The following is a 72089-nucleotide window of genomic DNA, read 5'->3' as shown; positions in this document are numbered from 1 at the left end:
GGCTCTGTGAATATGGCCCCTGCCTGACACTGCAGCACATGCTCAGTGTGCGGGAGCCAATCCGCTCTTACCTGCTGTCATGGGCAGTGGCTGAAGCTGCCGTTTGGGGAGGCTAGGTTCCCCAGCCCACCTCTTCTGCATGTGGCCCCACCCATACTTCACCCCTGCTCTGCCCCAGGCCCCACCCTCTCCCCACTGTCTCCCTCCTCTTTTCCCTCCCCCTCCCTGCTCATCCCCTTCCAGCCAAATCCCTGAACCCAAATAAAGCAAATGATATTAGAAAGAAATTGCAGAAGAGTGTTTTTTTTAAAAGAAAATGGAGCATGTTTTCCACTGCATGCCAGATGGTGAAGACTGGATATGCAGAAGATACCCAATTAAAAGCACTAAATTTGGGGACAAAAAATGTCAATCACAGGTATTTTGATATACCCTGAAGTTTGTCAGAAATGTATTTGCAAAAACTTTGTAGAAAGGGCAAGTCAGCTGACCTGCTGAATACGTTAAATATTATGGAAGACATGATGCAGCTCTTCTCTGTTTTACATTTTCTTAATCAGTATTTCTAAGCTGATTTTATATTTTAAATATACTCTTAAGCCTTCATAAAGTAATCATTCCAGATTACTACATATTTAACTCACTGAAACAAAGACATTATTTTAAATGAATCAGTCACAGCGGTTCAGTGTTCATAACAATATTCATTGCTTTTAGAAAAGGGGACCACTGATTTACTTTATGTGATCTCCATAACAATAGACATGTTTATAAAATTTCACCAACTTTAACAAATACGTTTCCAAAGATTTTAGGCATAACAAAGGATTTTATATCTTATTAAGGTACTGATTTTGCTGGAGGGTTCTCTTAAAACTAGTTCATCAAATAGTCAGAAGTAAAGAAAGGGAAACTCATTTGTCCAGCTATCTGGAAGGAAAGGGGTGTTTTCCCTTTAAGGGCTCTCTTCAACAGTCGGGTGGACAGAAAGGACAGGAAGACTTTGGAAGCAAGTTATTTGTACTATAGTAATTAAAATTAAAATGTGTGTTTTAGATAAGGGTGGTCTTTTGAAGGATTTATTTTAAAAAACTGTAAGTCTGAAGATCCAAGCATTTAAGGCTAAAGATGAATATTCACATTGTGCATCTAAAAATCTATGCAAGGATTTTTTAGAGATGTAATTTTATAATCTTTAGCAATCTTCTAATTAAATACATTTAAAGCAAATTTTAAACTAAGGTCCTGTAGACTAACATGTTCTGAGTAAATGTTACAGTAATGCACAATTGTTTTTGTCAGTAAATTCAGAAATTGACAGTATATACCTTGGGGTTGGCAAATGCCTGTTAAATGGCTTAATTACCACTTGAATGGCTCTTTAACAGTTTCAATGTTGTGGTAATAGGTCTGGCAGGCCAGAAGGCTTTTTCACTTTTAAGTTACTAGATTCTCCCCCTCCCCCCCCCCCCCCCCCGGGGCCGCCCCTAGGTTTTTTGCCGCCCCAAGCAAAAAAAATTTTGGCTGCCCCCACCCCAGCCCTGGGCTCCCCCCGCCCTCCCGGCACCTCCCTGCTGCCCCAGTCCTGGGCTCTTCCCCCCACACCCGCACCTCCTGCCACCCCAGCTCTGGGTTCCCCCTCACCAGTGCCCTCCCCCCACCCGCACGCTCCTGCCGCCCCAGACCTGGGCTCTCCCCCGCCCCACCCGTACCCCCCTGCCGCCCCATCCCTGGGTCACTGGTAACTCGCTCCCAGGGCGGGTCATCAGCATCCCGTTCATGACACTAGCAGGGGCGGAGGCTGCATCCACCTGACTCCTTCCCAGCGCCCGGGGGGCCCTGACTCCGCCTGCTCCCCCCTCACCTCCAGCCGGTCTGGCACTGGCAGGGTCGGGGTAAGCAGCGGGGCTCCTGGGCCACACCTCAGCCCAGGGTCCCTCCAGCCGGGACTCCTGCCTCCAGGACTGGCCGGGAATTGGGAGGGCAGAGCCGGGGGGACCGCCCCAGCAGGGGGCTGAGGAGCCGGGGCAGGGCAGCCTCAGAGGGAGTGGCCGGCGGGGAATGGAGCCCCGGAGAGCAGGACGTGGGCCCCGCACGGCAGCGCCCCGGGCACTGGTTCCCTCTATGGCCCCACTGCTGCTCCTGGCCGCCCTGCTGCAGCCCCTGGGCGGCTCAGGCTGCTTCGCCCAGCCCCGGCTGCAGCGCTGGGGGGCGGCTGCCCCACAGCACTTGCAGGCGGCTCCGTGCACCCCGTGAGGCAGCCCCCAACCCAAGTGTCCCGTGCGCCATGTGTCAGAACCCGTGGATGGCCCACCCTGGCCTGGCAGCATGAACCACAGAGGCCCCGGGGCGCCCCCCGTGCACGACGCGCTGCTGCTGCTGGACCCCAGTCTCGGGACCAGCTTTTGCCACCCGCTGCGGCTCTTCCACCTGGATTTCGACGTCAGCTTGGAGGCCAGGACAGCCTCTACCTGGGTGAGCACCCGCAGGGCCGGCCCCCAAACAACAACAACAAAACAAAAAAAAAAAGGATGGCCCGAATGCCACCTGTGCAAATGTGCCGCTCCAAGCACCTGCTTGCTTTGCTGGTGCCTAGAGCCGGCCCTGCCGCCGCCACTCCAGAGCTTAGCAGAGGGGTGGAAAGGCTTCCCCATGCCAGCACTGTGTGGGGCTTTGGCACATGCAGGGCTCAACTCTTCCTGGCCAGTGCCCCGGGCCAGAGGGTCTTGGGCTTTCCTGGGGCACCGGGCCAGCCAGAGGCAGTGGAGGAAGGAAGGAGCCTGCTGGCCAGGCTGTTGGTGAGTTCAGTGCTCTGACCAGGGGCTGGTTTTCCTCATAGCTCTGAGAGCGGGACATGCCCTGCCTAGGGGGATATAGAGGAGCAGTAGGACTAGGGGGTGGTGGTGAAGGAACAAAGTAGGGAGAGGACAGTGAGAGGGGGAGCACGTAAAGGGCTGATGGATGGGCAGCGGAGGTGACATGTAACCGGCCACCGCCTGCCCACACACTAGACACCACAGCTCACAGCTAATGCCAGCTGGAAACGGGATGGGGGGGCAGGGCCCTGCTGTCCAACATCTGGCATGCGTCAGGGGCTGCGCTAACAGACCAGCCCCCACCACTAGCCTTGCACATCCACCCCCATCATCAGCCACTGGACCTCCCCACTCTGGGATCTGGCCAGCAGCAGGACCCACCAGTACTGATGCTGGGGGTGACAGAAAATACAGGACAATTTGCTTGTTTTTAAGAAAAAGTCAGGATACCTGCAGGAGGGCTTAAATACGAGACTGTCCCTTTAAAAATGGTACGTTTGGTCACCCTAATCCAAGTATAAGACAAGAGACAACAGATGGATACAGACAGATGAGGAGGGTACAAGGAAACTGAGACAATATTGGTCATCATGATAGGCCATGGTCTCTTTACATTCCTTCATCAGAGGAGTGAAATTCACCCCAACCTGTAACATTGAAATACCACTTACATTCTCAAAACAGAGCCTTCTGCAAAGAGGTGAACATTACCTGGAGTGAAGAGCATTTGTGAAAATACTCAGCCATTTGAACACGTGCTGCAAGCCATGACCTTTGTGAAAATAGTAAATAATTTCAAACTTGAAAAGTAGCTACCCTGTTATAGAGGATAGCAGGTTATCTGTATAAGAATCATGGGAACACTGATACACACAGTGAACTACTGCACTCCCGGATCTGTATAAAAATAGTCCTTTTTAACTTGGTTTTGCTGAAAGGCCATATTCTCTCATCGGTTTTTGAACAAAACTCCTAATAACATCATTGAGTGTTCTGCCCATGGATCAATTGCAACATATGGCCTCTGACTTTCCCCTGCTCTTCTACCATAGTTAGCCTTTTTAAATCTTTATTATTTATTTTATAATTGTACCCTTCTGAGCTTCTAGTATTGCCCTCTCTAAAACGTAGTTCCTACTAAGCCCAGGATGTGGGTAATAATCTGTAATAGACCGGATTCTCAGCTGATGTAAAACTACATAAGACTGAAGGCAATAAATCTACACCAGCTGAGAATCTGGCCTAATGTGTGCATGCATGTGAACAGGCTCTGGTGGGGGCTGAATTGAATCACAAATAGGGCTAGAAAAAAAGTAACTCAAACAACCCAAACAACCATACCTGGGTTGTCCAGCCTGCACTGCTGCTGCATTTTGTAGGGCTATTCATGGGCTTCATACAAAACCCAGTGGAAATCAATGGCACTTTCTCTATTGACTTTCAGCAGGCTTTAAATGAGGCCCTATATCATTGTGACTAGTGTCTGATTATTATTTTATATTACTTGGTCTTTTATATATGCTTTTCTAATCCATCACCAAAGTCTCTAGGTACATAAGTACGTGTGAGTCTCTAGGTTAAGGGTGTCACGTATAGGGCCCAAAAGGTGAATCAGTCAACATTATATTTATATTCTCTAGAACATAAACTTTCCTTTTTTTAAAAGGAAGTTTCTATCCATCATGGCTGCAGTGATAACCTTCCAAAAGTGAAGTGAGTATAGCCGATGCAGTTTTGTCTGAGTGTGCATGCAACTTGAAAAATCACTTAGGTGAACTCACCTGTCCCCTATTAAGATGATTAGAATATCAGATGTAAAGCTTGATGGTGACACTGCAGTTTCAACATTAACTGTTTAATCACTGATCATTTTAGTGAATGGGATGGGGGAAGCGGGTGGGAGTGAAGCCTGTTGGGTTGGAAAGGGAGTTGCTGCAGGAAAGGAAGTGCAGAGACGATTCATAGTGACAGGGTAGGGGGCAGAAAACCAGACAGGAGGATGGGGAAGGAAGAGAAACAAAGGACAGAAATAGTGGTGTCAAAAAAAGGAGCAGATTCACTCACTGAGTGATGAATGCGACAAAAAGACTCTGAGCAAACAATAAATAAATAAATGGCTTCCCTTGAGCTCTGTGCAAATTTCCTACTGTGGCCATCCTATTGTGCATTGACGAGGGTTTATAGTCTATGGCCCATAATTAAACATAGAATTCCAACCTCTCTTCCACTTGAGTTTGGCACTCCTTCTCTAAGCAGAGGAAGCCTATGTTCTGTGCTGAACAGTTCTCAGGGAGGAACCCTAGGAGAAGGCTTGTTATATGTTTGTCCATTCCTGAAATTTGACTCTACAGAGCATATGTGGACTGTGTTTTGGAGCAGCGTGAAAAAGTCACATCTGCACAGCTAGTCTGTACTCCTCCTTCCATGCCCTCAGGTCATTATCCTACCATCTTCTTGGACTGTGAATAATTCCCTTCCTTCATTAAGATTGTTATGGTACCCTAGAGGTATTTATTACAGAAGATCTTGAGAATCAATATAAGGATGTAGAGCCAGCTCTGAACTTGTCACAGTTCAGGGGTGTTTGGATCCTGAATTTTGGTTCAGCTCATTATAGCACATTATAGCAACAGAGCCAGTTACGTGAAGACCCACATCCAAACTTCACCATAGCTAAGCATGTTCAAATTTGGAATTTTGATTCTGACCCAGGTCCAATTCTTATCTAAGGATGAACCAACCCATGTGACTACAGAAGAAACCCCTATGTAAAATGGATCTGATATAGATGAGGGTGGACCATGTCTTTTTTCCCCTTAACTAGATTGGACTGCCTCCTCATATTTGGTTTGCTTTCTTATACATGTTGCTTTCCAGGTAGCTGCCCGCAGTTTGTACCTGTGTTGCTGATTTAATCTGTTTCCTAGACATCCATCTATTGAATCAGAATGCAGACCACTATTGTACTGTCTCCAGATAACTCTCCAGATTAGTGCTTTCCTCCCCTGTGCTTGTGAACTATTTAGTGATTGGCAAACCAGATCAGTTAAAACATTCTTTTAGAATCCAAATTATTAATAAAAATATGGGTCCCAAATACAGACCTCTGAGGTATTCACTTGAAGGTTGTATTGTTAATTGTTGTCTTTTTCCTGTTTAACAACCAGTTTCAGAGCCATGCAATATTTTTATTCTACTATTTTAATATGTATAATATGTATATTATGTGCTACCAAATCAAATCCCCTTATAGAAGCCAAATATCCCATTGCCACTGGCTTTCCTTTTATTTAATAAATCATTAATTATGTCAAAGACATGTGATAGAATTAGAAATTCTAACCTTGGGACATTCTACTAGATGACATTGTAGAGTTTCCAAGATCATTTATAAAGATGCAGCTCAAGCACGTGTTTGAGATTGATTCTAGGTTGTATTTGCCTACAGCACAAGACTGAAGCAGCTGGCAGGGCAATAAATCTGGTGTGTGCGGCATTTGGAACCTGCTGCATAGGGGATGTGCTCTAATGCAGAGATAGTGAGGATTCATCTATCTGTAAATCTGACAGAGCCACAGAGAGGTGACTTTCACCAGAGAAAGGATCTTAAGGGAAGGTGTGAACAGATGGGAACAGCTGGAGGAACAGAGTATCTGAAACACACTCAAACTCCTGTATGCCTGGAAGCGATGAGAAGGGACATTATTTCATGAAGATACTAAAGAAGTGTAAGGATAAATGTGCAAACCAGCATATCGTACACAAGTGCCGTTTCACTTGCAAGTGTGTACCAAGTGTGTGTCTGCCTACACAGATACAGATGAGAGTGTCTGTGATATGCATCCGAAGAAGTGGGCTGTAGTCCACGAAAGCTTATGCTCTAATAAATTTGTTAGTCTCTAAGGTGCCACAAGTACTCCTGTTCTTCTTTTTGCGGATACAGACTAACACGGCTGTTACTCTGAAACCTGTGATTGTCATGATTTCTAACACAGTCGGGTAGCCAGGAGTATCTTCCTTGTGTGTATGCTGCACCTGCAGTACTCCAGGAACCCACAATGAGATCTGAGATACAAAGTTTAAATCACAACTTTCTATATTAGTTACACAACAGGCTCTGCCCCTGCAGACTCTGAGTGTGCCTTCATCATGTGAGAGACCCCTAACAACAGGAGGCCCTCTGGTCATTACACATGACTAAGAGAGAAAGCAACAAAAAAAGATAAAAGGTTGACCTATGAGGAAAGGTTAAAAGAAACTGGGCATGTTTAGTCTTGAGAAAAGAAGACTGAGGGGGGACCTGAAGACAATCTTCAAATATGTTAAGGATTGCTATAAATAGGACTATGATCAATTGTTCTCCATGTCCACTGAAGATAGGACAAGAAGTAATGGGCTTAATCTGCAGCCAGGGAGATTTAGGTTATATATTAGGAAAATCTTTCTAACTATAAGGATGTAGGCCTAGCCTAGCTAAACTCTGGAATAGGCTTACAAGGGAGATTGTGGAATCCCCATCATTGGAGATTTTTAAGAACAGGTTGAATAAACACTTGCCAGGGATGGTGTAGGTTTACTTGGTCCTGCCTCAGTGCCGGGGGCTGGACTTGATGATCTTTTGAGGTCCCTTCCAGCCCTACATTTCCATGATTCTATAATTTTAAAGAGGCAGCAACACAATATATTACAATACATGATGTAATGTTGTGGTATAAAGGTTTTGGTGTGTCCCCAGCTCTTACAAGCATGGGTATGGGATGGTGGTTTTACTCACAAGTTTACTTCCTTTCTCAGATGAGTGCCAGTAGAAATCTTCTTATCCCAGAACATAATTGTGTATTCTGTCCACATATGTAACAGCAAAACAATTTTGCAAATGTTCTACTGAGTTTAGTTCCTGCAACTCCAACTGTAAAGTTCTAAGAAGGAGCAATAAAAACCATTAAAAACCATCTGAAAGAATAAATTAAATGCCACAAGGTATCACTGAAGCCAAAACTTTAGTGACGTTCAAACAGGGATTGGACATTTATCTGTATAATGAGCACAGCTGACTTAGGGCTTGGCCACATGGAGTCATAGTGCACAGCAAACTTGAGTGTGAATCTATAGCTCACCGGCCTGCCACATGCTCACTGGCTCTGTGGATCCCGTTATTGCACACCAAAGGTTCTGTAGTGCAAACAGATCAAAGCTCATTACAGAACTTTTAGTGCATGGTAGCAAGATCCACATGACCAGTTGGTGTGTGGCAAGCTGATACGCTGTAGATTTACATCCCAGCTTGCTGCACCTGAAACCTATTAATATCAAAGGCACTGGCACAGCTCCTGCCATGAGTCCACGAGAGACAATAAAGCTCGACCCTCCCGACTTGGAACCGTGCACAAATTCCACAGTTTAACTCTGTACGTCTGCTGATGATACCTAACTATCTGCATCTGCTCTAGCTAGTTGTGCATCAAGATAGCTGGATACTCAGAGGAAAGGGGAAAAGTCAAGTCTGAAGGAAGCAAACACAAACTTGGTGGAAAAGATGAGCCAAACTCCTGCTGCAAATGGCACCCCTGTTTTTACAGAACCGCACTGATTTGATCCCTATCAGAATCTATAGAACTTTTCCATAAGAGAGCTCCAACTATGCACCCTGCCCCCCAACATCAAGGTCAAAATCCCGCCTTTTGTTGTGCATGTGTGGTAGGCACAAAAAGGTGCAGGATTCTTTATCTCTCCCCCCACACCTCCAATGTACTCATGCAGCAACCATAGCCTTCTAGTACTAGCTTCCCCACACTCCCTAGATGTAAGAAGTCCTGGTAAGCCAGTCAGTTTATAGCCCCTACATATGGATATGGGCATAAAACAGGGACTGGACCCCAGTAGCTAATCACGTTTTCCAAGTATTGCTATGGAAAATCCATGCTTGGAAGCGTACACTTGCTCTTTTAGAGGAGCGGCAAAGATGTAGTGCACACCCTACTGGCTGCCCTGAGCCATCCTGCCAAAGGCTAGGAAACCTCTGCAATGCTGGTTCCACAGCATTCCCCCTAGATCATCCCTTACCATCCCTACTTATAGTAAGAGCTGGATTTTGCCCTACACCATAACCAAAACTCAGTAACTCCCAGAGTTGTATATTCTTCTCAGTTTATGCAATAAATACTTATTGGATTTTAATAGAATGTCAATACACAAAAGAAAGAAAAACAGGAAAACAGAAAAAAAGATGCTTATAAAATAGATTAAGCTACATGACTATAAATTATAACATGCTTGCAATGAATTAGCTCTTTAACATAAGCATCTGATATTCATTCCTACATACTGCCACCTAGAGTTCAGTATTACATAAATACAGAGATGATAAGAAAAACAGGATAACTTCCAAGCAAAGTTAAGATTTTTGTGTGTTCAAGAATTCTAAATTGGAAGTATTTACCCATATATATATATTATATATATATATAATATAGTGTATTTATATAATATAGTGTTAGGCAACTCTGTCTATAAAAGATATATAAAAAGTCAAACATTAAAATGCAAGGCAGAATCCAGTAGAAGAAAATAAGATCATATTTATGTCCTGTTTATTATAAAAATACTATCAAAAATCTGAATGTCTTGTTCAATTTACAGGCTTCCAAAATAATAATAGCCAATAGATAGGAACTAACAGCTGTCCCATATTAGCATCCCAATCTTCATTTTGAATGAAGGAAGTCTGCAAACTTTCAAGAAAGTCTTGGGAAATTACATTTAAGCCTCTGCCCACCTCCAAAACACTAGAAATACAGAAAACTAAATATCCCCATGAGGTAGCCTACTTAGAAATCCAAAAGGCAACTTGGAAAATGAGCTATCCTGCCATGCTTTAGAAATTGCAAACAGTGGCAACCCAATTTTCCAGCTGACCTGAAGGAGCTGGCAACATTTATTACAAGACTTCTATTCAATGCCTGGACTCTCACACTGTGTATAATTTGTTTAGGGATGAGCTATGAACTCGGATCTCAATTTGCACAACAGGATATGGTTTGATTAAATGTGTCTGGATGCATCGGTAATGGAATTATAGATTTCAATTAGGAGCAGGCGACAACCGTAACAAGGTAATACTCTCATGGTTGTTTTAGAAGGCTGGATCAAGGGCAAAAAATGTTAATATGATGGGAAAATGTTCTCTCTCTCTCTTTCTCTCCTCTCCCCACCATCCTTCTTACTGGGTTCAGATGGACTGTCTTTCTATATAAAATTTAGTCCCAGATTTGAAAATACAGCTTGTTGTCTCAGTTTTGGCATCTCAGTCATCCCTTTGCTGGAGAGGACAAGAACTCAAATTGCACTTAACAGAGAATACCACAAAGAACACTGAATTCTGAGTGCTGTCGTGCTTCCAGTGAGCTCAGGGCAGAACCCAGCAAGGCACAGCCATGGAAACACAGGGATGGTGACTGGAAATGACAGTGAGAACAAGGCAAAGCAGCCTTCCCTACATGCTCCCTTCAGAGGGCCCTATGAGTAACTGCCATTGCCTTCAATGACAATTTCTTTTGCCATGTCACAGGAAAATAAGGCACCAGCATATGTTTCGTAACAGTCATGCTGACAGGAAATCCATGCACGAGCCACTTGACTGCCATATGGAAGTCTCCTGTGGCGGGGAATAAGGAGAGTAGATATATATTAATAAATTGTTAGCATTCACTTACCTGATAAAGTTCTGCCATTTGGAGGTAGGGCAGGGATGATGCCATAAAAAGAAGCTGTTCCCTCCTCTATCCACTCGTCCCATCCCATTCCTTCTAAAATTAAAGAATATAGAAATGCTAACTATGCTATGCCAACTAACATTATAATTTATTGCTGGGTTGTTTTTAGAGCATGTAAAAGTATGCCAAGAGCGTTACAGAGCATAGAGAAGAGGGAGTGGCTGCCCCTAAAGACCTGACAGTCAAAATAACAGCATAGCAGAGCAAATGGATTACAAAAATCTAAGGGGATGTGGAGGGCTAAAGGAGGAGAAGGGGAACAGCAACAAGATTGTGTGACTGCTTAGAGAGACATGCACACATCTTGATGGGGTTTTGGTTGTGATGTTTTTCCCCTTTCATGTATTTAGTAGTTAGAGCATGTTTTAGCAATTGTTTTATTTTTGTTGGACCAGATTGTGGCCTAACTTGCACACCAGCACAAGGGAGTAGGGGGGCAGTGCCCCAGGCCATCTCATCCAGCACATGGAGAGCAGCAGGCTCCAGACAGCTGCTACGTGCCCGTACCCCACACACACAGGGGGGCTGAAAGGGATAGAATTGGGGTAGAGAACCCAAGTTTTGCTTTCTCAGTCCACCCAGAAAAGTAGCTGTGTCATGGTGTCAGGGTATAGACCTAGCCCAGTTTATTCCCTTCATGAAGCAGTGAGGAGATAGGGAGGAAAATTATATAACTCCTGAGATACAATCACCTTCTCAGGCTGCTCTTGGGGTAGCCCAGCAACATGCTACGCCCTAGCCTGGGCAGATCGCAACTGACCTTATTTTGGGGGCTGTTATTTTGGGTGTGCACCCTGGGATGAAGTGGGGAAGGGGAATGTTGGGCAAGAGAAGAGATTTTGATCATATAAACAGAGAGGAGGAAGGGGGGAAAGTGAAGGAGAGGGAAAGTCAGGAGGAGGAATGTAGGAATGGAGAAGGAGGAAGGGGGAAAGAGTGAGAAGCACAATAGGCAGGATTTTCAAAGCCACCTGGGGGATTTGGACATTGAATTTGCATTAATTTTAATGTGAATTGAACATCCAAATCCCAGAGGCAGCTTTGAAAATCTCAACCAATGAGCAGAGCATTGAGAATGGAGAGCTGAAGGGTTGCAGTGAGAGGAGGAGGGGAGATGAAATTGAACTGACAACCAATGGCAATAAAGCAAATAAGAAGTGCCCGAAAATAAAGAGTAAATTTTCCTAAAACATGTATATGCTCGTTTTCCAAAGTGACTTAGGCACTCAGTACCCCATTGACTTTCAATGACACTTAGGCTTCTAAGTGCCTAAGTCATTTTTGAAAATGGGCATTTGGGCATTTTTGAAAATTTTACTCCAAGAATCAGAGTTTACTTTTACATTTCTGTGTATGTATAGATTTTCTGCAAGCAGGTTAGTGTAGGGTTTGTTTACAAAGATTACCCTATATTCCACACTTTCCTTTATTGATTCAGGAATAAAAGCTTGGGGAGGATAAATATGAAAGGATTCATACAGTGAAGGGATTAGAATGTAATAACTGAAAGGTTGACAGCAGCAGTACCAGCTCCCTGGCAGAAATAAATGCTGGTGACTGCAATGATCAAGAAGGGTCAGTAGGTTCTTCTCTCCAACAATATTTAGGCATGATTTTTCATTTTTTAAATGGGAATATACTCAAGTTTGGATTGGAAATTTTGAAGTTAGAGGAACATGGCTGAGCTTGGAGGCCTGGATGGTTTGTGACTGATGAAAGAATATTGGTCCTGATTCATTTTAAAGGATCAGATGATAGATCTATAGATCAGATCTATATTTCAACTGGTGTATGACTCTGCATAGTAACCACTTTATTGTCACATTGTGAGTTGCAGTGGAATGAAAGGGTTTTTAATTAAAACACAGATATTCCATAATTACTTTGGTGTTTTATTTCTGAGTGAAGTTTCAGGTGTTAGTTTTGATCTATAATTCCCTCTGTGGTTAAAAGTGGTCTTTCTTCTTGTGTTTTACCCTAGCTGTTGAGATCAAGCTCACAGTCACTACATGTGTTTATCTGAAGGCAAGAGCAGCAGGCTTCCATGGAAAGCCTTTATCTGTGACATTTACTCCTTACTTGGAGCTGCTGGTTAATGGTTTTTCTGCCCTGCAAACATTTTCAAGATTTCCAAAAAAAATCTGTTTCACACTGGCTCTTCAGACTTTTTGAAATATTTCCCCCAAAAACAGAAAGAGAGAGACAGACAGACAGGCCCTAGAATAGCCAATAACCCAGTGGTTAGTCCACTCACCTGGCATGTTGGGGACCCTAGTTTAAATCCTTGCTCTTCCTGATTTGGAGCAGGGACTTGAATCTGGGTTTCCCATATCCCAGGTGAGTGCCATTGGCTGTTCTGGGATGACTCCTTCTGTGGTTTTGACCACAGAAATTCCATTGTGAATCTGAGAAACCTTCCTGATGATAGGTTTCAGAGTAGCAGCTGTGTTAGTCTGTATCCACAAAAAGAACAGGAGTACTTGTGGCACCTTAGAGACTAACAAATTTATTAGAGCATAAGCTTTCGTGGGCTACAGACCACTTCTTCGGATGCATATAGAATGGAACATATATTTAGGAGATATATATACACACATACAGAGAGCATGAACAGGTGGGAGTTGTCTTACTAACTCTGAGAGGCAATTAAGTAAGAGAAAAAAATCTTTTGAAGTGATAATCAAGATAGCCCAGTAAAGACAGTTTGATAAGAAGTGTGAGAATACTTACAAGGGGAGATAGATTCAATGTTTGTAATGGCTCAGCCATTCCCAGTCTTTATTCAATCCTAAATTGATTGTATCTAGTTTGCATATCAATTCCAGCTCAGCAGTCTCTCATTGGAATCTGTTTTTGAAGTTTTTCTGTTGTAAAATAGCCACCTGAAGGTCTGTCATTGAATGACCAGACAAGTTAAAGTGTTCTCCCACTGGTTTTTGAGTATTATGATTCCTGATGTCAGATTTGTGTCCATTAATTCTTTTGCGTAGAGACTGTCCGGTTTGGCCAATGTACAGGGCAGAGGGGCATTACTGGCACATGATGGCATATATCACATTGGTAGATGTGCAGGTGAACGAGCCCCTGATGGTATGGCTGATGTGATTAGATCCTATGATGATGTCACTTGAATAGATATGTGGACAGAGTTGGCATCGGGCTTTGTTACAAGGATAGGTTCCTGGGTCAGTGGTTCTGTTCAGTGATGTGTGGTTGCTGGTGAGTATTTGCTTTAGGTTGCGGGGTTGTCTGTAAGCGAGGACAGGTCTGTCTCCCAAGATCTGTGAGAGTGAGGGATCATCTTTCAGGATCAGTTGTAGATCTTTGATGATGCGCTGGAGAGGTTTTAGTTGAGGGCTAAAAGAATTAATGTAAGTATTCTCACATTTCTTATCAAACTGTCTGCACTGAGCTATCTTGATTATCACTTCAGAAGTTTTTTTTCTCTTACTTAATTGGCCTCTCAGAGTTGGTAAGACAACTCCCACCTGTTCATGCTCTCTGTATGTGTGTATATATATCTCCTCAATATATGTTTCATTCTATATGCATCCGAAGAAGTGGTCTGTAGCCCACGAAAGCTTATGCTCTAATAAATTTGTTAGTCTCTAAGGTGCCACAAGTACTCCTGTTCTTCTTCCTGATGATAGTTTCATTGAAACTGATACATTCTCCTGAAAAGTTTTGGTTTTGATGAATTGTCATTTTCCAACAAAAAAGGTTAAGTGGGAAAATTCCTGACCGGCTGTACTCCCATTCATAATCCAGAAAAGTCCATGCAGTTACCTCTCATGGAATGATGTAAGGCCTAATTATTTGCTATAGTTTTGGGGGAGGGGAGAGAGTTGATTGAGTGAGAGTGCAGCCACAGAAGAGGAGACATAGTTGTCGTTCAATGAAAAGGATCATTAACCTATGTATTAGATAAAATTTGTAAGTTTATAATATATAATTGAATTGTACATGGGTACAGAGCTTGGAATAGCTGCACTTTAAACAGCTCACCGTTAAATAAAGTAAGGGCACAGCTTCTGAAGTGCATTTTGCCACATGTTAGATACGTCCAGGGCCTAAGATATTCAGGTTCATTTATTTTTTTGCCTTATATTCATTACTGTTTCCACTCTTTTTTCAGGGACATGCAAGAGTTAGGGAACAGTAGTGCAGTGCTACTACATTGAAGCACTTTACCTGTACCACCTGCTGTGAGGAAATTGACATGGATTGTGTAATCTATGTGAATTTCAGTCCCAGTGGGAACTACAGGTAAAGTGCTTTACTGCAGGAATACAGCTCGTCCCTGCGGCCCGCCGCTTCCTGCAACTCCCATTGGCTGAGAACAGTCAACCGCAGCCACTGGGAGCTGGGGGCGGGGGCCGTGCCTGTGGACAGTCAACGTCAGAAAAATGTCTCGCGGCCCGCAATCAGATTACACTGATGGGCCACATGCGGGCCGCAGGTTGCCCACCACTGCAGTAGAAGCTCATGCATTAAGGTCCCAGGTTCGATCCCGCCCGCTGATGACTGGAGACTGGTGGTGTTACAAGTGAGAGCTTGTCTGGAATATCAAGTGGGAAGTCTCTGAAGCTCGGGACACGCTTCTTCAGCTAAAGGAAGTATGTAACCCACACACCTCCTGGGTATTGTGCTCTGTCCCCCTCTAGTGGCACCAAGACCAGTTAGAGATTAATGAGTCTGCTATAGCCTTAGCTAAGAGCCATGTGGCTTTTAGCTCATGCAGTAGAGGCTCATGCATTTAGCTCCAGAGATCCCAGGATTAAAATAAATATAAAACCTTAGGCTGACACAAGAAAATGCACCATAATTCACTCACATCATCCATGTCCTGTTAGGAGGTGTAAAGAGCATGCATTCTAAAGCTAATTTTGTTCATTTAATCCTCATATCAACCTCCAGCAGCAGCTTCCCCTGTGCTTTTTCATTAGTCTGATGCTGTATTAAAAGAAGATGAATGCCATAAGGAATGAGTTGATTATGTAATACCAAACATCCCCGGGGGGACGTGACATTATGTGTGAGAAACAGAGAGTAAAATGAAGATCTCTACAGATTAATTTTCTGAGATTCAAATCTTATAACATTCCCCACCAGAAAGATTGTAATGTAGTGCAGCATACAGTCATAGAGACCAAACTCTAATGGTTATCTTTCTCACTTAAAGACTTGATACACTAGCTTGATTAACTACCACTCGAGAAGTATTTTGCTTTCCCAAAACTAATATTTGTCATCATAATTTTGGGAGAGGAGGACATGAATTTATTTATTTGGTGAGTTTGTTTTTACAGAAGGATTAACTTGTTTCTCATCATGAGTTGGCATTCCATAAAGATCCATCTAAAAACTAATTGCTTGCTAAAGTTGTTTTTTTATCCTAGCATATCCATGCTACTTGCAGTGTGTGTAACATGTAGGCACCCTTTAATAAAATGATACAGAATGGAATGGATTAATATGTTGGCTAAAATAAGAAGCAATTGTTCCGCTTGAGAATGTGTGTAATCCCAGAGAGTTGATACAGGATTGAAATGCAGCTACACAAGGAATGCCATGTAAAACTCACATTAGCCCATTGGATGCTGCAAACACAATGCCCAAGTCCCTTCATGGATTCCACTCTAAGGCTACATCTACACTGGCTATGTCTACACTTGTGCAAATACCTGAGTACTGGATTATGTTCATGCTTGCATGTGCTCCCCATACATGCACACGTCCACATATGCTGGGCTGGACATGGGTGTAATACCATGTACATGCATATACCCACGTCCACACTGCCGCTGTACGTACACAATTCTTAGAGCTCCATTTCAGGGGCAATATCCCAGGGCTCTGTGCATCATAGGAAGACGTTCTAGGAATCATATTGCTTTGTTTTGTTCGTACTATACCTGCCTTCACACATTTGTCTATGGCAGTTCCCAATCACGGTAACCCTCATGTTATCCCCCGGAAAACTGGGTGAAAGTCATGGAACAATGAGATGATGATCTGGTTCTTCTCCTGCTCCTTAGTGCAGGACAAATGCTTATGTTAGGGAGGTTATGGCACAAGTCCATGCATGGACATGTGTACAGTTGCTAGTGTGGATGTACCCTAAGGGTATGTCTATACTGAAATTAAAAACCCATGTCTGGCCTGTGCCAGCTGACTCAGGCTCATGGGGCTCCGACTGCCGGGCTATTTTACTGCAGCTCTGGGACCTTCCCATCTTGCAAGGTCCTAGAGCCTGGGCTCCAGCCAGAGCTAGGAAGTCTAACTGCAATGAAACCGCCCTGAAGCAGGACCCCACGACCCCTAGTCAACTGCAGGTGTCTAACTGCAGTGTAGACATAACCTAAGTGACTCGCCCAAGGTCACAGAGGAAGTCTGCGGCACTGTTGGGGCAATCCTCTAATGAAAGGTACAAATGCAGTATTATGGATGTGAGATGCATGCTGAAAATGGCATGGAAAGGTTACAGCTGCAGCCAAAGGGAGTCAGATTTGTCCCGGGGTTAATAGGGTGTGTCCACCTCAGCAGTAGCATCACCAACACAGGACGAGTGAAATCCGTTCCCTATTACACACCCAGCTCTGCTGAATGATGCAGAAGGGAAGGCCATAAACCTGCCACCCCTGACCTGCCACCTTCAAACAGCTAGCATACAGGGGCATTGGCAGGGAGCAGAGCCTTCATCAAGGAGATTTTGACAGCCCTTGTCCAGGAGTGCAAGGTAAAGGGAAAATGTCTTGTCACGTTCCATTCCCTCTTGCAAACTCATAAAAGGGGAGGCCAGAATCTGGCCCTGCATATATATTACAGCAAATATTGGTAGGATTGCCAGGTGTCCAGTTTTTGACCAGAACACCCAGTCAAAAAGAGACCCTGGCAGCTCCGGTCAGCACTGCTGACCTGGCCATTAAAAGTCTGGTTGGCGGTGCAGGCAGGCTCCCTACCTGGCTCCGTGTGACTCCCGGGAAGCTGCCAGCATCTCCCTCTGGCTCATAGGCGGAGAGATGGCCATGGGGCCTCTGCGCACTGCCCCCAGCACCAGCTCAGCAGCTCCCATTGGCCAGGAACCACAGCCAATGGGAGTTGAGGGGGTGGTGCCTGCGGGCACGGGCAGCACACAGAGCCACTTGGTCACCCCTCTGCCTAGGAGCTGGAGGGAGATGTCACTGCTTCCCAGGAGCCGCCTGAGGTAATTGCCACCCAGAGTCCTCACCTCGAACCCTCTCCCATGCCCCAACCCCTTCCCCAGCCCTGAGCCCCCTCCTGCACACTGAGCCCCGCATTTCTGGCCCCATCCCGGAGCCCGCACTCCCAGCCCAAAGCCTGTACCCCCTCCTACACGCCAACCCCCAGCCCCAGCCCAGAGCCCCTTCCCACAGCCCAACCTCCCACCCCAGCCCAGAGCCCCCTCCCCCACCCCAAACCCCTCATCCCTTACCCCTCCCCAGAGCTGCACATCCAGCTGGAGCCCTCACCCCCTCCCACAGCCCAACCTCCAGCCTCACTCCAGAGCCTGCAGCTGGAGCCCTCACCTTCTCTCACAACCTGCCGCAGCCCAGTGAAAATGAGCAAGTGAGCAAGGGTGGTGGAAAGCAAGCAATGGAGGGGAGTGGGGATGGAGTGAGTGTGGGCATGGCTTCAGAAAAAGGGCAGGCAGGGGGCAGGGCAAGGGTGTTCAGTTTTCTGCAAATAGAAAGGTGGCAACCCTAAATATTGGGCCAGTTCCTTGGCTGTTGTAAAATGGTACAGCCCTACTGAAGTTAATAAAGCTACATGTGTTTATATAAGCCAAAGTTTGACCCAGGTTTCTTACATTGTCTTGTTTTAGATGCCTGAATAATCCACAATGTATGAATAATTGTTACACTTCATTTAGTATTTTCTTCTGGTGCAGAGATTTGGGCAACAAATTGACTTGGATATTTTAGTTTTGAAAATTACACTGTACTAGTTATGAAGGAACAGACAAATGTATTACTAGGCTTTACAACACAATAGATGGGAAAAAATCCTAAGAATGTCTATTGTGAAGGAAGAGTGAGAGACATATTTGGAGAGAAATTGGGGTCCCTCTGTTGAAACTGGTGACTTGCATGTGTTCTAACATCACTGGTTTTAAATGTTAGATTGGTATATAATATTGCATGGCTTGTCTTACTGCATATAAATGAAACCAAAACACATGCACGGGGGGATGTCATGTCATATACTAAACACAAATACTGGATTTAGTTGGATGAATAACCACAAAATATTGGAAGGCCATAAGCTATTTCATCTACTATTTCAGCTTCATACTAGAGAGAGCAAAAAAATGAACCACTGGCACCAGAAGTAATTCTTCTTGGAATTACACTACTGGATTGAGCTAGCTCTTCTCAGGTTTTGTCAACGCTTACTGGGGGATCGACGAGCAGCGATCGATGCATCGACTGCAGATTGCTCTCCCATCAACTCCTGTACTCCACCAGATTGAGAAGAGTAGGGGGAGTCGATGGGAGAGCGTCTCCCATCGACATCGCCTAGTGTGGCCCCTGTGGTAAGTAGATCTAAGCTAGGTTGACCTGAGTTGTGTTATTAACGTAATTCAAATTGCGTAGCTTAGATCGAATTTCCCATGTAGTGTAGACAAGGCCTTAGTTGACAAATCTGATCCACTTTCTAATCCCTTTTCCAGAGACTGGCATTACAACGCTATGGAAATCCCCAGTCCACTGCTGGTCTAAGACTATAAATGACATTTCAACTGCAACACAAATTTAAAATAAAAACCGATGAACCGAAACAGCATTTAAAAACTATTGGGGGAAAATATTCTTAGAACAGAAATGTCTGAATTACATTGTGTGTGTGTGTAACTCAACTTAAAATTATAGAAAAAAGAGAACCACCCTTTTGTGTCATCTTTACGAGCTGCGTGTATTTCTATTTTTTTTAAATGCTAGTCCTTGCTTGATGTTGGATTTTATGACTTTTACTTCTCAATATACCATTTTAAACAGTTCATCTATTACCTTCCATAGTACAAATGTATGTTCATTTCAGCAATAGCACATATATATTGTTTGTAATATTATATGAATGCTTGTGTTTTGTGTGAATAAAACTTTTATAAATTTTTCAATGCTCTGTTTCATTGCAGCGAATATCTAAGGGTAAGAAATATTTTATGTTTGCTGTAATGTAATCAAAGTTGTATCTCACCATGATAGACTGGTCTTGCTTCTTACATAAGTCAAATATTCAGTTGCATGGCACAGGGTGGGTAATGCTGTATTAGTTTTGATGGAACAAAGGGCCCAAAGAGTTAAAAGTGTTAACATGACCCAGTCACTGTTCAACATTAGACCGAGTTAAACAAGGCTTGGGGTTCAATGTACAGAGAACAAAGCCTGCTCAGTACCACGGCAAACACACCATTAAAAATCTTTTAAACCTTTTAGTAAAGATACAGAAAAGAAGGAAAAACAGTAAAAGCATTTGAAATATAAAATGCTAAGTAAGGCTTTCGTTTTAACAACATCCCTTGTTCCCGTTAGCTTAGGGAGTCTTTAAAAGAAAAAAATTCTACTGTTTGGCAGCCCTTTAGATGATAATATCTGTCCTTTTGGGAAAGAGAGAAAAAATTAATTAAGAGAGGCTGGAGCTGCTTTTGTTGCTGTTCTTGTTAAAGTCCAATCCTGTTTCCTAGAAGCCCAAACTAAACAAACATGCACAAATGCAACTTCTGTCTCTTGTGTTGACTTTCACTTGCAGCCTCACAGATGGGAAAAAATAATCTGAGGCCTGGCAAACTTGTACCAGTGTTTGGTCATTTAGGGCATTGCTTCTAACTGCTTCTGTGGTCACCGGTAGGGTTGTCAACCTCCCTCCATCGCTCGCTCACCCCATCCTCATTTTCACTGGGCTGGGGCAGTGGGTTGGGATGCAGGAGGGGTTATGGGCTCTGGGGTGGGGCCAGAAATGAGGGGTTCAGGGTAAATAAGGGGGTTCCAGGCTGGGGCAGGGGGTTAGGGTGTGGGATGGGGTGTGGGGTGAAGGCTCCAGGAGGGAGTTTGGGTGCAGAAGAGAGTTCCAACCTGGGTTAGGGGGTTGGACTGCAGGTTAGGGTGCATGCTCTGGGAGGAAGTTAGAGTGCAGGAGTGGGTTCTGACCTGGGACAGGGGGTTTGAGGTGCGGGCTCCGGCTGGGCAGTGCTTACCTCAGGCAGCTCCTGGTTGGTGGTGCAGTGGGGCTAAGGTAGGCTCCTGCCTGCCCTAGCTCCGCGCTGCTCCTGGAAGCGGCTGGCATGTCTGGTTCCAGGCAGAGGTGTCGTCAGGCAGCTCTGCGCGGTGCACACTGTCCGTACCCGCAGGCACCACCCCCGCAGCTCCCATTATTGATGGTTCCCAGCCAAGGGGAGTTGAGGAGGCGGCACTCGGGGTGGGGGCAGTGCGCAGAGCTTCCCTGATTGCCCCTGCCGCAAGAACATGCTGGCTGCTTCCGGGAGCTGCGCAGAGCCAGAGCAGGTAGGGAGCCTGCCTTAGCCCCACTGCACCACCAACCAGACTTTTAACGGCCCGATCAGTGGTGCTGACTGGAGCCACCAGGGTCCCTTTTCGACCAGGCATTCTGGTCGAAAACCAGATGCCTGGCAACCTGTGTCACAGGCTTACAGCAGTGTTGCAAAATATACAACATTGGCCAGCTAAGCAAGACTCTTATTAGACAGAAGGCAAAAGGAGAGAGATAGGAAAGAGAAGAAAGTGGGAAAGAAAAAAGATTCTTTGGCAGGTGGGAGATGAGGTTTGACACAGTCTCACATCCCGGATGGGGCTGGGATTTAGCCGGAGCCAGTGTAGGTGGAGGTAGTGATATCATCTAGGTTCCTCTCTCTCTGGCTGCTGTGGTCAGGACATCTCTCAGGATCAGAATAATGAAGGCCTAACTCTGTTACAGTAGATCCCAGGGTCCCAGGAGATGGTGAAGGTGGTAGCCATGATGGTAAAGCTTGTTGCAGCAGTTGCTTCTTCTTGATTTTCCCTCCAATGTCTTTTCTTTTAAGACCCCAAAAGAGAGTGATGGATGAAATAGCCCATCCCCTCATTATTTTATCAGTTAGGTCTAATTTTCAACACACCAGTTTGGGTTCATTGATTTCCAGGATCACACTTCTCTTGCTTATGAGGCAAGATCTTAGCACAGTCTTTGAGTTACATCAGTTGGCCTTTTGGGGGGACTAATTCAATCTTTGTCTCCCTTTTGCACTTTTTCCCTCAACATTTGTTGTAAGTTATTGTAACATTTTATGAACTTTCACTCACTTTTTACAGTTGCGCTCACAATTAGAGTAAATTTATAGGGCCAGTTATTACAACAGTAGCTAATCTTTGATTCTCTTCAATTTGTCATAGTAATATGTCAGTAAATTTGATTTAAAACTGAATAAGAGGCTGCAAATGTTCAAAAATATGTCTCTCCTCCTCTTACATATTTTGCATGATATTCAAAGATAAACAAATGATTATAGTAAACCCCAGGTAATATATTTCACAGTCTTCCTGGAGAAAGATCAAAGAGGCTTAATTCAACATACAGTGTGGGAGTTTACTATCAAAATGCTTCAATATATTAGGTTTTCCAATTCAAATGGAGAAAAACATCATTTGGACTTAAATATTTTGAGACAGAAAAGAATAAATAATCCCTATTAGATATAGCTACAAAAATAAGTTAATTGTTTAAAATAATATTAGTGATATAAATAGGGTTATACTTTCCATTATAGGTGTCTAAATTGCATGCATAAAACATGTATTTGTGCACAAATCAGACAACTGCACATGGAATTAGCATTTTACCCGGTACAACATACAAATACAATTTCACATTTGTATGTGCTTTTGCAGGGATTGTATAATCATTAAAGCTTTGACCTAAAAAGGTATCATTATTAGAAAAGCCACATTCCCTGCTAAGGAAGGACTGAATCTGTTTTTTTCTATCCACAGGTAGGTAGGTAATCTGCCTAATTAATTGCAGGTTTGCTGTTTAGTAACCAAAGAAGTTATGTAGAAAAGGCTGCCTGAGGTTGAACTAAGTGCTGTCTCATTAGCATTCAGCACAGCTGCTAGCTCATGAACAAAAGAGAAAAGACAGGACATAAGATGAGAAAAGTACAGTGAAAAGAAAAACATATTATTTATAATTGTGCCTTGATGAAGGATAGTGACAAAGAAAGGGACTGCATCTATTCATGACACACTCAGCCAGTGTAGTATGGCTGCATTAGGTGGAGGTATTGTGCTCTTAATGCATATCCCAATTAATATTTTTAAAAGCCTACTCAGAGCACACGTAAACACCATTTTTAGCATGCTCTGTATACACAGTCAGTACTGCCATCCTTTACATATTACATTGACATTACTGATAAAATGTTTCCTTATCATCCCATGGACTGTTTCTTGCTAATGAATTCATCATCCATTTTATGATGTACAGTGGATACGTCAAGTCACACACAAACATTTCAGCTTATATTTCCTAGCTGTTCAACAGCCAAAAATATTACACACTAGTATTAATAACCTTGGGGCAAACTACTTCCTTACGTTCCATATAACCATAAGTAACTATTGTTACTTCTCATTTCTTGACAAATGAATGGCAGGATGGGTTGAAATTAGTTGAACATAAGTGGTTTTGTGTTTGTTAGCTTTTTTGCATAAATTATTATTTTAGTAGCACCCACATTTTGCTATACACTGTCCATATACACACAGTCTGTCCTGAAACTCACACTCGTGGTCTGGTTTTCTAACAGTTTGCTCAGTGGAGAATGGGACACTGGGACAGTCTTTTTAGATCATAAATTATCTCAAATAGCCCCTATGGTTTGTTTGCATCAATATACTGCATTGTTTTAATTATTTTTATGTAGTCCTTTTCAATAAGAACATGAAAAAAAGGGAATTACACTGAGGAATATAAAAACACAGCTAAAGTGTGTGTGAATGTAGCAAACAGAAAGGAAAGTGGAAGAATGCAAACACATCTGATTTTGGATAGCTTCTGCATGGGTGTGGAAGGCAGAAGTAGCTTCCTCCCATGTAAGGTTGGCCAGAATTATAGTGAATGTTCTCCCATAAATCCAAGGACTCCTAGTAGTCAAAGTATGGAAAATATGGGGCCATGATCCTGCCCTCTTTCTATTCAACCAACCATGAAGAGATGTGTACACTGCATCCCTTTAAGGAAGACCACAATGGACAATTTTGGGTGTAGGATTAGACTATCCCTGATTTCTTCTGTATTGTAACTAGTGCAGCAAGCGTTTTAGCTCTTTACAAGATGTGATTTGTTCAATAAACTGTTATTATTGGCCATTAATTGTATAATTTCTTTTTCATGTCGGCAGCCAGCAGTTACACTGCACAGTTCTTCAGGGATTGTTCCTATGATAAATAATGCCTCAGTACCTCAGAGCAGCAGCAGCAAAATTGATAACATGTTCCTTTAACTCATGCTTGGTTGATGAACTAGAAGAACTTTCAACTCCTATAAGAATGGAATTTAGAGTAGTCACTGTGAACTTTTCTGGGTATTCTAATATGAAACTTTCTAATGTATTTCATGTCACACATACAGTATTGATTCATTTTGACAGCACTAATATCCCCCATCATTTTCTTTCATTGTTCATAATAAAGATGGGGATTTGATGCTCCCAAAAGGGAATCAATAGGATACTGTATGTGGATCATATAACATATTACAAACTTGCATTCATCATGAAATATGACCATCAATCCATATTACAATATTAATATAAGGAATTTTGAATCAATTACCTCCATTAAACCTGTATAAATCTTCATTTTGAGTGTACATTGCCTGAAACAATTGAATAAGGCAAATTTTGTGATATTCATGACTCTGGAATCAGTAAAGCTCAGAATACTAGAGAGAAATGAAATGTGTACCCATTAAACATGATTTATATCCTATGTACCTACTGTATATGTCTCAGTTCCCAAGCAGCCTCTAATAATATCAGAGTTCAATTCACTGTGGTTCTACTGTGTATATATTAGATAATTAAAGAAATTGTTTACTACTTCTTTTAACCACAAATGGTTTTACTTGATTTGAATAACACTCTGACTTGTATAGTAGAAATACCTATGTTTATATGAATAATATTTAGATGTAGAAACTGTCAGAGGACAAACTGTGTATACACAGAGTTGTTGTAGCCATGTTAGTCCCAGGATATTAGAAAGACAAAGTAGGTGACGTAATATCTTGTATTGGACCAATTTCTGTTGGTGAGACAGAGACGTTTTCAAACTTACACAGAGTTCTTCTTCAGGTCTGGGAAACCTACTCAGAGTGTCAGCTACATACAAGGTGTGCACACACATATACACAAAGAGAAAGACATTTCTTGTTTAAAAAATCTATTTTTGAGTGCTGACTCAACAGTACAACCTGGTATTTAGGCATTTTATTTTTTTTTAAAGTACTTATAAATCTCAATTTTGTAAGTTTATTTGCTTGCCCTTCCCCTCCCCTTATTTCCTCATTGCTTGGCATTTCTTCTTCTGCCTTTCCAAGACAGGGCTTGTTTGCACAGAGAAATTGACCAGCAGAGCTATAGGGACACAAGCTATACTGAAGCAAGTCACTTTCCCATACCCAAAGAAGAGTTCTGTGTAGGTTCAAAAGCTTGCCTCTCTCACCAACAGAAGTTGGTCCAATAAATGATAATACTTCACCCACTTTGTCTCTCTAATATCCTGGGACCAACAGGGCCACAGCACCAATGCATACTTTTATTCCAGAAACAAGGGGCAGTTCTGCTGGTCAATTTCTAAATGCAAACACACAGCCCAGTCTCACATCACCGTGCTCTGAAGGGAGAGTACTCTTCCGACTGAGCCCAGACTGCTGCTCTCTCCGCTCAAGCCGAACAAGCGAGCAAATCCCAATCACTCAACCTGAGCCAAGGCTTTTTCTAGACTGGGGGAAAAGTGGTTTGTTTAAATAGGCTAGGTAAGGTTTGTCTACACTTGAAAGGTAATTCGGATTAAGGCTGGGGTGTGAATTTAGCTATTCCTGGGTGACTCCAGTTTATTCTATCCTGCACCTGAGAAACCTTCCCCACCAAGCGGCGTTTCCTTGCCACTGTCACGTTCCTGTGACAAGTGTCACCCGTGCCGGATAGGCGCCAACCTGCAGGTACCGACGTCCGTGGCAGGTCTGCAGCTGGCAGCCGGGTGGAGGCTCCCACCTGGTGCCATTGCCATGACTTGCCCCAGGCAGGCTAGAAAGGAGCCGGCCCGGGGCTGAGGGCTGGAGGGTTTCGTGGGGGCAGATCTTTAACAAGGCTCCTGCCCCGTTTCAGCTCCACGCGGAATCGAAGCCCCGCAAGCCCAGGGCTGGGCGGGCGCAGGGGAGCCCGCCTCCCACTCGGGGCGGGGAGCGGAGCCGCTTTCCCTGCGCTACTGCTTCCCCCCTCTAGGGGGCGCTGTGGGGAGGCGAACGCGCCGCAGCGGTATGTCCCTGTGCGCGGTCCGTAGCCTGGCGGCTAGGCTGACGTGTGGCTGCGGAGGGGGCAGCGATGGCGGCCGCCTGGGAGGAGATCCGCAGACTGGCTGCCGACTTCCAGCGGGCGCAGTTCGCCGAGGCGGCGCAGAGGTGAAGGGACTGGGGTACCCCCTCCTCCGCCGAGTCCTGGCAACCGAGAGGAGGAGCCCAGCTACGCGCGCGTCTCACCCCCCCGCCCCCCGGACTCGGCCCGCGGAACCCCCGAGCCCAAGCGCTGGGGGGGATGGACAGCGCCGGGCACTGCGTGTTTGACGGTTGTGGGGAGGTCCGGTGCCCAGGACTCAGGGGTGGCGGGGGGAAGGAGAAGCACTCCGCCCAGTGGGGTGTGGGGCGGCCAGTATGCAGCGCCCTGCACTGGGGGCGGTGAAGTGTCGAGCACACCGCAGCCCGGATCATAACAAGGGTCACTGTGGCTGAAATTGGAGTAGAAAATACTTTATTTGCTCCGTGCCCAGTGCGTCCTGCGCCGTCACTGCAGAGTCAGCCAGTGTTTGGGTCTGGAAACCCATTTTTGAAATAGGAAAGCGGTTATGGTAAAACTACAGAAATGGGCAAGTGAAACTAACAACTCACATTTTAAAGTTGATGGGATTTCAAACTGATAGCGCCCTTCTCAGTTCCAGCCTCCTATTTATCCACCTCAGCAGATCAGCTAAATATTTAATCTTTTGGTAGTGCTTTGTCTTTATCTGTCTTGACAAACAATTGTAATTTGTATAAGGGCAGTCATTTGCTTAATTGTTTTAACTAATTTCAAAATCAAACTCCAAAGTAACAAATTACAATCATAGGGCCTCATCCTGCAAAGTTGACAAAGAGCTTAACTTTGCTGATGTGAGCGGTCTCATTGAAACATTGACTATCCATGAGAGCAAGGAAACTGACTTCATTGATACTACTCACATGAATAAAGTTAATCATTTCTAGGAGCATTTGCAGGTACTAAAACCATGTTTTTAAAATGAAGAGAATTAGGATCTTGTATAAAATTGACATACTGAAAGTTTCAGAGGGGTAGCCGTGTTAGTCTGAATCTGTAAAAAGCAACAGAGGGTCCTGTGGCACCTTTGAGACTAACAGAAGTACTGGGAGCATAAGCTTTCGTGGGTAAGAACCTTCCCTTGCAACTGAAGAAGTGAGGTTCTTACCTACGAAAGCTTATGCTCCCAGTACTTCCGTTAGTCTCAAAGGTGCCACAGGACCCTCTGTTGCTTTATACTGAAAGTTGTGTGCAGAGAATAGCAAAATAATCGTTCAGTTTGTAAAATTTGAAAAGCTTCAGTTATTTATCCCAAAAGTAGAAGTTCTCATTTAAAATGACTTGGTTACTCTTTATAACGTCCACAGGCTGTCTGAACGTAACTGCATAGAGATTGTTGCTAAGTTGATTGCTGAAAAGCAGCTGGATGTAGTGCACACGCTTGATGGAAAGGAGTATATCACTCCAGCACAGATTAGCCGAGAAATACAGGATGAGCTTCATGTTTGTGGTGGTAAGAGTTACATTTGTTTTTCTTCACTTCAGTTAAATTAATAGCAAGATCATAGAAAATAATTCGGGGATTCAAAGATTGCCTTTGTCCTTCAATAAACTTAATATTACTTAAATTTGCATTTCCCCGTTGCTTCATTGAGGATTGTCTCCCTTCCAAACTCCGGCCACTGGCTGGTTGTGAACCAGAATTGTCAATGTTACCTTATTTTGTGGTATCAAGAATATAGGACAGGGATGTTACAACGCACAAAAAGAAATCTTTTAGCGCCCTTAATATATTGCTAATATTATTATTTTTATATATATAAATATATTTATATATATACACACACACACACATATACATACACGCTGTAAGCCAAAATATGTGCTTTGATATCTTATGGGCATTAATATTATTCATATCTTGTATAGTAAATTAAAATAGATTTTTATAAATTCAGTAAATGTAGTGCTGTGTTTAATGATTGTTAATGACTCCATCACTATCAGATTAAAAGTGTGAGTAAGACTGAAAAAATTCATTGTACTTTTGTGGGCACTTAAGGCCTGATCTTGTAGTACAAAATAAGCATTTGCATGTGTATATGAGTGGTTTTGTTTCGTACTGAACATTGTTATTTGATGGTCAGAAATTATCTAAACATGATTGGTGTATTTAGACAGTTTTCAAAGACAAGTTAAAGAAGGTTGTTGAATCAAGCAAACCACTCAACTAACCAATCATTTTCCTCTGTGGAGGAATAAATGTATGTGCAGTTATAATCAGAAAAGTGGATCTAAAACGTTCCATGATGAGGTTTGATTTCTCAAATACTCACTTCACAAGTAGATTATTTTTGAAAGGTGTGTATATCTGTTAGAAAACTTACAATAATATAACTATCAATTTAAAACCAATATAATTATGCCAGTGAAAACCTCTAATATAGATGCATTACAGCCATAGGAATTGTAATTTAAACCAATTTAAGAACATCTCTGTTGGACTGGTGTAACTAGATTTGATGTTAAATTGACTTAGTTTCATCTGTGCAAATTTTCTAAATTTTCTAAAATAGATGAGGTCTGAGAACAAGGCCTGCAACCTTGACTCAGAATCTGAAAATCATATTTGTTTCTGCATCTTACATCATCACTAGCAATAAAAATGTCTCAATCAGAATTTAGAATCAATTTTGTTGATGTAGAAATATAGAATAATATCCAGCCCATTCTTCCATGTCTATATGATATCACAGAATGAACAGTAGTAAAAGCTTTGCTGTATTAGGTGTGGTTTAGATGCACAGGGAGCATATATGGCTTAAACTACCCATTTGTCTATAGCAAATGGGTAGTTTAGCCTACAGATTTCTACCAACATAACTCTATCAGTCAGAGGTGTGAAGAGGTATGATCCCTGCCCAACAGCTGTGTCAACATAAGCCCCTAATGCAGACACAATTATAACAGTAAAACTACACTTTTAAACAATATAGCTTGTTTTACCTGTGTGGAGTCATTTTACTATTCTAATACGAAGCTCTGCTTTCCCAGTATAGCTGCGTCCACCCTAGGTGCTGATACAGTATACTGTATTGCAGGGATCGGCAACCTTTGGCACGCAGCCTGCCAGGGTAAGTACCCTGGCGGACTGGGCTGGTTTGTTTACCTGCCGCGTCTGCAGGTTCGGCTGATTGCAGCGCCGACGGATGTGCTGTCCGCCGCTTCCCACAGCCCACATTGGCCTGGAGCAGGAACCACGGCCAGTGGGAGCTGTGATCGGCCGAACCTGCGGATGCGGCAGGTAAACAAACCGGCCCGGCCTACCAGGGTGCTTACCCTGGTGGGCCACGTGCCAAAGGTTGCCGATCCCTGCTGTGTTGGATAAACATTCCTAGTGTAGACATGGCCTAAATTAGAATGTGGAGAAAGCATATGGTACCTCTAGTTAATCTGAAGTCTTTCCCCCTTGTGTGAAGTTCATATCATCATATGGTTTGGAAAATAAGTTCACACACCTGCCACATTCATGCACTATAGCTGATTTTTCCGAAGATTACCTTGTCAGCTTGGCAAAAGTTCAAAGTTGTTACCATTTGATAGCAGTTTTCTGGCACATGTGGAAAGGATTGGTGGCTTCAGTTCCATGTCTAGTAGACTGGTGTTCCTCTTCTAGTAGTGTCCCTATGGGTGCTCCACTCTAGGTGCACTTGCATCCCCTGCGCCTTTGACTAGAGATTTCTTCAGCAGTGTCCGTTTGGCCTGTGCATATGTGTTCCTCAGCCTTGTGCTCCATCCCGTTGCTATATGGCACAGTGCGGGCTAACCCTTCTCAGTCCCTTCTCAACTGTCATGGCTTTCGACGAAGTTGAGTTTTGGCCATAGGTGCTGGAACTAGGGGTGCTAGTGGTCTGAAGTGGTTTCCACTATATAAAGGGTTTACAGTTTGATGCTGACATTTGAAGAAGTGGGTTTTTTACCTACGAAAGCTTATGCCCAAATAAATCCCTTAGTCTTTAAGGTGCCACCGGACTCCTTGTTGTGGATACAGACTAACACGGCTACCACCTGATAGTTTGATTCAATGGCTTTCAGCTACCCCCATTATACAAATTGTTCCAGCACTTTAGGTTTTGGCTCAACTGTGGTCTCTTAGCTTTTGTACTTAGTATATTAAAGTAATTAGTTAGTTGTTTTTTTTTTAAAAAGTTATATATATATATAGCTTTTAGATTATCCCCCCACCCCTGAGGATTTTTGCCCTTTCCAAAGGTATGCTTGGTTCTCCCGGATTCAAGCATTGCCTGTCATACTGGGAGGCAATCCCAGTGAGTGATGGACACTCCCGCTGCATCCATTGCCTTAGGGAATGTCATATTTCCCAAAAGTGCAACTTCTGTCTGGTGTTAAAATCTAGAGCCAGAAAGAACAGGGAGATAAACTTTGACTCCTTAAGATGGAGAACTTGCTGCGTCTGGGCTCTGACACAGATCAAGAGCTCTTCACCCTCCCCCTCTTGCATACACCAGTTTCCGAATAAGTCAGCTGCCTCTGAACCGCACTCAAGGGCATCTAAGAGGAAGATCCAAGATTCCTCTCATAAGTCTTCCAGTGACCGTGCTCCAAGTTCTCCAGGTAGGGAACCTACATCAAAGAAATCAAATATATCAGCTCCCTCGGATCCCATCGGTCTCAGACATGGTTTCCCTGAGGCTGCTGATTTCTCAAGTACTGAGAGCTCCGCTAAGTGAAGAACCCCTAAAATATTGGGATCTGAGAGACCTTTGATACTAACAAGAGACTGCAGTGGCAAGAAGAGCTCTACCATGGTACTGGAAAAGTTTGGTTGGGCTCTGTCTGGATTCTGCCTGGAGCGTTTGATACTCACCTTACCATCGCTACTGTTACTTCAGCACAAGCCCTGGACACGATACCAACAATGCTGTCAGTACTGTAAGATATCTGGTTTCTCCAAGACCTCAGACTTCATTCTAGACTCTTGATTCACCATTGTTCAACACCTGTATCTTTTTGGCACCAAGAACTTCCAGATCTCCAGACACCTGCCCGATACTGATGGTGATACCTCAAGCTCCTTCTGCTCTCTCACCATTACCAAGTGACTTAGAGGAGAAGGATTCTGAGGAAGATTTTGCCTCAACCTCCCAAATATCTGTTCAAGGCTCTCCACTCCGCCCTTATGGAGCCTTTTCCTAAGGAGCCTGCACTCACTCATGACAGATGTCCACAGCTACCATCCCGCTGGGATGAGCACCTATGGATTCCACCATCCGTGCCATACGTGCCACCCTCTTGGCCATACTGGAACCCCTGGATGAAGCTGTCATGCCACCTCCACCATCCCTGGCTGGCGATTTTAAGCAGTTTCAGGATCTCATCAAGAGCATCGTGGATTCTTTACAGATCCCTCTTGAGAAGATTGAATCAGTAGATCTCAACCAGTGATATGTGTACTCCTGGGGGTAAACAGAGATCTTCCAGGGGGTACATCAGCTCATCTAGAGATTTGCCTATTTTTACAAGAGGCTGCATAAAAAGCATTAGCAAAATCAGTGCAAACTAAAATTTCATACAGAGAATGACTTGTTTATTCTACTCTGTATACTGTACGCTGAAATGTAAGTACAATATTTATATTCCAATTGATTTATTTTATAATTATATGGTAAGAATAAGAAAGTAAGCAATCTTCCAGGAATTGTGTGCTGTGATACTTTTGTATTTTTGTCTGGATTTGTGAGCAATTATTTTTTCAGTGAGGTGAAACTTGGGGGTACACAAGACCAATCAGACTCCTCAAAGTGTTGTACTTAAAGTACTGCACAGGATCTTTTCAGGGGGAATAAGACAAAACGCCACATTTATTAGTAATACATGTATTCATTAACACTGTATTATATGCATATAATATATTACACTTACACACACACACAAACACACTCCGTCTTGTTGTTACCAATTAGTTGCTCCCCTTAACTTTACTGGCCAGGTGAGTTAGATGGGGGAGGGGTGGAGCCGGGCTTCTGCCGATCTGGATCGATGCTCCCATGTTGACAAGACGAGACCCGGGGTCCTCTGCAAGACACCTCACTTTTATAGCAGCTTCCCTCTCATGCAAATCTAGACCAGATTCAAACTCTGTGTCTGTGTCCATTGGTCCTTTGTGCTGCTTTCTTTTGAGTGTTGTCCCAATGCTGCAAAGAGGGTGTTTCCAAAAGAAGGTGCTTGCTTCTAACCCCCGAGGCCGTCGGTATGTCTGCTTGTCTTTAATGAGCCCACTTGACATGTTTTATTGTTCTTGGGTCTGGTTCCCAGCCCCTCTCCAACAGTTGAGGCTGTCTGGAGGTGCTGCCTTTCATGCCTTGCTCATCCACACCTCATTCATTCAACAGGGCAATTGATTAAAAGTGGGTGGGGGAGAGCTCTTGTTCTACTGCTAGCAAAAAGAAATTTTTCTTCTATCTTATTCTATCCTTAGGGGCTATAATATTCTACCAAGGGCAATGCAAAGTTTCTAAATGAGGCTTTGATACAAAGTCCCAGGATACAGAGGTCACACGTGGGTAGACCCACCACAAGGTTATATGAAGAGGCACAATGTAAAGTTATATGAAAATTATCAGAGATTGATCTACAAAAGTAATCTGGAAAGGTTGAGAGTCACTGCATTGAAGAATTGCATCAGAAGCTGTTTGACATCCTCCATATAGCCTCTTCTGCCCGCATTGCCCTGCCAGTCAACAAGGCACTCCTGGATCCTGCAAAGGTCATCTGGCATACTCTGGCCTCAATTTCTCACACGTGCAAAAGGACAGCCAAAAAATATTTCCCTCTAAGGCAGGGATCGGCAACCTTTGGCATGCGGCCCGCCAGGGTAAGCGGCCTGGCGGGCCGGGCCGGTTTATTTACCTGCTGCGTCTGCAGGTTCAGCCGATCACGGCTCCCACTGGCTGCAATTCGCCGCTCCAGGCCAATGAGGGCTGCAGGAAGCAGCGGCCGGCACATCCCTCAGCCCGCACTGCTTCCCGTAGCCCCCATTGGCCTGGAGCGACGAACCGTGGCCAGTGGGAGCTGTGATCGGCCAAACCTGCGGACGCGGCAGGTAAACAAACCGGCCCGGCCCACCAGGCCGCTTACCCTGGCAGGCCGCTTACCCTGGCAGGCCACGTGCCAAAGGTTGCCGATCCCTGCTCTAAGGGTCATAATTTTTATTTTCTCACCCATCTCTTAAATCCTTGGTGGTTGAGGTAGTTAACAAACATGGTAGGCAGAACTACACTAAATCTACACTCTATGATAAAAATCATAAGCATCAAAATCTGATTCAACTACTTTACAGTTTAGAATCGCCAACTATCTGGCCTTACTGGCGAAGTACAACTGCACAAATTATACCAAGCTAAACTCCTTTATTGACCATCTGCCGACAGAACACAGAGAGCAGTTCCGGTCACTTATTGCAGAAAGCCAACTCCTCACAGGATATCTCTGCAGGCTTCTCTCAATGCTGCCAATGCTACTACTTATTCTATTTCTACAGCAATGGTTATGAAGAGGGCCTCCTGGCTTCCCAAAGCAGGTCCAGAATACGGTAGAGGACCTGCCTTTTGATGGCACTAAGTTGTTTGCTGGCAATACAGATGAATCCCTGCATACATTAAAAGTTTGAAGAGCCACTTTACAATCTCTGGGGAGCTACACATGTGTTCTGAAGAGAAAATTTAGTAGGTCCCAGAAAGCACAGATTCCCATCCTGTGCAGTTTCTGAGTTAGCAGAGGCCATACAAACCTCATCACAAGAGGCAGAGGTTTCAGAGGAGGAAACTACCCATCTCCCAGCCTTCAACTTCACAACTTTGCTCTTCAAAGGATCAATTTTGATGGGAAGGTTGGGGTCCTGAGCTGCCATCCTCTTTCTTACCAGCTGTAATGCTTCACATGCCTTCCTGCATTCAGCAACTGCCTTCACCATAACTATGGACAAATGGGTTTTAGAGATCATTTACACAGGGTACTCTATCCACTTCAATTCTCTTCCACTCACCAACCCTCCTACCCTCTTCAGGGACTCCTCCCACGAGAACCTGCTATGGCAGGAAATAGACTCTTTTCTACACCTGTGTACTATAGAATCAAGTTCCACACAGTTCAGAGGGAAGGGGTTTTATTCCGGGTATTTCCTGGTTCCAATAAAAAAAAATGATGGTTGGAGACCCATCCTAGATTTAAGACTCCTCAACACATTTGTGAAGGCACAAAAATTCAGAATGGTGACACTTGCAGTGATGATTCTATCACTCCTATCATTGTAGTATGTAAAGGCACAACTTGGACTTCTATCCATACATTTGCTGTAATAATTCATGACACTGCTTCTGATACCATGTTTGGCTCAGCTGTACTTTTTTCCATACTGAACTGGACTCTGAAGCTCTCTCCTCCTTAAAGGGGAACTGCTTGGTAGTCAGCTAGAGTGGGGCATTCATGGGGACACTACTTGAAGAAGAAATGGTCATTCACCCTGTGCAGTAACTGTGGTTCTTTGAGGTGTGTGTTCCCATGTGTTCTCCACTACCCGCTCTCCTTTCCTTCTGTCATGGGGCTTCGTGGAGGTTAGCCTGTGCAATGCTATATAGCAACAGCGTGGGGCACGAGGCTGAGTAACACGCAAGTGCAGGCCTAATGGACATTGCTATGAGCAATCTCCTATCAAAAGCGCAGGGAGTGCAAGTGCACCTAGAGTGGAGCACCCTTAGGGGGACAGGACACATCTTGAAGAACCACAGTTACTGCACAGGGTGAGTAACCACTTCTTCATGTTTTGTTGGCATCATAACTTGACAGTTTCAGCACAGAGGTAAAGGGGGAAGAGTCTCAACAGTTCTTCTACCTTTAGAGAAACTGTGTTAACGTTGTCTTTAGGCACATAGGGTAGGGTGTCATGGAAAATCTTGCACTGTGGCTGCCATTGTGTGGATATTTTCCTCTGATTAAACAGATTTCAGCTTAAAATGCTGTCAGTCACACTCCTTGTGATCACTAAAAAAATAATGAAATAAAGTTCATACTTGATTGGCTGTGCTGCATTATAAACCTGTTCAAAGCTATTTGATATACTAAATACTTAAATTATATTTGTATTTTTTCAAAGGTCGAGTAAACATTGTTGACTTACAACAGGTAATTTTTTGTTATTAAAAAAATGCATATACTTTGTTTCTCCATTTATACTATATCAGTCTCCAAGTAAGTGCTGATGTTGAAGTGCTGTATAGCAGCAGTTGCAAAATTGGTGGCACTTCTCACTAACTTTGACTACTTTGTCCATTTGTGTATCACTTCACAAATGTGGTATTCATGCTTACTCTGATTTTGAGATAAATATTACTATACTCTGTAGTTCTGTGACACTCTTTAAAATTACCCCTAAAAAAAGAAGCAGGGCTTTCTTGATGATTTGAATATCTCTGCTTTCTTAAATTGAGAAGTACAGGTGGATAAGAAATGTCTGCCTTTGCTCAAATTTAGAGCGATGGTGTCATACAGTGAAATATAATAAATTTTGCATGGGTCCTCTCTCTTCCTTCATTAATCTCTTGTTTCCATTAACCTCTGTCCCCCAGTAATCTTCTGTGACTAATTTTTCCTTCTGTCTCGAGCAAAATTGCTTGAAATCAGAAAACCTTCTATAAGACAATGAGTGTTTCTGTTCAGAGCTTTACAAAAATCCTAATTTTCTTGGACCCTTTAACCTAGTCGTAATTGCAAGAGATTTTTTTAAAAGCACAAATGCTTCTGTTCCAAGCCCCAGACTTACTTGTACATAAATATGATAGAGCAAATAACAAGCAGATATCCTTTTCAAAGTATAGTGTCTTAATGTCTGAAAATTAATTTGAATTTAAGGGACTGATGGATTTATTTTTTTCCAGATAATAAATGTAGACCTGGTCCATATTGAAAGCCGAGCTAATGACATTGTTAAATCAGACAGAACTATTCAGCTGGTGCTGGGACAGTTTATAAATGAGTGAGTATCTTCAGGAAAAAGGTATACAGTGGTCCAGAGATATGACTTTAGATGTTATAGATGCAGTATAACTGTAGTCTTCTATTATTAATTATGCTTCAGAGCTTATTCTTGAGGCAGAGAATAGACTTTCGTGGACTAGAACCAATGACGTGCTGAGCACCCTTGTCTCCCATAAAAATCCATGTTCAGGTCCCTTTGAAAGGAAAAAATGTGTGTGTTTTTATGAGGGGGTTGTGAAGTTAATTCTTCTTGTTCCATATAAGGAAATAAAGGAACAGGTTGCAGACTAGTGGGTTGGTTAGCAGAATTTTAAAAATACGACCTTTTCCCTGTAATAGTTGTATTGAGCAAGATGAATTCCCACAGCCCATCTATTTCTATTTTACAGTAAGTTCCAGTGTATTTATGCATATGCTGGAAAAATGTTTACTCTGAACAAATAAATTAATAATGAGGCAGGATAACTATACGTAAAAAGATGCAAGTTGAATTGGGAACGTCACACTAATGTCTTTTCTTCCTGGTTTTACATAAGGAGTTACCTCGACCAATTAGCAGAAGAAATAAACGATAAACTACAGGAAACTGGTCAGGTGACAATATCTGAACTCTGCAAGGCATACGACCTTCCAGGAGACTTCTTGATACAGGTTACTGCATGTTATCTACCCTTTCATATAGAAATGTTGAATTCTGAATTGAAGAAATAGTTCCCTCTTATAGCAACTTTATTATCCAGGAAACAAAGATGATAGTTATATGAAGTCTTGGGTAGTGTCCTAAGCAGGTCAGTATTAAATCTCTCAGGTTTGCATTTTAGTGGCTATGAACTGATTTAGGTTAAAATTTGCCAGTACAGTATTCCAGTATCTGAACTGAGCTAGGTTTCCTCTCAGCCATTGTGATCCTTTAGGAAAAAGGAATGAACATACTTTAAAGTGTGATCAAAGGATTTGAAAAACTGCCTTTGGGTGAAAGACTTAAGGGGCTCAGTCTAGTTAGCTTATAAAAGAGACGGTTCAGGGCTGAACTTGATCACAATCTATAAGTACCTACCTGGGGAACAGGAATTTGCTAATAGGAGTGCTCTTCAATCTAGAGGAGAAAAGTATAACAATATCCATGGGCTGGAAGTTGAAACTAGACAAATTTAGACTATATATTAAGATCCACATTTTTAACTGTAAGAGTAATTCAGCATTGGAACAACTTACCAAGGGTTGTGCAGGAGATCCTCTATCACTGGAAATTTTTAAATTAAGAATGAATGTTTTTCCAAAACAGGCCATAGAACTTCCCTTTCAATGAGAAAAGTTGTTTTTCAAAGGCCTCATTGAAAGGGAAGTCCTATGGCCTGTGTTATGCAGGTATTCAAACTAGATGATCACAATAGTCCCTTCTGGCTTTAGTCATCTTCTAAACACATTGTCCGGAATATATACACATGCAGTTTCTTTTTTGGTCCCAGATAATCTGAATGTTTTAAGTTACTAATTTGAACGCCGATTCCAATCTTTTTCCTTTTGTCTGGGGTTTTTTATTTTATTTTTAATTTCTTGCTGTTAATTTCTACTCTGACATCTCATCTCAGAAGAGTAGGTCAGGGACTTCCTTTGTCACAGACACAAAGGATTTAACATGAATGTGCAGCCCCAGAAATCCAAGACCAGATGGGTTTCTTTCACAATGTGTTCGTTCTTCATTCACCTGTAAAGATTGTAATATGTGTGGGAGAGGGAATAGTCATTACATAATTCAGGTCATTGTATGTATTATTAAGAAAGCTACTTTAACCTGGCGATTGCAGTTGGGTCAAAATAACACGACCTCACACACACAATCTGTGTGTTTTTTATAGTATCTTCTCAATATTCTCCAGTAACAATTACCATTTAAAATGCATTCTTATTTCTCAATACGTTGATTATTTAGACAAATTAACTTTCTAATCTACAGCTTAAATATATTTTCTTCTTTGCTGTGTAACTGTAAACTGTCGTACCAGCATTTATCATAACTTCTGTTCACAGACGTTGTCCCCCCGTCTGGGTAGGATTATCCATGGCCAGATAGATCAGGACAACAAAGGAGTGATTTTTACAGAGGCATTTGTAGCCCGGCATCGGGCACGCATTCGTGGTCTGTTCAGTGCCATTACTAGGTAAGCCCTGACACAAATATCTGTATGTAGAAATGTGTTTTACAGCATTCTTTATGCATACTGATTTATTTGTAATATACAAAAAAGAAAATAAAGGCATATGTAGGAGATCTTTTCAATTACAATTCATTTTACTGTGAGAGAGAATTCTGTACTTTTTTGGCGCAACATGTAATGTGAGCCCAGTCCTCTGCAGATGTACGAAGTTACTTGAGCAGCAGGAAAGCCTTATTCCTAGAAAAGGGAAAACTAGTTAGCTAAAATGAGCTAAATTACAATGAGAAAATATTTTGAAAAACTGGCTAAAACTGGTCATGAATTCACTGTGAATTCTTAATTTTCTGGAAAGTGTCCCCCTAATTGACATAATTACAGTTTGATACCCAGCAACCACACTTCATTTTTCAGAAATTTGGGTATCAGTTCAATAGCCGTCTTAATGCTCTATCTTGAGCAGGAACTTAGTTAGCAGAAGTTTGTGTGTGTATATATGATATTTACAGTAGTAGTAATACAATTTTAAACCGGTATGAATTTATAAATTTCATAAATTAAACAACCTGGCAGTAACAGTCTGACTAAAACACTTGATCAGTTTTGCAGAAAATACCTTTCTTGAGGGAAAAGTCCAGAGGTACTTGTCTTGTTTGTAGATTCTACTTCAATTTGAGAGTCTCTAGGCCTGTTTCATGTTTATTCTTTTTATTCTTTATAGGCCTACTCCTGTAACTAACTTGATCACTCGGTATGGATTTCAGGAACAACTGCTTTACTGTGAGTTTCTTTCAGATTTTGTTTCATGTATTTAGATTCTTTATTGTTGGAATTAATCATTTCAAATAAACCTTATAGTATTTAGTATTGTTTTTGCAATAAATAGCAGTTGGTCTCCTTTCCAGTTTAATGAGTAATAGACTTCTTGTGCTGTCCACAGCTCAAAGAAGTGTCTCTATATCTACAGCAATGAAAGCTCATTGATGGAATACCTCTAAGGGAGTGGAATGATGCAAGAAGTGCAATATTCATTTTTGTCTTCTATTTCATTATGTGCGCTCAGCTACTGGTATTTTTATCAATGGAGCACACAAAAGGGACAGATTTCACATAGCTGAATGACATTAACTGCACAGGATTTTTATTTATTGACTTTATTTTGCGATAGCTGAGGCAGAGCTTTTGTTATGGTCACAACTAGAGGTCTTAATAAGCAGGGAGATAAATCGCACTCTTGTTTGTTTGTTTTTTCTTTTATTTAAAAAAGAGCCTCACAAAATTACAATCCATGAAGATTTCCTTTTGTAGTCCTTGATTTGATCTCACTTCAACTATTGCAACACTTCGACTACCCAGCTCTCATGTCTCCTCTATTCTATACAAAATGCTCCCTCAAAGATCATCTGTCTTGTCTGTGGACTGACCACATCCTGCTATCTTCATTTGTGGGCTTCTCATCTCTTCTTATATAAAAGGGGGGGAGGGATAGCTCAGTGGTTTGAGCATTGGCCTGCTAAACCCAGGGTTGTGAGTTCAATCCTTGAGGGGGCCACTTAGGGATCTAGGGCAAAATCAGTACTTGGTCCTGCTAGTGAAGGCGGGGGCTGGACTCAATGACCTTTCAAGGTCCCTTCCAGTTTTAGGAGATAGGATATCTCCATTAATTATAATTATAAAGTTAATCTCCTTTTGTTTGCCTTCAGGGCCTCACATGACTTTGTTCTGTTAATGTTCTTGTCTTCCCTTTTTTCTTTCATTCTACATGGCTGACTGCCCCTTTAGGCTCTCCCACTGACATCTGAGTCTAATTCCCTTATGCCTACAATCCTCTCGCTGACCCTGACCCCAGGATTCCTCCACCCTCTTTCTTCAAACAAGCCAAATAACATTAGCCCAGTCACAACAGAAAATGAGCAGCTCTAATTCTAGTGATAAACACTAAATATACTAAAAAAATGGGGGGGGGTGGTGTTTATAAATATCATTAGAAAGGCATGAGCTTAACTTGATTTAGTTATTCTACTTGTTCATTGCCTTCCATTTCCTTTTACTTTGAATGCTGTCTTTTTAGGCCCCAGTTCTGCAACGAGAACCTGTAGGCCCAGAGCTCGACCTGCGTAGTTCCCTTTGTAGGTTTGAAGCAGGGACTTTGTCTTCATTCCTGTGTGGAGATCAAAGTGGTATCTTAATGCAGGAATTAGGGTACCGAGCCCAAGTAATTTTATCCCAAAATTGCTAAGGCTTCTGTCTAGACTGAGAAAGAAAGATAAGCTGAATTAATCATTGTTTCTTGTGACATAATTCAAAAATTTGACAAACAGTGTTGCCACATGAGGATTCTTATCACGCATAAGGTATTTCTGGGGGAATTCTGTGCCTAAAAATTCTGTACACAATATTTTAAAATTCTGCATATTTTATTTGTCAAAATAACACAATATAATTACACCAGTTTCAATTATTTTAGTAATTTATTTCAAAATACTTGTCAGCAAGTATGTCAGTAACAACACAGACAACAAAAGCTTTCCCCCAGGAGTAGAGAGTTAAAGAAACTCCTAGGACAATCCAATTCCTGTTTCTCTGTTAGACTGAGGTTCCCAACAAAAGTATGGGTGTGTCACACATAGAATCATAGACTATTAGGGTTGGAAGGGACCTCAGGAGGTCATCTAGTCCAACCTCCTGCTCAAAGCAGGACCAATCCCTAGACAGATATTTGCCCCAGATCCCTAAATGGCCCCCTCAAGGATTGAACTCACAACCCTGGGTTTAGCAGGCCAATGCTCAAACCACTGAGCTATCCCTCCTCCCCAAACGTATCAACTAAGCACATCTTGGGGGAAAACTTTGCCCCTTTGGTCTCAGACATCCACACCCCCTCCCCACCAGACCCCAGCCATAGGGCGCCCCCCTTAGCCCAGACACCCGCACCTAACCCCCCGAGCCCAGCCGGGGCCCCCCAGAGCCCAGTTGCGGGGCAACCCCCAACACTACAGCCGTGGAGTGCCCCCCTACCCCATTTTCCCGCATCCCCTATCCCCCAGTGCCCTGCTGTGGGGTGCCCCCCTAGCCCAGACGTCTACACCCCCTTGCCTCCAGAACCCAGAGATCTAGAGAGAGTGAGAGAGAGAGAGCCTGATGCTGGGTCCCAGGCTTGTATGGTATTTCTTGCACACTGCCTCCTTCCTTCACGATGTGCTGGGAACTGAAGGTGCCTGGAACTCTTCCCCCTCCCCTTCCCCAGCAGGTTCCTGTATATGTGAGCTGCAGAGTAGGGCTCTGCTGGGTCTAGTGGCCCCTAGTGCTTGCCAGCAGCTCTGCAGCACCAGTTCTGCGAGAAAATGAAATTCTGCACATAATTCTGCATTGCGTGGTGGCACAGAATTTGTCCATGAGTAATAAGGATATCATAAACTATACAGCAAGAGAACTCAGTTATATAATTAGTCTATAAAGAAATTAAGAAAAACAATAAACAATGTTTAGTTTAATTAGTTTCTTCAGTTGTGTCCTTTTTGAGAGCCTCCCACAGAGGGTTGTGTCTTCTATAGCAGTCAGACTGTAGGAGACACTCTCCTCTAGGCAAGCAAAAAGAGCAACTAATTAGGCTCCACCTATTCATTTTGGAACTATCTAATTATCCTAGGTAATCCAGGCAGTTTATTGGTGGCAAAGGGCAAAGTTCAAAGGTAGGTGATGTGACAGATGTGGTAGTGTCCTGCAATATCCTGAACAAACCTTTTTGAATTACATTGAAGTATTTAGGAGTTAATTGTATTAAAAATGCAAATATTTATGTATTATTGTGAGATGTATATAATGTCTACGGTGGGGAAACATGACTAATGTAAACCCTGGGAAGTGTTATGATCTTCAGAAGACTATTTGAAACAATGTACCAGACAAGAATGAATTTTTAAAGTTGTGGGTTTCCCAGGAAATGTCTAGGGGCAGGTGTATGCAAATATACTCCTTTCAGTTATGCAACAACTCAGCCTTTGGAAGCTTTGCTTGGAGGGGACCTTTGTCTGCTGATTAATTAGCTTTTAACATGAGAACAAGGTCAGAGGCCCAAACTGTATAAAGGAAGGACTCTCCGATTCAAGGGGGTGCTGGTTCTGAGCCAACGTGATTATAAACTTGTAATCACAGAAAACACCCTTGATGGGGTATGAAGGATTGACTGGCACCAGAGTCCTTGTTAGAGTTAGGGTGATCTCTGGTAAACGTATTAGCGTGTGTGTAGGTTCTTTTATTGTTTTAGTATGTTTTCTTTGTAATGTATTCACCTTAAGAATAAATGTGTTTATTTAGGAAAAACTGTGAGCAATTACACTGTTGTAGCCTCTGTGGAGAAAAGCAAAGCAGGCCTGCTTAAGCAGTCTGACTTGCTGGGAAATTCACATTATAGGCAGGGAACTGTGCAGCCTGGAAACACCTTAGTCAGAAGGAAGTGAGATACGTGTCTCTGCCCATAAGAGATGATGGTTGAGGAGCTGGGAGCCTGAGAGTAGGTGCCTTCGGTGGAGCATAGTGTGGGAATACAGGTGCAGTTTCCCTGAACTGTGGCAGGTAAATCCTGTTTAGATTATCATAGTGAGGGAAACATTTATAATTGGAAAACGGTGTAAGTGATCTTACAAATTCTGTGTACTTCAATAACTGGAAGAGACCTTTAGTTCAGTTGCTTAAAGAAGCCACTCAGCTATTATTCACTCTAAATCTATGTGGCTTTTTAGCCCACCAACTGACCCAAAGGGCTTGAAGCAGGCACATTAATTTGAATTTAAGATTTTAAATTTTTATTAAACTCCACAGTCTCTGTTTTAACATAGTCAATGTATATATGCTGTCCAGGAATGCATTGTCCAGCTATGCAGAGTTAAACAGGAAAATCTGTTAAACCTTATGTTGCAATAATATTTGTGTCCAATGCAATTTCATTATGTAGTTAAAATTGATTTCAGCAATTGTTCATGTAATGCTTAGTCGTTATTATGCAAGTCCTTTTAGCTACTAAAGTTTGAATTTTGGTTGTGACAGCCTCCTGCAGATCAACACTGGGGCTAACCGAGTTTGTTGATGCTTCTCTCTTTGTTCAGTGAGCAGCTTTTGTTCTTCATGTCGTTCCAATGTTCCTTCCTATACTCCGTTTCTCGGCTCATTTTCATGAATGTCAAAGAGCGTTTTATTCACTTTGATAATTTCTTGTAAATTTTAAAAGTAAAAGCTTTTTCTTTAATTTTGTCCATTTTCTGAATATAATTTCAGTTTCACAAATGTTTGAGTGCTGGAAAACATTTTCCAAATTAGTATAAATATAGGCCTTATCAAAGTTTTAGATATATAATATGATTAGGGCTATCGATTAATCTCAGTTAACTCACGCGATTAACCTCAAAAAAATTAATCGCAGTTTTAATTGTACTGTTAAACAATAGAATACCAATTGAAATTTATTAAATATTTTGGATGTTTTTCTACATTTTCATATATATCTTGTATTCTGTGTTGTAATTGAAATCAAAGTGTATATTTTGATTACAAATATTTGCACTGTAAAAATAATAAACAAAAGAAATAGTATTTTTCAGTCCACCTCATACAAGTGCTGTAGTGCAATCTCTTTATCATGAAAGTGCAGTTTACAAATGTAGGGTTTTTTTGTTACATAACTGCACTCAAAAACAAAACAGAGTAAAACTTCAGAGCTTACAAGTCCACTCAATCCTACTTCTTGTTCAGCCAATCGCTAAAACAAACAAGTTTGTTTATATTTACAGGAGATAATGCTCTCTTCTCACTTTCTGGTGACGTAAATAAGAACAGGCATTTGTCTGTCACTTTTGTAGCCGGCATTGCAAGGTATTTACATGCCAGATATGCTAAACATTCATATGCCCCTTCATGCTTCGGCCACCATTCCAGAGGACATGCTTCCATGCTGATGACACTCATTAAAAAAATAATATATTAACTAAATTTGGGACTGAACTCCTTGGGGGAGAATTGTATGTCCCCTGTTCTGTTTTACCTGCATTCTGCCATATATTTCATGTTATAGCAGTCTCCAATGATGACCCAGCACATGTTGTTCATTTTAAGAACACTTTCACTGCAGATTTGATAAAACACAAAGAAGGTACCAATGTGAGATTTCTAAAGCTAGCTACAGCACTCAACCCAAGGTTTAAGAATCTGAAGGGCCTTCCAAAATCTCAGAGGGATGAGATAGGGAGCATGCTTTCAGAAGTCTTAAAAGAGCAACACTCTGATGCGGAAACTACAGAACCCAAACCACCAAAAAAGAAAATCAATCTTCTGCTGGGGGTATCTGACTCAGATGATGAAAATGAACATGCGTCGGTCCTCACTGCTTTGGATGGTTATCAAGCAGAACCCATCGTCAGCATGGACGCATGTCCTGTGGAATGGTAGTTGAAGCATGAAGGGACATATGAACCTTTAGCGCATCGGGCATGTAAATTTCTTGCGGCGCCGGCTACAACAATGCCGTGAGAAAGCCTGTTCTCACTTTCAGGTGACATTGTAAACAAGAGGTGGGCAGCGTTCTCCTGAAAACGTAAACAAACTTGTTTGTCTGAGTGATTGCCTGAACAAGAAGTAGGACTGAGTGGACTTGCAAGCTCTAAAATTTTACTTTGTTTTATTTTTGAATGCAAGTTTTTTGGTACATAATTCTATATTTGTAAATTCTGCTTTCATGATAAAGAGATTGCACTACAATACTTGTATTAGGTGAATTGAAAAATGCTATTTCTTTTGTTTTTTTACAGTGCAAATACTTGTAATCAAAAATAAATATAAAGTGAGTTCTGTACGCTTTGTATTCTGTGTTGTAATTGAAATCAATATATTTTAAAATGTAGAAAACATCAAAAAATTTAAATAAATGGTATTCTATTAATGTTTAACATTGTGATTAATCGAGATTATTTTTTTAATTGTGTGATTATTCGCAATTATTTTTAATAGCTTGACAGCCCTAAATGACTATATATCATAATTAATTATACTTAATTATATCTATTTTAATTAATGTATGTATAATTTGTTAAATTTTATTTATATATAGTACCTGTAGTAATATAAACTTTAAAAGCTTGATGATTTTAAATTTCCTGGCTTCTTTCATTAAAAATCCTTTAGAAATTTCTTTCATGTTTCTACGTCTGGTGAATAAGTTGTATAAATAAGCTATTAACTAATTCCCCATGTAATAATTATTCCAGCAGATATTGAAATATTAAGAAAATAAACATATTTGATCCTATAATATTGCCATGCCATTGTTCACCTTAAGATGACATCAGGCTATTTATAATAAGGAATGCTTATATTTTGAAATGTAAAATAGTTTCAGTTAAGGAGTAATAAATTTACAAAGCTTAATAGAAAGCATCAGGTTCCCTCACTTCTGAGCACTATAGCCCTAATCGAAAGCCCATTTCAGTCAATGGAAAAACTTTCATTAACATCAGTGGTCTTTGGATAAGACCTTATGGGACATAAATTATTTTCACTTTTATTTAAAACTCTTCTTAAAATATTTTATTGTTTTTGTTGTTCTAGCATCTAAAGCAGGGGTGGGAAAAATTGTTTTTGGCCTGAGGGCAGCATTGGGTTTCGTAAATTGTTTGGAGGGCCGGTTAGGGGATGGGGTCATGGCCCAGCCCCCACCTCCTGTCTGGTCCCCCCTCCGGGACTCCTGCCCCATCCACCCCCCTGCTCCTTGTCCCCTGACCGCCCCTGGACCCCTACCGCCCCATCCAACCCCTCCTCTCATTCCTGACAGCCCCTCCGGAACCCCTGCCCCATCCAACCACCCCTTCTCCCTGTCCCCTGACTGCCCCTGGAACCCCCTGCCCCTGACTGCCTCCCCAGGACCGCTGCCCCCATTCAACTTCCTGTTCTCCCCCCACCCCCGACCACTATCCACATCCTGGCCCCCTGACCACCACCCCGAACTCCCCTGTCCTCTATCCACCCCCCCCTGCTCCCTGCCCCCTTACGGTGCTACCTGGAGCACTGGTGGCTGATGGCGTTACAGCCGGGCAACGCTGCCATCACCATCACGCAGCTCAGAGCACCAGGTCAGGCCTGACTGTGCAGCTACGCTGCCCCAGGAGTTCACAGCCCCGCTGCCCAGAGCATTGTGCCGGCAGCGGAGCGAGCGAGCTGAGGCTCTGGGAGAGGGGGAACAGCAGGGGAGGGGCCGGGGCTAGCCTCCCGGGCCAGGAGCTCAGGAGCTGGGCAGGACGGTCCCGCATGCCGGATGTGGCCCACGGGTATGAGTTTGCCCATCTCTGATCTAAAAGATCCAAACAGGATGAAGGCTCTTTTGTGCTGTAAAATCTCTTAGAAAGGGGCAGTCCTTGTCCTGTAGGAATCTTATCATTTAAGAAATATCATTTTTAACCAGTAATTTTTACATCTGTTTTGAGAGCTTCACTTCTACGCCTGTCTGTAAAGCACTTGGCACGCTGTTAGTGCTCTACCATTAATAATACTTCTGGTTTGGCTATATTTTAATGTTTGTGTCAAAATCTTGTAAATAAAGCTTTTTTCCATGAACTTTGAATGGAAGTAAGATTGAAAATGTAAAATGAGTAATAAAATCAGTGCAGTGCACATTCAATATGCTGTATTGTTTCTGTATGTTGGGTAGTATGAGTATGTAGCGTTTGCTTTCAAAAGTGGTTAGTGTAAACCTCTGTTTTTCCATGTGGTTATAAGTACTTACTTTTTTTTAATCTTCCGAAGCTACCTGTTAAGCCTTGTCTAGGCTCGGTAATTGAACTGTTGCTGAAAATGGTTTTCTGCAGTGTTTGTCCCTGCATCAGTATGGAAAACAGTTTGTTAAATAGCATAGCACTTTAAATTCATACCCTACCATATTCCGGAATAACTTCCCCATGTAGACAAAACAATATACACAACCAGCTAGACTGCGACGAATAAAGCTAAGCAACTGGTAGCAATAGTGGAAAATTTTAGTAAGAAAAAAACAAAGATAGTTTTGGCCAGTCAGTAGCTACTTCAGAATAATATCCCATGTGGACACTTGTATTCCAGAATAAGGGTGTCTACATAGAGAGTTATTCCCACATAGCTATTGCAGACTAGTTTATTCCGCAATAGCTATTCCAGTCAATTTTGCCAGGTACACAAGCCCTAAATCTCAAGATGCTGTAGTTCCCACTTTGGCAGTGTTTATCACTGCCATAGAATATTTTATTGTCCCATCCTGACAGATTCAGTTAGCATGGCCACACACACCTAGCTTATACTGTTGAGATGGGTTCCAGGCATACCAGGAGTATTTGCATGATGATGACTTTCTCAGATGGCAGTTTCTATAGTGCGCCCCCCAACCCTTTTTTCTGTTTTAGTCCTGGGGATGATACACATCACTTGTTTATCCTTTTTCTGAGGGAAGGGGAAAAGCAATTTATCACCTGTTTGCTCTCCTGTCCATTTCTGTGTTGTAGAGCTCCTGTCACAAATTCCCTAGTCATGTGGGTTTTTGCCATAGGGAAGGGTCTTGTTTCTTTCCAGTTGTGTTCCCCTTGCTTTCTGTTCCCATTCTTGTTAAACAGTTAATGAAATAGGAGCTGTATATATATATTCCCACTTTATGTTTTACTCCAGGTATAAACCCATGGCTACTCTGCTCTTTCTTTAAAGAAGAAGAATTCAACACATCCTATAAAACAAAACCTAGGATAAAAAATTCCAGTAGAACAGTGGTTCTCACACTGTGGGTCGGGACCCCAAAGTGGGTCGCAATCTCGTTTTAATGGGGTCTCTAGGGCTGGTTTTAGACTTGCTGGGGGCCGAAGCCAAAGTCCAAATTCCACTGCCTGGGGCCGAAGCCAAATCCCGAGGGCTTCAGCCCTGGGTGGCAGGGCTCAGGTTACAGGTCCCCCGCCTGGGGCTGAAGCTCTTGAGCTTTGGCTTTGACCCCCCACCCCGGCCCATCTTCCCCCGGGGTCGTGTAGTAATTTTTGTTGTCGGAAGGAGGTTGCGGTGCAATTAACTTTGAGAACCCCTGCAGTAGAACCATAAAAAGTAGCAGAGCTTGGTGCCTCCTTCATTTATAGAGTTTTATATAAGCAATGGCTTGTAAAGGGAGCAGTGACAGAACACAGAGGATTATGGGACCTGAACCTTCCATGCAACTTGAATAAATTGAAAATAATGTTTTGTGTTAAGCTGGCCTTAATAATTTAGTACTAGTGGTTGCTAATGTGTCCTTTGCCAGCAGTTTATATTCGTATCAGTGGGTTGCTGATTCTTGGGGTTCAGGGGTTAATTGGAACTTTTGAAGATCAGCTATAGTCACCAACAGGGGTACAGGATTCCGTATCTGACTTGTTATAGGTATCCGTTCTTGCCATGATTTTAAAATGTTAAGATCACAACATTTTCAGTATTGGTTCTGAAAAGTTAACACCTGTCCCAATGTGAACGTTAATAAAATCATCATGAATTTTGTTTGCTGGCTAGAGAAGAGCAGCATTATGACCAACTTTCTAGGTATGTTTTTAATAAAAAAGTAGTCTGATACTGTCATAGCAGCTTTCTCTGTTGAACTGTACATTTGGCAGGAAATTTATCAGATTTAAAAATTGTGGGAGCTCAGAATTACTTCACTAAAACAACTACTGGTAGTTTTGTGATTAGTTTCTTTCAGTTAGCAACTGGTAGTAAAAAGAGGAGGAGAAATACAAGAAGAAAGAAGGAAAAAAGAAGGAAAAATAATTCCCAAATTTTTGATGATGTATGTATCTTATTGAAACTGTTACTTTATTTATTTTATTCTTTCAGCTGTGTTAGAAGAACTTGTTAATACTGGACGACTAAAAGGCACGGTGGTTGGTGGGAGACAAGATAAGGCTGTGTTTGTTCCAGACATCTATGCCAGAACACAGAGCAACTGGGTGGACTCCTTTTTCAAGCAAAATGGTTACCTAGGTAACTGATCTTTATTCTTTATGAATAAAAGGTCTTTTTGGAAATTGATCTAGGTAACTAAAAGAGCCAAGTGAATCCAGTATGTGAGACTGAGGCTTATAAGAATAATTGAAGTGCTACTACTGTAGTTGATATTTCTTTGGTAAAGGCTTGTTACTGCCTTCCAAAATACATGCATACAGTATATAACTGCATAATTGCTGTGCCTAAATTTGCAAGCTGTGTTTGTACTTGCCCACTTAAAAAGCACAGCTGGGCTAAAGTTCTGCATATTACTTTAATGATGAGAGAACAGTTTGAATGTTTTAAATGCCAACGAATACATTTACAGGGTATCTTTATTTATCAGGAGGATAGTTTAACACTTATTCTGTTACTTTATATGTATCATTCTGAAAACATATGTGTAGCATAGTGTACTGGGCCCTTTAAGAGCAGATGTCATAAGCCTGACTGATGGTGGGGACTTGGAGCTAGACCAACAAAGGTAATTAGGTGCCTAGCTGCTTCTTCAGGTGCCTATGTCCAACATTTAGGCACGACTGCTCAGCTGAGGCCTAACTTGGTGCCTAAGTTTACATCAGCATGTGCAAAGACACCTAAGCACTGATGTTACTCTATAGCTAATGAGCTGCTCAGAGCCCCAGCTTACCAACCCCCCTCACTTTCAACGCCTCATCTGCAGAGCCCTCTCTAGTAGGCACTCTCAGCAGGGCTACTTGTTCCGATGCTGCACAAAAGACATGCCCAGTATTCTCATGGTTAGAGCACTCACCTGGGATGTGGGGGACCCAAGTTTGAATCTCTGCCTGATTTGGAGCAGAGACTGAATTCATGTTTCCCAGCTCCCAAGGGAGTGCCCTAACTTGGTCTATTGGCTGTAATGAGGTGGATGCATTCTGAATTTCACTACTGGCTAGCTTAGGTGGCTTCCTGCTCAGCTTCCTGTCTTCTGAGGATGCCTTTCATAGGTGCCTAGCTCTCCCCATTCATTGTACAGGTGGGTGCCAAACTTGGGCTGGCAGGACTTTGGAGTTCTAAAAGATGTGCTCTAGGAATTATTTTGGGAAAATTCTATGGACGGTGTTGTGCAGGAGGTCAGACTAGATTATCACAATGGTCCCCTCTGTCCTTGGAATCTGAATATCTTCCTAGTTCCTATTTCTTATCTGAAGTCCTAATCCTCTATGACATCACAATGGATTGCTCTGGAGATGCATATAATTTCACAGAGGATTATGAATTCTGGTAAGGGATAAACTGAAAATGTGAATGAACTTTTAAAAAAAGAAACACTCTCTTTTCATGCAAGTGTCAGCGTTCGAAAAATCCATTCAGTGCATTGCCTATGTAGGGGTGGGCAAACTTTTTGGCCCAAGGACCACATCTGGGTGGGGAAATTGCATGCAGGGCCATGAATGTAGGGTTGGGGCAGGTGGTTGGGTTGCGGGAGTGAGTGCTAGGTGTACAAGGGGGCTCAGGGCAGGGGATTGGGATGCAGGGATGGGTGCAGAGTACAGGAGGGGGCTCAGGGCAGGGGGTTGGGGTGCAGGAGGGGTTCGGGGTTTGGGCTCCGGCCTGGCACCACTTACCTTGAGTAGCTCCGGGGTGGCAGCGGCGCACAGCGGGGCTAAGACAAGCTCCCTGCGTGCCCTGGCCCCACGCTGCACCTGGAAGCAGCTGGCACCACGTCCCTGAGGCCCCTGGGGGGGGAGAGGGTGGGGAGGAGGGAGCAGAGGGATCTGTGCGCTGCCCTTGCCTGCAGGCACCGCCCCCCGCAGCTCCCATTGTCCGGGAACAGGGAACGGCGGACAGTGGGAGCTTCAGGGGAGGTACCCGCAGGCAAGGGCAGAGCACGGAACCCTCTTCCGGCCCCCCGCCCCTCTCCAGGAGCCGCAGGGACATGGTGTTGGCCGCTTCAGTGAGCGGCGTGAGGCCAGGACAGGCAAGGAGCATGCCTTAGCCCCGCGGCGCCATGGGGGTGACAGTCTCGCGGGCTGGATCCAAAGCCCTGATAGGCTGGATCCGGCCCGCAGGCCGTAGTTTCCCCACTCCGGCCTATGGTGAATAAACAGGAAGCTTTCCTATGTGCGTGCCATAACTTTTTTAGAATCTAAGCTTACATTAAAAAAACCTCCATATGACCTTCCAAATGTGGATCAAGTGTTAACCAACGCATCTAGGTCTGCAGAAGGATCACCCCAATGCCTCTGCTGCAGCTTGAAAAAGAAGCTGCAGAATGAAAACTGACCAGCTTTTATTCCTTTAAATTGAATGAGTTGTGGCAGCATGGGTATTTTTCACCCTGGCAGAGTAGACTTAGCCTGTGTGCTACTTATGTTTAGGTTAAATTTCTCAGATCCTCTCCTTGCATGTAAAAAGTAAGGTTTGAAATTGTATTACTGGGGTTCATGGGCATGCAATCATTGGGATGGTTTCTAAATACAATGGTTTTTTTTCATGAGGCACCGTTGTCTCCAAGTGTTTTAGTATCGTCCCTGTGTGTGTATCTGTTCTTGGAAATGTTGATTTCTTGAAGGCCCAATGAATGGCTAAAACTTAACAAACTTTTTACAATTTTACAGAATTTGATGCATTGTCCAGACTTGGCATCCCAGACCCAGTGAACTACATAAAGAAAAGATACAAGTCCACAAAGCTCTTATTTCTGAAAGCAGCCTGTGTTGGTCAGGAAATTGTGGATCAGGTGGAGGCTTCAGTAGATGAAGCCATCAGCTCTGGAACATGGGTGGATATAGCGGTATGCTCTTTTTTTCAGTGGGATGTATTTCTTCCCTTTTTTGTTAGATGTCATCCAATAATGTTACTTTTAAAGCAGAATTTTCAATTTACTTAGCTCTAATAACCAGTGAAACAAACGACTGCTGCTTCACCACCTTAAACTTGCCTGAAGCTCAGTCAGGCTTTGTTGATTGACTTCTAAGGCAAACTCATTCTTTGTACAGAATCATTGCTCCAGTATTGTGTTAGGGAACATTTTACTTCTGGAAGTGCCGTTTGTGAGATGAGAATTTTAAAACAGACTGTCTGTTATACTTTTCACCAAAATAGGGGGATGTTAGAATTTAGCTAGAACACAAGGTCTAATTTTAACAGTAATATGCTGCCTTATTTTCTGTCCTCATCTATTGGGATGCACTTTTAAGTTGCCGTCTTCCAGTACAGAGGCAGCTGTATATCATTGCTGGATGGAATTAATTAGTGTTCCTAAACCATTTTGGGATCTTTCATGATTAAAGATCCATTTAAAATATAAGGACACATCTAGCTCAGATGTAGCACAGTATATTTTAAACAGTTACCATATATTGTAGGTCCTCTTAATACATGTAAAAGTGGCCTTTTCTTTATAATGTGCAGTATATATAAATGATTTTGTTTTTTAATCTTAGACTCTTCTGCCCAGTTCATTATCCATAGAAGATTCTGGAATTTTGCTTCAGCAAGTGATGAGATCTTTCAACAAACATTTGTCAACTATAATCTTCAGTGATACTATTGTAGTCAGTGAGAAATTTATAAACAGTTGTACTGATCTGTTCAGGGAGTTGATGCACCACAAAGCCGAAAAGGTATGTTGTCATGTATATCTGGATGTGTGTATATGTGTTTCTGTTTTTAACCATATTTGAATTTAATAGTCTGCAATTTTTTATCCTTTATATTTCTTGTAATTTAGGTCTGAAAACTTACTCATGTAAAAATGGCGTCATCTGATTCCATGTGTGTGTCATTGTCTTTCAAAGCAAATCTTGTTTAAAGTAAAAATGTTTTCTCCAATGCTATCTCTCAAGCTTCAGATCTGAGTGTGTTTTTTCTATCTAACATATCATCACCAGTATAAAGAATTTAATTAAGTTCTGTTGATGTTGTCAGTAAAGCATCTGGCTAATTTTGAGATCTGAAGTAATGACACAAGGAAAATTTATTTAGGACCACGTTCTGTTGTTGGATGCATTTGTGCAGCTCTCCCTGAAGTCCTAAGTGGTAAATTAAGGGGATATGATTAAGAATACATGCTGGAGGAAATCTCAGAAACTGAAGGTGCCATTTTTACATAGTCAGTTTTTTGATCTTGACCACATAATGTTCGTAAAGCACTAGATAATTTTATATTTATCATTCATTATTGAACGTTTCATAAGGGTGAGTGGAAATATCTGTTACTCGACCTGATTTAAAGATTCTATCAGATCAATCCATGAACATCAAAGTTGCACAGCTGCACTGTACATCTCAGCATGTTTTACAGCCTCAGTCTTATTCTGATATCACCTACATCCAAAGTAAATGAGAACTTCATTGAAATCGCTGGCATAAAACTGGTATGTGTGGGATCAGGCCTTATTTTAGTTATTGTTGAAATTTGTGATTTATAAATAAAGAAAAATGACCACTTCCTATGTTTAGAAATTCAAGTGTGTCCTTATTAATAAGTTGAGGAAATACAAGAAGAACCTGAAAACTATGTTTATATTTTCAAAATGTTTCAGGGTCAGTAATTGACTTGTTTTTACTACAACAAAGTTGAGATATACTTCCATGCACACTTAACATATCAGATTATTATTATGATTCCTAGCAGAACTAGGAATCTAGGTAAGATCAGGGAAATCAAAAGGTGTTGATCAAGGATGCTTTATTGAATGATTTGTCTGGGAGATTTCTAAGTATCTCATGCAATGTAAAGAGATAATTTTAAGTAGGGCTGTCGAGCAATTACAAAAATTAATCGCGCGATTAATCGTGCAATTAAATAATAGAATACCATTTAAATATTTTTGGATGTTTTCTACATTTTCACATATATTGATTTCAATTACAACACAGAATACAAAGTGTACAGTTCTCACTTTATATTTATTTTTGATTACAAATATGTGCACTGTAAAAAAAAAAAAAAAAAAAGAAATATTATTTTTTCAATTCACCTAATTCAGGTACTGTAGTGCAATCTCTTTATCATGAAAGTTGAACTTACAAATGTAGAATTATGTACAAAAAAACCTGCTTTTAAAAATCAGGCCTACTTCTTGTTCAGCCAATCGCTCTGACAAGTTTGTTTACATTTGCAGAAGATAATGCTGCGCTCTTCTTGTTTATAGTGTCACCTGAAAGTGAGAACAGGCATTTGCATGGCACTGTTGTAGCCAGCATTGCAAAATATTTACATGACAGATGCGCTAAAGATTCATATGTCCCCTGATGCTTCAACCACCATTCCAGGGGACATGCGTCCATGCTGGTGACAGGTTCTGCTCAATAACGATCCAAAGCAGTGCAGATGCCACCAGATTCTTAAATCTTGGGTCGAGTACTGTAGCTATCTTTAGAAATTTCACATTGGTATCTTCTTTGCATTTTGTCAAATTTCAAGTGAAGGGGTTCTTAAAACAAACGTGTTGGGTCGTCATCTGAGACTGCTATAACATGAAATATACAGCAGAATGCGGGTGAAACAGAGCAGGAGACATACAATTCTTCCTCAAGGAGTTCAGTCTCAAATTTAATTAACGCATTATTTCTTTAACGAGAAATGTCATGTGTTTTTTAACATGGTGTGAAGATGTGATGAGGAACCGGCCTCGCCTGTTAGGCAGATATAAAAAGCTCAGGAACAGCCTAAACTCATATTTGAGGCATTGTTTATCTAAGATACTCATGTGCACTATTAACTTAAATTCAGTAAAATGCACACACAAACCTCTGGTGACTGGGACCCCGTGAACACCAGATTCTTTGGAGAATTATGTTTTGGAAGATAATGTTGGTAATAGAATTGGGTTACAAAATTCAGTGTTGTAATTCTACCCAATCTATTTAAATAATTGCTGGTGACATACTTAAACACTGTTTAGACTTCAGGATTTATTAAAATATTTGAGACATACACTGTCTTTAAGTTTCTTGATTGAATACATTACTGTAAAATTAATGTAATTTTTTACTGGATTTATTTTACAGTTCTGTTATTCATTGACTACCTTTGTCACATTAAGCTTGCAGGATAGGTTTGTTTGGTTTGGAGGAGGAAAATAAGTATCTTTTTCCTGTGCTGTATGTAGAACACATTCTGTGTTTAGGACAATATGTTTTAAAATGTCTATACTGCATGAATGGTGCTTTATTAGTCACATTCTGCATTTATATTTTGATATTAAATTAATTATCTTCATTCCAGGAAATGAAAAATAACCCTGTTAATTTAGTCACTGAAGAGGACCTGAAAGAGGCTTCTATTTTAGAAAATTCATCTGCTAACAAAAAAGACAGAAAGGATGAAAGAAGAAAGAAAGCAACAGGTAAGGTACTCGGAATTATTTTTATTTATATAAAAGAGGACCTGTCTGCCCTTGGCCATACTTATTTATAAAAGTACTCCCACCGGTTTCACCTAACCCCCTAGCTGACAATAGTTAGGCAAAAAGCAAGCAATGAAAAATCCCTACTCCCACTCACTATCCTCCTCTTTCGTCCTACTTTCCAAATGGCAGGGGAAATTGATGGGCTTTGCAGGGTACTCCAAAACTCATCAAATCCAAATCCTTTCAGATGAAGTTGGAGTGAGTTTTAAAGTCAGAGTCCTCTCCAAGCACAACTTGGTAACCTCCTCTCTATTATGCTGCCAGATTATAATTATTTGAAGGTTCACAAGGTTGTTTTTTTTTTAATATGTTCTGAGCCAAATTCATACTGGGTCCAAGTATGCATAGCTCCATTTAGCAATAACATTTCTTACAATAGTTCTCAGTTTGTTCCAGAATGTAAATATATATAAAATCCTTCTGAACATTTACAGTTTTCAGTAATCACTGAAGAATTTTAATCAGGCTAAACATAATGCAATTAGTCTTAAAGACGTTAACAGGGTGATTCAGAAATTTGTTTCAGTCCCTCAGTGTTGTGTCCTATTACATGCTACAGAATCAAAACACTGATATATCTAGCTTAATTGGATATACAGTATAACCATATCTTTAAATAGAACATTAGTTTCTACTCTGAAGAGACCAGGACTGAGTTGGCATGGAAACCAAACTTATTCTCACCACAAGAGACAGCAGATTTTTCTAGGGCATAGTTGTTAAAGAGGAGTTTGAACTTTAATAGAACTGTCATAAATAGAATGACTTCCAGCCTTGCTGGTGTCTTACTCTTCATAAGCATAAACTGTGTGTGTGTGTGTGTGTGTGTGTGTGTGTGTGTGTGTCTCTTACTCTTCATAAGCATAAACTGTGTGTGTGTGTGTGTGTGTAAATATAGTCATATGCATACATACGTAATATATCTTGCACCCTGGCAAATCTGCTTTAGTGATGTGGTGTTTTCTTTTTGGCCATTATGTAGCATGCATCAAGATGACCCACATCACCACAGGTTCCAGATACCATTATTACATACACTGGAAATAATGACAGATACCACTTATCACCAGTTTAGATACTCTTAATGGTGGACAGTTTTATATGTGTGAAAGTCTAAAATATATCCACGGTGTGTCTTTGCATCAAAATTGAAAACAGACAATAAAATAACAGTAATGGTGGTTTTTTCATAGGTCCATTCTTTAAAAAAATAAAATAAAAAAAAAAGGTGGGGGGTGGCCTGAAAAATCTGCAGTGTTATAGTTCCTCTAACCAGGCTTTCATTGGATTTACAACTCATTCACTCTGTCTGTAAATTACAGCCTGTATGCTGTCTTGTTTGTGCTCTCCACAGATCAGATCTTGGTTGCACGTGTCAACAATATAAGCAACTTGTTTTGTGTGCTGACCCACAATGTGAAAGATAGGATGCAAATCATTAAAGAGCTTCTTTTAAAATAGCTTTTTATCATTTCTGCTTATTGTACTGTTAATTAAACAACCAATTCCTGCTCAATTTAATTCAGTCACAGTTCAAATAAACCTACAAAAAGCCTGTTTTTTTTTCCTAAGAAGTTACAGGATGCCAGGGCTTACCCAAATATAAGTTGTTCCTAACCTACAACTTAAGTATCACAGCTATCGCTATTATGGTCCCAGGAAATGACTGAGCAGCAGGGCTTGGGAATTCATATTAAATACATAGCCAGCAAATTGTACGGTACAAGCATTTGAATACTGCCTTTGTATGTTTTTCTTAAGCAGTAGTAGAATTAATCCATTGTTTAGCCACTTGAGAATGTAAAAAAAGGCCTAAAACTTTAAAGTTATTTCTTGTATGGAATGCAGTTATTACAGAGTGTAAAATTTTGCAAATGAAAGAAGCAGAAACAATGGCAGAAGAACTTACACGGTGGAAAAAGCATCTCAATTTTCAGTATGTTCCATCAGCAATTGGGTAAATGCTTATAGTGCAGGATTCTGTCCTGTAATGTAGAGTATTCATGTTAATGACATGTTAAATACAACTGCAAAAATTTTGTTCAGTAGTTCAATTGTTCATCAGCGCTGACCTGCATTAATAAAAAATCTTATTTTCAGCCATCAGGTTACTTTCCTTGTGTTTTGAGCAACGGTATCTGGTTTTGTTGTCTGTCGGGAACTATTATTTTACTAATGTTGTTTACATGATATATATAATTTGATATAAGGAGTAGTCACATTTTTATAAAGTTCAGTTTATTTTAGTAATGAAGTGACAACTAATAAAAGTTGTGAATCAGTATGTTTCTTTGTTTTCATGTTCTTTATTTAAATATCAAACTGTCACTAATCTGCAATATGTAATGTAGGTTCCATTCATGATAGGTTGATAAGATTATTTCACTGGTATCTTTAACAGATAGTTCAGCCTCATTTGTTACCATAACTATGAAAAACATCACATTAAGGGATAATGCTTCTCTATGTACTAAACACATAATTTGCCACCAGAGGGCAGTGGAAGTGTGAGAGGAGGTGGTGGTGGAAATGCCAGAGAGTTCAGGATTAAGAAAACCAAGAAGAAAGGAAGAAAGGATGCGGAGAGTGATGAGGAATCACAAGCAAGTAGCACAAGTTTGTAATTTTGTTTTAGCCAGTATCTACTTTATCTTCTGCTTTTGTAAGTCTTTGTGTTTCTCCCCATTATAGCTATCTACCCAGATAAAATAGCAAAAGATACTAGTTTGCTGATTAGGTTAAATTGTATAAATGAAAATGTATCTCAATATAAATTGTGGTATTGTGATATGCATTCATACTGAGCATTGTAAGCAATTCTTAAAGAAGTCAAAGTAAAGGGAATTAGAGCAGAATTTTTACTAAATTCAGAAAATATAGAAAATAACCTTGATTTCAAGATGCAGATCATACTTAGTCTTTAAATATCTGCTGAATAATGTATGATAAACCCAGCACTTCTTATCTAGTTCCAAGGTTTAACTAGCTTAAATGAGGAAATCCTAGTGATGACTAGAAATAACTGATCTTTTTTCCCTTGAAAAGGAAAACCTCCAGCCAAAAGTTTTAACTTTGATTCAGTGACCTGTAGTGGTTGCTATTGAAAAATGAGCACAGTTACAACACTTCTGTTCTTTTCTAAATGAAGGAGGAAACTTGCTGTGCTATAAATGTTGGTAAATTCTAGCTTTTTAAAGGTGACTGTTATAATTGAATGAAAGAATGTTATAAAAGAAGAACAGTCTCTCAGAAGTTTTATGGTTAAGCCTGCTAATTCCGGTTATATAAGTCTCTTGAATCCCTAACAGTAACTAAAAGCTCTTTCAATAGATTTGAGTAGTTCATATAGGATATGTTTATACTATAGCTGCTAGAATGCTTCTGTATCTGAGCCGCTACAGCACCATGCTGTAGACATCTCTTCATCAGCAAAAGGGGTTTTTCTATCAAAGGGATCGGCAACCTTTGGCCCGTGGCCCGCCAGGGTAAGCACCCTGGCGGGCTGGGCAGGTTTGTTTACCTGCCGCGTCCGCAGGTTTGGGCAATCGTGGCTCCCATTGGCCGCAGTTTGCCGCTCCAGGCCAATGGGGGCTGCAGGAAGCAGCACGGGCCGAGGGATGTGCTGGCCACCACTTCCCTGTTCTATCAATGTAGTTAATCCACCTCTCCAAGAGACAATAGGTTAATGGAAGAATTTTTCCCTCAACTTAGCTGCATCTACACAGGGGGTTAGATCGACCTAAATACGGACCTCAGGGTGTGAAATTTTCATAGCCCTGAGTGACATAGCTAGATCATTTTTAAATGTAGACCAGGCCATAGTGCAGAGGTGGCCAAACTGTGGCTCTTTTACCATTAAAGTGTGGCTCGCAAGCCACCTCCGTGCGCGCACCCCCACCCCCTCCACCTACCAGACTGGGGGAGAGGGGGCAGAGGGAGAAGCTCGGGACCACTGCCTTACAGTGGGGTGGTGATTTAGGAACTTCTGTCCAGCAGGGAAGGAGGGTCTTGGGGCTTCAGCCCTGCAGGCTGCACCTGCCAGGGCTCGGGGCTTGAGCAGGAGTGGGGCGGAAGCCCCGAGCCCCAACTCCTGGCAGGTGTGCTCCGGCTCTCGAATCTCTGAAGATTGTCGTATGCGGCTCGGAGGGCCAGTAACTTTGGCTACTCCTGCCATAGTGCGATAATTTTTCAAACTGCTCATCTAGTAGGTGAAATATTAGCAAGGTGGGGTTTTTTTAGGTATAAGCCTCCATCGTTTAGTTTAAAATCAATCATTGCAAATATTAATAAGTTGTCGTGCTGAGTTTAATAGCATTTGGTGAGTGCTGTTTGGGAAAACTTTATCTACTGAGCTCTTTTTCTGATGCTCAACTAGCTTGACTAACAATATAAATTCAAATTTAACCATTTCCTCACTTCCAAGTTCTTAAATAAATAGCTCCACCTCTTCCTGTTCATTCAACCGTGTCTTTTATTGTTTCATCACCTCTACCCCACTATTCTGTCAGTGTTGCCATTCTTGATGCCTCATTTATCTGTTTCTTCTTCAAGCAGGTCTGCATCTCTCTTTTCATGTGTAAGGTGCAGCATAATCCCTTTCCTACTCTGCTTCTCCATGTCATTATCTTGCACTCCTTTTAATCCCCTGAAAACTCATTTCTTCTGCAGTGTCCACAATAAATGTCATGCTAAGTTTAAAAAAAAAAAAAAAGGAAAAAAGAAAAATACAAAACCACCAAAACATGTTTAAGCATAAGCTTAAATACAATCCATGTGATTGTATTGCTATAAACCCATTCCCTCCCTAATGCTGCTTGTACTCATTCAATGTGTTTTGAAATGTAGGTGATAACCTGGCATAAAGGGTGCTCTGTCTTTTTATGTCTTGCTTTTGAATGCTATTATAAAAAAAAATAAAATCTCGGCACCAAGTAACAAATGTGAGAAAAATCTAAAACTGACATTTTTGCCTTTTGTGGATAATTTGTGAAATATACAGTAGAAGTTTTCAAGTCATCTGAACAGAAATATCAGACTTTTTATTTGTGAGAGAGCTGTAACTGCATCGGTGGCTTAACATTCACTGCTAATCCATTTCATGTTAGGGGTTAGAGCTACCTGACATTGCAATGTCCTGTGCCACATGGGTAGCTTTAACTAAAATCATCTCAATGTTCTGCCATTCAAATGTTGCTCGTGGTCATTACAGGTAGGAATAAGCATCTGGAGATTCCTTTCATGTCACGGGAAGAGATTCAAGATGTTTTAAGGAGCCATATAGAGGACTGCCCTGAAGAGCTTATTACAGAACTTGCCGAACATTTAATACGGTAAGTGCACTAATTCATCATGGTAAAATTGGGTGTTTAATGCTTCATTCTAAATGAATCTCCTCCTGCTTGCTTTGACTAGAAGAATAGTACTTTTTTTTCTGAGATTGAGAGAGAGAGAAGTCAGAATTGTAGTTCTTGCTACTTGATGTGGCTCAGTCTAATATTGCAAACCTCCTGGCATATCAGAAATCTGTGTTGATACGACATTCTAGGAAATGCTGCTTCTGTATGGCTGGTAGTTTGTATTAGGTCATCTGCCAGCCAGCATATTCTGTACTGTGAGAGTGACCTTAGAAAAACCCACACCATTTTAAGTGCATCTTAACTGTCTGATCTGACATCAGTTCAGTGACCATTTGGAACAGTATATAAATAGCATCCTCACTGGACATCTTATACGCTTTTCCCTCCCTCTTGTTTGGATTTAGGGACAAGTTTTACAGGCCTGTGAAATTGAAAACATCGACAAGGACTTAACTATATCATAACAAATTGTGCTGCCAAAAGTACCAGAAATACATGATATGTGTACATTTTAATAATCTATCATCACTTATGCACTATTATTTTTAGATACACTTTTATCGCATTCTGGAATGTACATCTGGAACAGGAGTGTAACAACCTTGTCATTAATAGTGAATGTATTTGGATAAACCCTACTTTTTTTTAATAATTTTAAGATCATCCTTTTTTTTTTTTTTCCTCCCTGTTCTGAGGTCCCTAACAAAGAGCTACCAGGAAGTGGTACGTTCAGTATTCGTGTCTTCAACCTCTTCTTCATCTGGAGCTAGCAGGAGGCGGACCATCAAGGATTTGCAGGAAGAGGTTTCAAACTTGTACAATAATATCCGATTATTTGAAAAGGGAACAAAGCATTTTACAGGTACAACAAATATTTCCTTAAAAAAAAAACATGAACACCTCAGTACTAGAAAGGTGATGACATTTGAATATATTAAGAAAAGAGCGACAAAATATTAAGGATGCAAACTATGCTGTCATTGAGTAGAATCTGTTTTAGCTAAAGCTAGTTTTATTTAAATGATGTAAATTCCAAGGAGGGAGAGGAATTACAGTGGTACAGTAAGGGTGTAAAATGTATCTGTGGGAAGTTTAGGATGAAACTAAGAACAGGGAAATTATGCTGAATATGAGGAAAAGTATCCTGATGACATTTGTTTGATTGTGGAATAGTCTCCTAACTGAAGTAGTAGAACCCTCATCACTTGAATCACTTAAAACATGGATGGACAAATCACTGGGCAATATACTGTAGTCAAGGCTTCTCAAATTTCTTCACATTATGGACAACATCTTAATTTAGAGGGTCTCCCCTGCCATTCACACTTGCATAGCATCACTGTGGCAACTACAGTTCTTGCTTACATGTGAAAAGTAGCATTAGAGGAAAAATGAAATATTTCTAACTGTCTCTAAAGCAGTAAGTTGTCTGCCTTTTTGACATATATTAATCATATGGTCTCTTTTTGCCTTTCATTACATTTACCCCTAGAATCTGTTCCTCTTCATCCTGCATGTGTTTCTGTGCACCTCCTTCCTGCACTGTCTGTTTAGTTCCCTGAAGGTGCTGCCTCTTTGCCTAGTTCCTGGAACCCTGCTGTTTTAGTCCCTTTTCTCCTGCTCTCCAGGATATTTCTCTCTCTTGCGGTGGCTGGCAGCTCCAGTCTTATTTGTGGTTCAGGAGCTGTCCTTAGGCACCAGTTTCTTCTCCTCCTTATGTAGCTGCATCCCCTAGTAGTATCAGCTGCTCTGACTCCTCCGTTCCAGTTGCATTTTCAGGCCTCCAGGCTCTTGCTTGCAGTGAGGAACTTTGGACCCCTATAGAAGCAGCTGGAAACAAGAAGAGCTTGCACTACATGTCCAGCTACCTTTCTGTGAACCACCAGTAGTCCTTAGCCCACCGCATGGGAGCCACCGCTGTAGGGAAATCTGAACTGTCATGTGGGTGGATTAGACAACATAATAAGTTACTTTCTTACTCTGCTTTTACTTACAGAAATTATATCTTACAGATGAGACACAAACTAATCTTGCCAAACACATGCTGAAGACAGTTTGTACAGACATCACAAATCTTATTTTCAACTTTCTTGCTACCGATTTAATGATGGCATCAGAAGATTGTACTGCCATTACAAGTGAGGTATGTAGATACCACTTTTATTCCTCTTTAAGGCAGTTTCATTTTAATAATCACAGTATTAATGTTCTTTCCTAACTATTTGCAACAGCTTTTCAGTTATAAAGTACTGACATGAAGATAAGCCTGAAATTTATGTGTAAAACAATATTATGTTTTTTTCCCAACAGGTCAGGAAAAAGATTTTAGGTAAATTACCTGAAGAGACCAGAGGTCCTTTAACTAAGCTACATACTTCTCTGAATGGCAAGGTAAATTGCTCCAAACACTTCCAGAGTTCAGATTATCCATTCTACTAATGTAATGCTAATACCCAGCTGAGTTAAAGATTCGGATAGGTGATTACTGTTGCTGTGAAGGCTGCATACAAATATCCTCAATCCAGATTCTTGTAAATCAGTAAGAATAAGTCAGTCTTCATCCCATAAACATTTTTAAGGGACTGGGGGACAATCTCAATTTATAATGTTGGCAGTAGAGATTAAAATGCAGTTTCTTAAACTTTATTTAGAACACTCGATATTTCATGTATCCTCCCCCTAAAATTCTTGAGCCCTCACCTCTGTAGGCATTTAGCCATCATAATCATTAAATTGTGGACTATAGCAGCTGTAAAACAAAACTGGAAAGAACCAGTTACTGCCTAATGTACAAAAAAGGCTTATCGTATTTTTCTTAAGAAAAGTAGATACCGTGTATACTCATTCATAAGCCGAATATTTTTGGTAAAAAAGGTGACGCATCAGAGCGGGGGTCGGCTTATAAATGGGTCTACACCAAAATTTGATGATTTTAAACTCTATGGAATCATTGACTTGAATATCTAATACATTGTCATTTTGTTTCCCTGGAGTGTCTGCAGGCATGGAGCTCCTCAGCTCCCTGTGGCGTGGTTCGCCATTCCCAGCCAATGCGAGCTGCGGGAAGTGGCACCACTTCCCAAGCTCCCATTGGCTGAGAACGGTGAACCACGGCCACGGGGAGCTCAGGGGCTCCATGTCTGCAGACGCTCCAAGTAAACAAAACGTCCCGACCCGCCAGCGGCTTACCCTGACGCCCGGGAGCCAAAGTTTGCCAACTCATTTATTGATGTCAATGCTGCAGCCTTTTAAAGTTGCAAAGGCTTTGTTTAGTGGACTAGATTGGCTTGAAAGGAACACTAAAAGAGCAGTGCTGCAGATCTGCATGACATTTGACCCATGCATTTCACAAAATGCTATGCCTTACAAGCCAATCAGAAAAATGCAATGAACGATAGTACTATAGCACTGGTGTCAGTCCATTACTGTGTAATTTGATCTTTTCATGCATTTCTACCATTGGACCTCATAACTCTTGAGCCAATATGAAAATATAACGTGCAGAATCGATGGAATCGCTAATAAAATTGAAATAGCCTGTTATCCCCACAGACATGCCAATCTACAGGTCTGCTTTGAAATAAACAAAGAATAATAATAATTTGACAGTGATAAAGCAGGTGACATGCCTATATAAAGTCCTACAAAATCTATAACTACAATAATAATAATAATCTATTTTCATACTAGTATTTAAAATGAACAAGGTTGAAATCAAAAGAAAAAGGTCTGCTTATCACGTAGCGTTCAAACTTAAAGTTGTTGAATATGCAGAAGCAAACAATAATTGCGCAGCTACTCGTGAATTCTGTATCAATGAGAAGCAAGTAAAAGAATGGTGAAAAAATAAAACATTAAAAGACATGCCAAGAAGCAAGAAAAATGTCGAACGAGCTACGCTTCATTTCCTGAGCTGGAGAAAGATCTGAATAATTGGGTTGTTGAATGTCAACAAAATGGGTACATTGTCACTAGAACTGGAATTTGTCTGCGTGCTCTGCAAATGTTGACAGACGACAAATACAAGTCAGTAAAGCTGTCAATGTTTGTCGCATCAGTGGGTTGCTGTACTCAGTTCATGAACCGTCATGGTATCTGTCTTTGTCAGTGAACAAAGATAGCACAAAAGCTGCCGAGAGATCTAGAAGAAAAAATCGAATCTTTCCAAAGGTTTATTATAAAATATCGAAAGGAATATGCATTTGAACCGTCACAAATAGGAAATATGGACGAAACACCAATGATGTTTGATCTCCCGAGCAACAGAACGGTAACCGGTATTGATGAAAAAACAGTTTTAATTAAAACCACTGGCCATGAAAAAATCCATTTTACGGTGGTTTTATCGTGTTTGGCAAATGGATCAAAGCTCCCTCCTGTTACTTTCAAAAGAAAAACCTTGCCTAAAAACATGAAATTTCCTGCTGGTGTCATCGTACGTCTACACGAAAAGGGATGGATGGATGGATGAAAGTGAGACTATTGAATGGCTAGAAAAAGTGTGGAATAAGAGACCAGGAGCACTTTCAAGAAACCTGCTATTCTCGTTTGGGACATGATCAGGACACACACAAGACGGATGAGGTGAAAAATGTGGCCAAATATATGAAAACTACTTTGACTGTAATACCTGGAGGCTTAAATTCAGTTCTGCAACTGCTTGATATCTGCATGAACAAACCCTTTAAAGACAGGCTATGCAAAATGTGGTCTGAATGGATGTGCTTAGGCATGGCAAAGTTGACAAAAGGCGGGAATCTTATGAAGCCTGAAATCAACCTGGTCACCCAGTGGATCAAGGGTGTCCATTCCCTCGGAAATGATAGAAAAATCATTTAGGAAATCCTGTTTCAGCAATGCACTCGATGGGTCAGAAGATGCCATATTTGATGATGACACAACAGAAGCTGATGATCAGAAGGAATCTGAAACTGAAGACGACACTGCTGACATCTACGATGACAATGCAGGTGCAGCTGTGACTGAAGCCGAGTTTAATGAACTGTTTGGTGAATCAGAGACTGATTCAGACTTTGAAGGATTTTAAGACTTTTTAAAGTCTCATATTGTTCTAAGTTACTTGTTTTAAATATCCATTTACTGATTTTAAATATTGAGTGTAATTTTGAAGGTAAATACATATTTGTTGAGTTATTATAACAACAGGTTTTTTGTTAGATTACATTAAAATAATTCTAGCAAAATTTTGAGTGTTTTTTGTGATGCCAGCTTTTAAAATGTAGCAGGGGTTGGCAAACTTTGGCTCCCGGCCCATGAGGGTAAGCCGCTGGCAGGTCGGGACATTTTGTTTACCTGGAGCGTTCACAGCAGGGAAGTGGCCCCGCAGCTCCTATTGTCTGTGAACGGCAAACCGCGGACACTGGGAGCTGAGGGGCTCCATGCCTCTGAACGCTCCAGGTAAACAAAAAGTCCAGGCCCTCTAGAGACTTACCCTAACGGGCCAGGAGCCAAAGTTTGCCACCCCCCGAAACATAGGGTCGGCTTATGAAAGGGTCTTACAGTTTTTGCTATTTTTACCTAACTATCTTGGGGGTCAGCTTATAAACAAATGGGCTAGTGAACAAGTATATACGGTAATATTGCGATACCTTCTAGAAGACAATACATTATATGCTTTTTTCCAAAATGTATTAGTATTAGAAATGGATTGCATTCAGTTACTTAATTTTATATCCTTTATTATTTAAATATATAAACTTTTAAAGGTTTAGTGATGTATCATTTTAAACAGAATCCTTTCCCCCATCTTACATTGTTTATTATTTTACATCTCTATGATCTGAATGCTATCATTTTGAACAGGGAAAAACGATGTGCTGTAAACTAGGTTTTTTAGCCACTAGCACAAATTAAGTGTCTATGGTCTAATTTTTTTTATAGAGTTTAGAAGACTTTCTTTTGTGCCTTGATTCTTCAGCAGATGCTTGTGATATTATGGTGAAAAAAGGGGACAAAAAGAAGGAAAGGTAACTTTTTAAAATTACATTTATTACCTTAAAGAAATTGTGCAATGTGGGAAATATAGCACTATTTCTGCACACATTTTAGATAATTAACTTGGTAGCAGTGGAACATGTAGGTAGATAAAGGGTGGAGGGGGTGATAAATTCGGGGGTCTTCTTTTTAGACAAAGTTTAGGCATCTTTCCAAACATCAGATATTTAATTTGCAGATAGCGTACCAAGTTTGAAGCTAATTTTTCTGATAGTGGAGATGGCTGCTTTATTTCATTTTTTACAGAGATGTCATTTTAAAAGTTCAGGATGGCATTTTTCAAAAGCTCAGAATGGCACTTTTGAAAATGCCTCCCATTAATATTAAGAATCAGTCTGTTGGGAGGAAAAAAGTTAATATCCATCAAATCTAAATACGTATTATAAATTCCAACCTGATAAAGAACAAAATAAAAAAAATGTTTTCTCTATGCACTTTTTGTTTTCTTAGGCAAATTCTGTTTCAGCATAGACAGGCTCTGATTGAACAACTGAAAGTCACAGAAGATCCAGCTCTTGTTTTACACCTGACATCGATCCTGTTATTTCAGTTTTCAACACAGTGCATGCTTCATGCACCAGGAAGATGCGTACCACAAATCATTTCTTTCCTAACTACTAAGATCCCAGAGGTATTCTGCTTATGAAATAGCATCCTGTAGTGTCTGACTGGTTTAAGGAAAACATGGGACTGTCCAGCACTGAATAATTTTAGGTATAGAATATCAAGGTATAGAATCTATAGGCATAGAATATAAAACATATAAATATATAGATATAAAATATCTATAGGTATAGAATATAAAACGTCTCTATTTTATCTGTCTCAGCCTGTTTGTTGGCATTAGCACTCTAGCACTTCCATGTGGCTTCATCTGTCACATGTCATCTGTAAATTACAGTGATCTGTGAGGATGATTCAGAGCTATGAGTTGTCTCGATTTCCAACCCTTGATTGTAGTTTAAAGGTTGTCATTTCACTGAGTTGTTAATGGAATGGTTCCATGGGATCAACAACATAAATGTTCACCAGAGTCTACAGCAGGGGTGGGCAAACTTTTTGGCACAAGGGCCACATCTGGGTATGGAAATTGTATGGTGGGCCAAGAATGCTCATGAAACTGGGGGTTGGGTGCGGAAGGGGGTGAGGGCTTTGACAGGGGTTGCAGGCTTTGGGGTGTAGGAGGGTGGGACTGAAGGGTTCGGAGGGCGGGAGGGGGCCAGGGCTGGGGCAGGGTTGGGGCACAGAAGGGGGTCTGAGTGCAGGCTGTGGGCGGTGCTTACCTCAAGCACCTCCCAGAAGTAGCAGCATATCCCCCCTTCTGGCCCCTATGCAGAGGCACAGCCAAGCAGCTCTGCATGCTGCCCCATCCGCAGGCGCCACCCCTGCAGCTCCCATTTGCTCCGTTGGCGGGCCAGTGAGAGCTGCGGGGGAGATACTTGGGGCAGGGGCAGCGTGCGGAGCCCCTGGCAGCCCCTACACCTAGGAACTAGAGGGGGGACATGCCATTGTTTTTGGGAGCTGCACGGAGCAAGCCCCCGACCCTGCTCCCCAGCAGGAGCTTGAGGGCCAGATGAAAACATCTGAAGGGCCGAATGCGGGCCCCGGGCCATAGTTTGCCCACCCTGGTCTACAGGTATCTGCAACTTTATTGGATTCACCTTCCAAGGGTGGACCATTGAACAGGTCCTCATTCTCTAACCATTACCTCTCCCCAGTGAAGTGAGAATAAATCCTGATTTATTTCAATTCAATTTTAAAGAAAATCCAAGGTGCACCCAAAAATGTGCTTCAAACTGCTGTTAATCAGGGCATAGCACTCCCTCCTCCAGTGGCTAAGCATGCTGTTTCTGTAGTGTAGATGCCTGTTCATTATTACAGACATTTATTTTTGATATGCCTTAAAATATTCATGTGACAATTTAGATTGTAAAATGTCTTGATGGAAAAATATTTGCTGACTTTAATCTCACAAAGTCAGCTGTGCTCCTTTAAATAACCTTAACCCATTTCTTTAATTTTTCCCCCCACCTCAGGATCAACATTCTCTTCTGGTCAAATATCAGGGATTAGTGGTGAAACAGTTGATCAGTCAGAATTATAAGATTGGACAAGGGGATGATGACACAGTGGATGATAACCTAGGGGAGAAAGAATGTCCAGACACTATTCGAAAAGAACTCCAAGAAATCACCGCCTCTCTCAAAGATCTTGTTCTGAGACCCAGAAAATCTTCTGTAACAGAGGAGTGAAGGTCTAATTAAATTTTAAATCCAGCGAACAGTCAGAATATTTTTTTCTGAAAGGAGAAAGAAGTTCACTGTGTTGGGGTGTGAAGAATGGTTGAGATAGTCTTGGCTTCTGAAATTTTGCGTATAGAATTGAAGCCTGAGGGATAACAGGCAGTGGTGGATCTGAATTTTGATTTACATTCTTTTAAAATATATATATATTTTATATGCATGCATTGTTACATAAGACATTAATAGCAACACGTAAATTGGCTATGTAATTAAAATTCTAAGATGGAGCCTTTTATGTAGTATTTCAGGAAATATTTACTCTTTCAAATGGTTAAGAATTCTTATACATATATCCATAAGTTTATAATTTGCTTTTCAGATGTGAATTTCCCCTGTGCCCCTTTTTTTTTTTACCTGTTTAGTAATTATCAAAATGTAAACGTTTCTCTGGATTCCACAGCTACATTTTAAAATTAAGGTTATAGGTATGTAATAGCGTGGAATAAGAGGTCATCTTTACTTTTTTTTATCTCATGAATTGGAACTTTTTCAGGAGTGCATATTAAGCAGTGCAGAGGTTAATAATAAAGTGGTCAGGCACACCTGCACAAAATAATAAAAATATCTGATCAGTTCAAATAAGGTTATTAACCAAAGAGGTTATGGTGCTGAATTAAGGATGGATTTCTAGATTTTTTTTCAATGAATTCCAGTGAATTTTGCACACACTATTATTTTTCATTTCATGTCCCTTAACTAATGATTTGTCATAAAACTGCAAGTGACCTATATTGGGATTTTGTTTTGTTTTTTTTGAGGGGGTGAGGTGGGGGACTTCTGTAATTAGCATACAAGTTAGCTTGTTCATTTAACTGACTGGCACTCTTATTACAACACAGTTTCAGATACGATTCCTAGAGAGGTTTCTTAAGGGGCAAACATCCATTATATATGCCATTTTTATTTGAGAGAGTTTGGTTCAGAATTTTGTTCACTTTACAGTATGTTTCTTAAAAGAAATTCTGAAAATGTTAACCATTTTGGATATCAGCTACAGTGTTTTTTCTAGTGTTAACCTATTCCCAGAGGTATTTGATATTATTTAGCAATATTTTTGTCATGCCCATTGTAATTTACATCCTCATTTGTACATGGGGTGTATTATATGTCTTAGAGAAAATATGTGTAAAGTATACCAACTAGAATCCTTCCAATATTAGTTAATTACATAAATTTTGTATGTCAGTTGTATATTTTTTTTATTTGTTTTGGATCCCGTGCAATTTTAATTTATCATATCAGTTTCAGCTTGTTATCACTGAAGTATGCAATGATTATATGTACTTGTAACGTTACCTAGTTGCTTGCATAAAATCAAGTCTGAATAGTAAGGTAATAGACATTGCTGTCCAGTGAAAATAATAGTTGTTCTAAGTATTCTCTCACTCTTGCCAAAACTCTTTTGGCACTGAGAAAAACCTACTGTAGGGATGTTACCAAGTGGCATTGTCTGTTAAATTCCTGCAGGTCATGTGCAGTGGTGTACACTGAGTAGACGTCAACCAAAAATGTCCCCAAAACTGTGATTGCAACAAAAAAAAGGGGATGAGATTTGAACTTTTGTCTTACTGCATTTAGGCTTGTTTTTAGAATGGAGTTTAAAAAACAGAATCACTTATATAAAATCACTAAATTACTGTACTAAATTCAATAATATCTTTACAAAACAGCAGTGATCCTGTACAAAAGAGCAGCTCCACTCTCTGCCCTCCAGACTTAGAGGCAGAGGCAGTTGTGTCCATCATCCTAGCTGGAAGCCCCTATACAACCATGTCACCTGAAAAGAAGGGCCAGAGAAAAGCAAAAGAGGAAAATATTCTGACTGCTTTAACTTTGTTTAAAAAAAACATGGTTTGCATACAATAAACGTACTTAGACTCTTGTTATTGAATCAAAATAGTTCTAATTTTCCTATATTAAATGTACACACTTTTAAATGGCATTGATGATTTTGTAAATAATACTGTACAATCTGATATCTTTATGCAAATATAATTATTTTAATAAAGTTAATGGTTAAGTGGATAAAATAGTTTCTGCTGTTGACTTAACCGCTGATATATTGATTGGATTTGCACTTGTTGCTTAAACTGCAGTTGTTAATGTGCTCCATTTGATTTGTTATACTTGCAATTTTGAGTGCTTCTCTTTTGCTTAATACTGTTGTAAGACATAATAATAATGAACTTGTTATAAGTCTCCTACATAATGCAACAGATTTTTTAAATTATAGGCCACATGATGAGAGTAATAAAACATTATTTAAAAAGGATAGGAAAGAAATACTAACATTCTAGTAGAGGTCTCTTCCTGGAATTTTCAGTGATTAATTTCAGGATGAGAAACCTTCACCAGTATTCCCATGCCAGAAAAAATAAGTATTGGCTGTCCGTCTATCAAGTGCATTCCCAGTTAAAGGTGTCTTAATTATGAGAGAGAGAGAGATGGAATATGGTTTCCTCAAACACTTTGCTAATGATTTTTTCCCCTATATATAATGGACTTAGGGTTGGGAAAAAGGAAAGGATTCCTATTATTCTTAGGATTCTTATCCTAATGATCAGATGTTCAGTTCACAAAAAAAGGCTGCCTATTTCTTTTTCAGATAAATTTACATTGTAGCTTCATTTAAATTACTCTG

General features: G+C 41.3%; 1 protein-coding gene across 1 annotated transcript; it reads left to right on the top strand.

Annotated features, from left to right (window-relative positions):
- The first annotated feature begins 26129 nt into the window (after positions 1–26129).
- Positions 26130–71286, top strand: UFL1 (UFM1 specific ligase 1). Its single transcript, XM_034766014.1, has 19 exons — positions 26130–26287; positions 27545–27690; positions 35350–35378; positions 36131–36228; positions 36767–36881; positions 38262–38392; positions 39108–39166; positions 49241–49387; positions 51973–52148; positions 52801–52980; positions 55590–55710; positions 58267–58389; positions 60983–61103; positions 61826–61992; positions 63143–63273; positions 63441–63521; positions 67032–67117; positions 67596–67776; positions 69182–71286. Exons 1-19 carry the CDS (start codon positions 26211–26213, stop codon positions 69395–69397), a joined length of 2385 nt encoding a protein of 794 aa, XP_034621905.1. The 5' UTR covers positions 26130–26210; the 3' UTR covers positions 69398–71286.
- Positions 71287–72089: the final 803 nt, after the last annotated feature.

Source organism: Trachemys scripta, chromosome 3, assembly GCF_013100865.1.
Source record: "Trachemys scripta elegans isolate TJP31775 chromosome 3, CAS_Tse_1.0, whole genome shotgun sequence".
NCBI lineage: Eukaryota > Metazoa > Chordata > Testudines > Emydidae > Trachemys > Trachemys scripta.
The sequence above is the reverse complement of the archived record's forward strand: the minus strand, read 5'-3'. Positions and strand labels throughout refer to the sequence as shown.

Excerpts from the sequence above, each read along its gene's own strand:
- UFL1 (XM_034766014.1), top strand. The coding sequence starts at position 26,211 with ATGGCGGCCGCCTGGGAGGAGATCCGCAGACTGGCTGCCGACTTCCAG. Across the intron at positions 26,288-27,544 it reads TTCGCCGAGGCGGCGCAGAG|GCTGTCTGAACGTAACTGCA; the intron begins GTGAAGGGACTG and ends TAACGTCCACAG. Across the intron at positions 63,522-67,031 it reads ATACTTCTCTGAATGGCAAG|AGTTTAGAAGACTTTCTTTT; the intron begins GTAAATTGCTCC and ends TTTTTTTTATAG.